Raw genomic sequence first — 72,089 nt, 5'->3', positions numbered from 1 at the left:
ATAGTCTGACATCAAAGAACAGTGAGTTATTTGCAAGCCATCATGGTGATCTCAGATCGGAGGGACACTTATACCCATATCCTCTGCGAGCTACTCTTGACAATAAAGTGCTCAGTAGTTGGTCATGTTCAGTGAGATGTACTCCTACATCGCATGTGTTAGAAATAGTGTCTCAAAGCCAATCATCAGTCTGTTGACGGTTGTGCTCATTTTTTATATTTGTACATGAATTATGAATTAATAAAAATTATTTTGGTATTTTTCATCATAAAATATTTCATCTTCTAATGAACTCCTATGTTGTGGTGAAGTCCTTAGGACTATTTAGACTCGACAAAGGAGAATTTGTCGTTTAGTCTTTAAATCTGTTCGCGACCAAATGATACGTTGTTACCAAGGACGACAACGTTTATCAAGTATAGATCGTTGTGTGCCATATAGGTTGGTTGTCCTCTTAACCAATGAGTGTGGAGACACTGGTATGGCATACAGGTGAGATGTAATGGTACATCTGCACTGAACGTGACCGACTCCGGAGCTATTTTTGCTGTCAAGATTTGCTCCGATGGAATATGGGTATAAATATCTTTTCGACCTGAGACCGTCACGGTGACTTGCAAGCAACTCACTGCACTTAGGCACTGGACAACCTGAATTTTTAATTCAGTGACGGAAGGCTGCTGGGTGTAGTCAAGTACTTGACTTGTCGGTGTGTGTGTCAAGATGGGATTGACCACTCCAGTTCAGGAGCTATGTACAGTCGTGTTTCAATTTAGCAAAATCTTGGCCAGGGTAGTCTTTGTGAGGAGTCACAGAACTATTTGAGTTGAGCATGATTCGGATGATCTGATCAGGGTTGACAGTTTAACCCTGTGTCGTCCTAAACACAGAGGTCAAAAGGATGAATTATACAGTAACCATATTCACGTAGGTTCTGAGTGTTGCGATTATGACCATTCGACCTATCCGATCATCGGGTACCATTGCTAGATGGTCACTTCGATTAGTACAGGAATTGGTTCCTGTGCTACCGGTTTAGGTTCGAACCTGCGGGGTCACACACATTAGAAGTTCTTATCTGATCGGATGGTTGATGTAGAATCCTACATATTTGGGACTCAATGATCGAGAATCAAGATTCTTTGATCATGACTCCCACACATTTTGGGTACCGGGGTCAAGAGTCCCACTGGTTTGGGACTCTTCGATCAGGGTTACATATCGATAAATTCTGATACCCGATTACCCATCGGATTTGGACTCAATATTTATAAAAAATTTAATTAATAATTTGATCACTAATTAACTCAATTTAATTAAGTAATTATTTTTGGATCAAGTCCAATTGAATTGGATTCAGTTGGGTTTGACCCGATTAGGTTAAGAGTTGACCTAATCGACGAGATAGTTTGGTCCCTGATTTGATTAGGGGTTGGGCTTAGTCAATTTCTGATTTGATTAGGATTTTATTGAGTCTAATTAAGCCTAATTAAATTAGGTTTAAATTAGTCTAATTGGACCTAACTTATTTGGTTCAATTAGGTTGGTTTAAATAATTAAACCACCTTGACCCAATCTCCATGCGCCACCTCACTTCCATTGCACCCATTTGGATTCATGAGAAGGAACTTCTCATGAATTTTTTTTCTCACACCAAGCCCTCTCCACACCCCACTTTAATGTGCCAAATGGATGGATAAGGATGATTGGTTGGCCATTCAAATTCAAAATAAAGTTTGAATTTGAATGGGCAATCCATCTTTGCACCTTATCTCTTTTTTTACGCCCTATTTATTACATGAGAAAAAGTTTCTAATGAAATCACTCCATGCACAATTTAAGCCACACCTCACGCCTTTAGTGGATAAGAGATGAGTTGGTGTCCATTTGAATTCAAAATTTGATTTGAATTCAAATATGTAATTACTCATCTTTATCCTTTTTTTTGGATAAGACATTTGACGTTGTTATAAAAGGAGGTGAAGAGTGGGGCATGCAAGAAGAAGTTTTTTGGAGAAAAATTTTGGGGTGTGAGAAGTCTTGTGTGTGAGAAGAAAGTCTATATCCTTCTAAGAGAAAAAGAAAGAAAAGTGGATGCAAGGTTTTCGGTGAGTTCCCTAGAGTTTTAGCCTGGGGTTTGGGAAGTGAGAAAGTGAGCTACGAGTGTCGTGAGCCCACAAAATCTCAGAGAGATCTTCAACATCCTCTTAAGTATGTCTGTTGATGATTCGAAGCATCCAAAGAATTGACAGACATCGATCGAAGGAGTTCGATCAGTATCCACCGTCAAAAAGGCTCTACAACAAGCTAGCACTCGTAAAAAGTCGATCAGATCGAAAGCTTCGTGTGGATGATCCGCAGAGGCCAGACAAGCTGTGTGGCTGTGTTGCAATGATCAGACTCTCCCGACGATGATCAAATTACGATAATCTACTACCCGCACAAAGGTATTGTGTTCTGAACACATTATAGTAAAGTGTTTACTGTTCGAATTTGAATTTTAAATTTAAATGAATGCATGCTATATATCATATTTAGATCCTAGTTGTTGGGTATAAAATACCCCCAGCCGAAGTCCTCAACAGAATCAACAACTCCGCCAGCAAGGCCGACCTTAAAGGAAGGCTCAACCCGGACTCCTACGGGAGCCGGACTTCGCCCTCGACTCCAACGGCTGCAAAACAGACTGCGTCCGGACTCCTACGAGAGCCGGACTCCGCCGACGACTTCAACAGCAAGGGGACTCCGCCCGGACTCCTACGGGAGTCAGGCTCGATCCTCCACGTCAACTGCTGGCAAGCTTCGTCCGGACTCCTACGGGAGCCGGACTTCGCCCTCGACTCCAACGGCTGCAAAACAGACAGCGTCCGGACTCCTATGGGAGCCGGACTCCGTCGACGACTTCAACAGCAAGGGGACTCCGCCCAGACTCCTACGGGAGCCGGGCTCGGTCCTCAACGTCAACTGCTGGCAAGCTTCGTCCAGACTCCTACGAGAGCCGGACTTCGCCCTCGACTCCAACGGCTGCAAAACAGACTGCGTCCGGACTCCTACGGGAGCCAGACTCCGCCGACGACTTCAACAGCAAGGGGACTCCACCCGGACTCCTACAGGAGTCGGGCTCGGTCCTCAACGTCAACTGCTGGCAAGCTTCGTCCGGACTCCTACGGGAGCCGGACTTCGCCCTCGACTCCAACGACTGCAAACAGACTGCGTCCGGACTCCTACGGGAGCCGGACTCCGCCGATGACTTCAACAGCAAGGGGACTCCGCCCGGACTCCTACGGGAGCCGGGCTCGGTCCTCAACGTCAACTGCTGGCAAGCTTCGTCTGGACTCCTACGGGAGCCAGACTTCGCCCTCGACTCCAACGGCTGCAAAACAGACTGCGTCTGGACTCCTACGGGAGCCGGACTCCGCCGACGACTTCAACAGCAAGGGGACTCCGCTCGGACTCCTACGAAAGTCGGGCTCGATCCTCAACGTCAACTGCTGGCAAGCTTCATCCAGACTCCTACGGGAGCCGGACTTCGCCCTCGACTCCAACGGCTGCAAAACAGACTGCGTCCGGACTCCTACGGGAGCCGAACTCCGCCGACAACTCCGACCGTGAGCAGACTCCGCCCGGACTCCTACGGGAGCCGGGTTCCATCCTCAACGTCAGCTGCTGGTAAACCCCGTCCGAACTCCTACGGGAGCCGGGCCTCACCTTTAACTTTGATTGCAGGAAGACTCCGCCCGAATTCCTACAGAGGTCGGACTCCGACCGCTGCCGAGCTTCAGCCGATAGATCTGCGCCCCCTGGCGGCCCTGCTCCACTTCCTACAACAGATCCCGCACTACTCCATCACCTCTGACAGGCCGCAGTAACGGTCGCAGCCCTGCTCCACTCCCTGCGGCGGACCCTGCGCGACCCCATTACTCTCTGACAGGCTGTATCAACGGCCATGATTCTGCTCCGCTCCCTGCGGCAGGTGCTGCGTGACTCCACTACTCCCTGACAACTAGCGGCAACGGACGCCGCTCCACTACCTGCAACAGGCTCTACGTGGCGAGCTACGGCGATAGCCACGATTCCGCTCCACTACCCTTCGCAATAAATTCTCCCTGACTATGGGCGGCCCACTACCAGACGGTTACAAACGTCACCATCAATCCGTTACCTCCTCCGCCTATAAAAGGGGAACCCAGATACGTTATTCTATAAGCTCATTTCTTATCTAAAAACTCTGCTGAATTCTCCGTTCGAGCGCTCCATTCTTGTTGAGGCAGAGAACTGACTTGAGCGTCGGAGGGTCTTGCCGGAGCAACCCCACCTCCGGTTTAGACTTCCCTTGCAGGTCCCGACGGCGACCGCGGCTTCCCCGACTCCAGCTTCTCCGACGCAAGCAGATTTTTGCACCAACAGGATTGGCGCTAGAGGAAGGGCTTGAACCTTCGCAGTACCCTTGTTCTTAAAGGAGCGCTCAACGGATCCACTTCCGACAATCTTTTCCGGCATCCACTCCTCCTTCCCTCATCTGATGCCTTCTCACGAGGCTTTTGCACAACTGCCTCCGGCTATGGTCGTCGATAAGGAGTGGCCGGATGACCGGTCCCTGTCGGACTCCGTCAATGCCATCTCGGGGGAATCCCGACGGGAGGCAACCAACATACCAGCTGCATCCCCCAAGCGGCAAAAAGTTGAAGAACCCATAACTTTTATCGAAGAAGACACCCAGGGAGTCCAATTCCCTCATAATGACGCGGTCGTAGTTTCTCTGAATATAGCGAATTACGACGTCCGTCGCATTCTCATCGACAACGGAAGTTCGGCCGACATCTTGTTCTACGATACCTTTTCAAGGATGTCCGCTCTTGGCGGTCATCTGAGACCGATTTGCTCCCCCTTGATAAGGTTTACCGGTGACGCCGTTCTGATGGAGGGAATGATAGCTCTGACTGTGGCCGCGGGTCAGTACCCAAAGCAGTCCAAAGCTCTGGTGAATTTCTTGGTGGTAAAGGCGCCATCCGCTTACAATGCAATCCTTGGCCGACCCGGCCTCAATGCTCTCAGAGCTGTCGTTTCAACCTACCATTTGAAATTGAAGTTCCCCACCAACCAGGGGATCGGAGAGGTCCGGGGAGACCAAGCCCTGGCCAGACATTGCTACAACATCGCCTTGCAAAGAAGCGACCGGGCTGACCCCTATCCCGTCGATGGATTGGATGCTCACGACGACCTCACAGAAGAAAGGGGCGGCCCAATCGAAGATCTGGTACCAATCCCCCTGAACGATGGGAACGCGGAGCATGTGGTGTTAATTGGCTCCAGCCTGGGGGAGGAGGTGCGGACGCATCTTATTAATTTCCTCCGAAGGAACGCGGACGTTTTCGCTTGGGTTCCGACGGGCATGTCGGGGATTGACACGGAAGTCATGGAACATCGTCTAGCAGTCGATCCTAAGCATCGACCGACAAAAGAAAAAATCTGGAATCATGCCTCGGAGAGGCAGAGGGCGATAGCTGAGGAAGTGGATAAGCTTCTCAAGGCCGGATTCATTAAGAAAGTCAATTATCCTGATTGGATTTCCAATGTTATTTTGGTCAAGAAAGCAAACGACAAGTGGAGGATGTGTATAGACTTCAAAAAGCTGAATAAGGCTTGTCCAAAGGACAGCTACCCCCTGCCCAGAATCGACCAACTGGTTGACGCTACCTCAGGCCATGAGCTCCTCACTTTTATGGACGCGTTCTCCGACTATAATCAAATTAGAATGGCGTCAGAAGATGAAGAAAAGACAGCTTTCATCACTAATTGCGGCCTTTACTGCTATAGGGTCATGCCATTCGGCCTCAAGAATGCGGGCGCAACCTACCAACGGCTGGTGAACAAAATTTTCAAAGAGTAGATCGGCCGAAACATGGAGGTCTACGTGGACGATATGCTTGTTGTTGGGTATAAAATACCCACAGCCGAAGTCCTCAGCAGAATCGACTACATGACAACTCCGTCCGGACTCCTACGGGAGCCAGACTTCGTCCTCGACTCCAACGGCTGCAGACAGACTTCGTCCGGACTCCTACGGGAGCCGGACTCCGCCGACAGCTTCGACCTCAAGTAGACTCCGCCCGGACTCCTACAGGAGCCGGGCTTCGTCCTCAGCATCAGCTGCTGGTAAGCCCCGTCCGGACTCCTACGGGAGCCGGACTTCACCCCTAGCTTTGATTGCAGGAAAACTCCACCCGGACTCCTACGGGAGTCGGGCTTCGTCCTCGACTCCAACGGCTGCAGACAGACTTCGTCCGGACTCCTACGGGAGCCGGACTCTGCCGACAGCTTCGACCTCAAGTAGACTCCGCCCGGACTCCTACGGGAGCCGGGCTTCGTCCTCAGCATCAGCTGCTGGTAAGTCCCGTCCGGACTCCTACGGGAGCCGGACTTCACCCCTAGCTTTGATTGCAGGAAAACTCTGCCCGGACTCCTACGGGAGCCGGGCTTCATCCTCGACTCCAACGGCTGCAGACAGACTTCGTCCGGACTCCTACGGGAGCCGTACTCCGCCGACAGCTTCGACCTCAAGTAGACTCTGCCCGGACTCCTACGGGAGCCGGGCTTCATCCTCAGCATCAGCTGCTGGTAAGTCCCGTCCGGACTCCTACGGGAGCCGGACTTCACCCCTAGCTTTGATTGCAGGAAAACTCCGCCCGGACTCCTACGGGAGCCGAGCTTCGTCCTCGACTCCAACGGCTACAGACAGACTTCGTCCGGACTCCAACGGGAGCCAGACTCTGCCGACAGCTTCGACCTCAAGTAGACTCCGCCCGGACTCCTACGGGAGTCGGGCTTTGTCCTCGACTCCAACGGCTGCAGACAGACTTCGTCCGGACTCCTACGGGAGCCGGGCTTCGTCCTCAGCGTCAACTGCTGGGGATTCCACCCGAACTCCTACAGGAGCCGGGTTCCGCCCGCGACTCTGGCTCCGGGAGGGCTCCGCCCGGACTCCCACGGAAGCCGGGCTCCATCCACGACCCCAACCGCAAGGAGGACTCCGCCCGGACCCCTACACGGCTGGACCCCGACCGCTGTCGAGCTTCAGCCGATAGATCCGCGCCCCCTGGCAGGTCACAATAACAACCATGATCCTGCTCCACTTCTTGTGGCAGATTCCACGCAGCTCCATCACTCCCTGACAGGCCGCAGTAACAGTCGCAGCTCTGCTCCACCTCCTGCAATGGATACCGCACGATTCTCCCCTCCGTTGGCAAGTCACGACAACGGATGCTGCTCCACTCCTCGCAACTGATTTCACATGGCGAGCTACGGCAATAGCCACGATTCTGCTCCACTACCCTTCGCAATAAAGTCTCCCTGACTACGGGCGGCCCACTACCAGACGGTTACAAACGTCGCCATCAATCCGTTACCTCCTCCGCCTATAAAAGGGGAATCCAGATACGTTATTCTCTAAGCTCATTTCTTATCTAAAAACTCTGCTGAATTCTCCGTTTGAGCACTCCATTCTTGTTGAGACAGAGAACTGACTTGAGCGTCGGAGGGTCTTGCCGGAGCAACCCCACCTCCGGTTTAGACTTCCCTTGCAGGTCCCGGCGGCGACCGCGGCTTCCCCAACTCCAGCTTCTCCGGCACAAGCGGATTTTTGCAACGAACTCCTCTTCCCGTCTCTGTCCTCCTCAGCTGCGTTCTCCAGTGCGTGTAGCAGACCTATCGGCTCTCGTCCCGTCTCACTTCACTCCATCTCCGAAGTTCCAACCCTAGGAGGAAAAGGGTGGGATAGATTCTCGGGGGCTGTAAAGGCAACGGCAGTAGTGACGAAGACATGTTTCAAGAAGAGCCGGAGTCACTTTGGAGGCAGCGGTGATGTCAAGGATATCCTCTGCCTCCGAATGCTCCGCGACAGTCGCCACCCAAAAGGTTCCGGCAAGGTCGGCATGCGCTACTTCCACCATCCCCGCAACAAGTTCCACTGCCCCACCATCGACGCCGACCGCTTCTGGTCCCTCGGCCCCGACGGCATCTAGGATCCCGCCACAGCTTGTGACGGTGGCTCTGCCCTCTTGACCGGTATCACCCCGCCTTGCTACTCCAAAATTCTCGGGCAGAATAACTTTACCGGCGGCCCCCATTATTAAACCCCTGTTGTTGAAGGAATTCTTCCTTGAGCCTCCTTTGAAACGACGGGGATCCTCACCGGCCGCTGTTCTCCTCCTCGCCTTCCTCCAAGCCCTAGATATCCCTTCAAGGAGGGCCTCCGAGGTAGAAGACATGGTGTGGGAACCCTCAGAGAAGAAGTGGGGGGCTGAAGAAGGCAGGAACTGGTGCAAGGGAAGTAGCTGAGTAGCTAGGCTCTCAGGTGAAAAAAAAAGGGTACTGTCCTATCGACAGAATGAAGCCACGAAGGGAGATTAGGGAGTTTAAATAGCTGACGGATCCTAGCGCAGTTATGGCGGCAGGTGTTCCTGGGCCAACTGGTGCGTGCCACGCGTCCCGCATGTCCCCCTCACCGCTATCGAGGGTTGATCGTTCATGAATTTCCGTAGCACGATGCTTGGGATCGCGTTCCGACAGGGGTTCCGAAAAGACTCTTCAGGTCGCCTTCACCGAAAAATGAGCTCTGACGTGCACACATTAAATGCCAAAATATCTGGGGGCGGCAGTGCACAAGATGCGAGGGGACGGCTTCGGCTGTGCCCATCTCTCTGTACTTTTTACGTTCGAAATTCAAACTCGGATGTAGGGGGACTAGTGTTGGGTATAAAATACCCCCAGCCGAAGTCCTCAACAGAATCAACAACTCCGCCAGCAAGGCCGACCTTAAAGGAAGGCTCCGCCCGGACTCCTACGGGAGCCGAACTTCGCCCTCGACTCCAACGGCTGCAAAACAGACTGCGTCCGGACTCCTACGGAAGCCGGACTCCGCCGATGACTTCAACAGCAAGGGGACTCTGCCCGGACTCCTACGGGAGCCGGGCTTGGTCCTCAACGTCAACTGCTGGCAAGCTTCGTCCGGACTCCTACGGGAGCCGGACTTCACCCTCGACTCCAACGGCTGCAAAACAGACTGCGTCCGGACTCCTACAGGAGCCGGACTCCGCCGACGACTTCAACAGCAAGGGGACTCCGCCCGGACTCCTACGGGAGCCGGGCTCGGTCCTCAACGTCAACTGCTGGCAAGCTTCGTCCGGACTCCTACGGGAGCCGGACTTCGCCCTCGACTCCAACGGCTGCAAAATAGACTGCGTTCGGACTCCTACGGGAGCCGGACTCCGCCGACGACTTCAACAGCAAGGGGACTCCGCCCGACTCCTACGGGAGCCGGGCTCGATCCTCAACGTCAACTGCTGGCAAGCTTCGTCCAGACTCCTACGGGAGCCGAACTTCGCCCTCGACTCCAACGGCTGCAAAACAGACTGCGTCCGGACTCCTACGGGAGCCGGACTCCGCCGACGACTTCAACAGCAAGGGACTCCGCCCGGACTCCTACGGGAGCCGGGCTCGGTCCTCAACGTCAATTGCTGGCAAGCTTCATCCGGACTCCTACGGGAGCCGAACTTCACCCTCGACTCCAACGGCTGCAAAACAGACTGCGTTCGGACTCCTACGGGAGCCGGACTCCGCCGATGATTCAACAGCAAGGGGACTCCGCCCGGACTCCTACGGGAGCCGGGCTCGATCCTCAACGTCAACTGCTGGCAAGCTTCGTCCGGACTCCTACGGGAGCCGGACTTCGCCCTTGACTCCAACGGCTGCAAAACAGACTGCGTCTGGACTCCTACGGGAGCCGGACTCCGTCGACAACTCCGACCGCGAGCAGACTCCGCCCGGACTCCTACGGGAGCTGGGCTCCGTCCTCAACGTCAGCTGCTGGTAAACCCCGTCCGGACTCCTTCGGGAGCCGGGCCTCACCTTTAACTTTGATTGCAGGAAGACTCCACCCGGATTCCTACAGAGGCCGACTCCGACCGCTGCCGAGCTTCAGCCGATAGATCTGCGCCCCCTGGCGGCCCTGCTCCACTTCCTACAACGGATCCCGCACTGCTCCATCACCCCTTAAAGGCCGCAGTAACGATCGCAGCCCTGCTCCACTCCCTGCGGCGGACCCTGCGCGACCCCATTACTCTCTGACAGGCTGTATCAACGGCCATGATTCTACTCCGCTCCCTGCAGCAGGTGCTGCGTGACTCCACTACTCCCTGACAACTAGCGGCAACGGACGCCGCTCCACTACCTGCAACAGGCTCTATGTGGCGAGCTACGACGATAGCCACGATTCCGCTCCACTACCCTTCGCAATAAATTCTCCCTGACTATGGGTGGCCCACTACCAGACGGTTACAAACGTCGCCATCAATCCGTTACCTCCTCCGCCTATAAAAGGGGAACCCAGATACGTTATTCTATAAGCTCATTTCTTATCTAAAAACTCTGCTGAATTCTCTGTTCGAGCGCTCCATTCTTGTTGAGGCAGATAACTGACTTGAGCGTCGGAGGGTCTTGCCGGAGCAACCCCACCTCCGATTTAGACTTCCCTTGCAGGTCCCGGCGGCGACCGCGGCTTCCCCGACTCCAGCTTCTCCGGCGCAAGCAGATTTTTGCACCAACACTAGTGTAGGATAAATTCATGTTAATTAATTAGATTAATTAATATCTTTTCGCTGTAAAATTATAATTTTTAAAAAATTTTAAAATTACCATTTTATCCCTGTACTAAATTTTCTCCATAAATGGTATCAGAGCAGGTTCTTAGATATGATATATATATTTACATGCATAGATTAAGTTGTAATCTAAAAGTTTAAATTTAAAATTTAAAATTCAAAATTTGAATTTTGAATTTTGAAATTTGAAATTCAAAATTCAAAAATTTGAAATTCAAAATTTGAAATTTGAAATTTGGATGAAATTTCAAATTTGAAATTCAAAATTTAAAATTTAAAATTTGAAATTCAAAAATTTGAAATTTGAAATTTGTTTGAAATTTGAAATTCAAAATTTAAAATTTGAAATTTGAAATTTAAAATTTAAATTTTGAAATTGGTATATTTATACTTGATCCAAGAAGCAAGTAATCGAATTAGGTTGGTTGCCATGGCCGTCCGGTCATAGGAGAAAAGTAGGGTTTAAAGGCCCTCTCCTCCCATTCGATGGGGTCTCCTATGGCGGTAGGGGTGCGCTGCAATTATATCCCATGCAGATGAAGTAGCGAAAGAAATTAATTGTAAATGTTCAATTATGAAATTTATCATGAATGTGTTAGATTAGATCTAAAGAAATATTCATGATTTATTTTGATTGAGTTATTTTCTGTTATGTAATTAGTAATAGGATTGCTATTTATGAAATGTGCTGATCTATTTGTGAAATGAGTTAACATATTTGATGAACAAAAAATAAAACCTTTCAAATTTAAAAATTATTTTTGAAATGCCAAATCCTGACCCATCCATCCAAATACTTAATTAAAAAAATTAAGTATTGTCTAGTAGGTCTAGAATTATGAATTAAGACCTAAGACAATTGCATAAACTTATGGGTCAATGGGTTAGGTGGATTAGGTCCATAAATGGGTTAGACCTAAGGTTAGCTTAAAGAAATGGACTAAATTAGAGTAATTGATCAAATCTAATCAAAAGTTGAATTAGATTAGGTCAAGGATACTCTAGACTCAACTCCAATAGTTGTAGTTGAATGGGTCCATGCCTTTAACTAGACCAAGATGGATTTAATTCATGGCTATGCGGTGGAACCCTATTTAATAAGTTGATCAAATTAAAACTAATGAACCGGTTGGTGTCTAAGGTAAGTTTAGCATTTTGACCAGTGGTTTTTAAGCGGGAGCTACTCACAATGATTCGATCTCTGACGAGTTAATGGCTTATCCCCACCACTGATCTCACTTACTTGGCCAACCTGGTGAATTAGGTTTTGATTAGATCTCTTGGTGATTAGGGCTCACCCATGTCATTAGGTAAATCAGTTTGACTGATTTAGGTGCTCCTAATGCCAGCTTTAATTAAATCTTTTTTTTTAATCTGACTTGATCAAGTCAGTGGGAGGATTGAAATTGGCTGGATATTTTTTTCTCATCTATCCTTTAATAAAATCCTCAAAAATTATTAGGTCCCTAAAAATGATTAAGTTATATTGATAACTAAGTCATAGCCTCCCATTAAATGAGTGATAATGAGTCCATTAGTTTAATAATTATTGGAGGCCCAAAGGTCTGGTGCTTATTGACTAATGGAATTATCATTCATAATATGATAATTTGGTTTGAGTCTTTATGATGGTGGTCAGGTTGGCCGACCAAAGTCGGGCCTGATCATTTATTGGTCCGATTCACCAAATCAAATCATGCTAATGGTTGGACCTAACCAGATCTTTTCAGTGGAGGCCAAAGCCTACTGATTAGGTTCTGGGGCAAAATCAATTACTAGAAGTTGTTTAGAGAAATAACTGGTTATGAACCTACCCATAGATGCACATGGGTTGACCAACCAAAGTTGGGCTCGTGTGTAGTCTGTGTGGATTCTAATACCCACTAAGGAATTAAAGTAATTCCTCGAATTAGAGGTTGAGGCTACCAATTCATAAAAATATTGGGAGAAACTTTAGACTAAAGTCCAAGTCTTTAGTATTTATAATTTATGTACTAATAGAGGTCTGATTTTTCTTTATGCAGCTATGGCCACTACCCTGTCCCTCCGGTCGTTATTAGATAATGACAAGCTCATGGGACCTAATTTCGATAGCTGGTATCGAAAATTAAAAATCATCCTTGAGCATGAGTGGATCTTTTATGTAGTAACGGATCCAGCACCTGAGGAGCCAGCTCCGAATGTTAGAGGGACGGTCCGAGACACTTATCAGAAGTGGCTCAACGATCGCACCACCATTCGGTGCATTATGCTGGCGGCAATGAATGATGAGTTCAACCACAGGTTCGAGAATGCCCAGCCACAGGAGATGCTTCAAATGTTGAACGACTCCTTTGGCACATCTGACGACGTTGAAAGGCACAAAACTAGTTGTGCCATTTTCAATGCTCGGATAAGGGATGGAGCCTCAGTCACTGATCATGTACTGTACATGATCGAAATGATTGAGTGCCTAACTAAACTAGGCTTTCCCCTGTACAAGCAGCTCGGTAAGGATGTGATCCTTAATTCATTGCCCAAGTCTCTCCTCCCCTTTCTTACTCATTTTCGGATGACAAAGCCTATAGTGAACTACCACGGTTTATTGGGGTTGCTGCAGAACTTTGAGAAGGATCACCAGCTCCATAAGGAGTCAGTGAATGTTGTGGGAGGGTCTTCTTCTGGTCGTCGACCCTTTAAGAAAGGAAAGAAGAAGAACAAGAAGAAGAAGAATAAGAAAGTACAGCTGCATGCTGGGACATCTGCACAGGGTCAGACCAAGAAGCACAAGCCCGACCAGAGCCAGGTGGAGTGCTTCTTTTGCAAGAAGCAAGGGCACTGGAAGAGGAACTGTCCTCTATACATTGCTTCTCTGGATCCGAACAGGCCGAAGAAGAAGCAAGGTACTTATATGATAACATCTTGCAACTTTTCCATTTGTGATACTACTGTCTGGGTATTGGATACTGGAAGTCCTTATCATATTTGCAATTCAATGCAGGGTCTGCAGGTCAGTAGGAGATTTGATGAAGGCAAGAGATTCCTGAATGTTGGAGATGGAAGCAAAGTTCCAGTTCTAGCATTAGGAATCATGAACCTTGTAATCAATTCTCAAAACATAATTCTGAGTGAATGTCACTATTGTCCAAGCTTTTTATTAAATATTATTTCTGTAGGCCTTTTGGCCATGAACGGTTATCAATTTTTAATAAAAAAAAATATTTATAATATTATTTTGAATGGTGTTACAATGTTTGTTGGACAACTTAATAATGGAATTTACTTTCTATCACAACTTGTTAATGTGGTTCAAACCTTCGGTAAATGCCCTAGAATAGATAATGTGTCAGAAGTCTACCTTTGACACTGTAGGCTAGGTCATATCAATAAGAACAGGATAAACAGGTTGGCTCAAGAAGGAATTCTAAAAGTAGGTGTTTGTGAATCACTTCCAACCTGTAAGTCCTGTCTTCTTGGTAAAATGACAAAATCACCTTTTACTGAAAAAGGTGAGCGAGCCAGTGAACTCTTGGGTTTGGTACATTCTGATGTATGTGGATCCATGAGCTCAAGTACAAGAGGTGGATATTTCTACTTCATAAATTTCACAGATGACCTATCGAGGTATCGGTATGTCTATTTAATGAAGCATAAATTGGAGTCATTTGAAATATTTAAACTATTCCGAAATGAGGTAGAAAAATAAACTGGAAGGTGTATTAAAACTCTTCGATCTGATCGAGGAGGTGAATACCTTTCCAATGATTTCTGACATATCTTGGGGAGAATGAGATTCTCTCTCAGTGGACTCCTCCTGGAACACCACAACATAATGGTGTATCTGAAAGGAGGAATCGGACCTTGTTGGACATGGTTCGATTCATGATGGGGTTTGCTGGTCTGTCGATCTCTCTCTGGGGATATGTGCTCGAATCGGCTTGTTACCTTCTAAATAGAGTTCCGAGTAAGTCAGTAACCAAAACGCCATATAAGATATGGATAGGACGTAAGCCAGTACTCTCGCACCTTAGGGTTTGGGGGTGTCTGGCTTATGTTAAACGTTTAATTACGGACAAGCTTGGACCTAGGTCTAACAAGTATAATTTTATAGGGTACCCAAAAGAGACCAAAGGGTATTACTTCTACCTAGATGATGAGCAAAAAGTATTTGTCAGCCTTAAGGCAATCTTTTTTGAAAGGGAGTTCCTTGGTGAAGGGACTGTTGCCTCTAAGGTCGAACTTGATGAAATTCGACAGGTAGAAAATCCGATGCAAGTTGTTGAACCTGAACCGAATTTGATTAGATTAGATCCGAAGCCCATTGTTCAAGCATCCTTAAGACGATTTGGTAGAGTACCACGTCAACCAGACAGATACTATGATTTCTTGGTTCGGGACGACGATCCTATCAAACTTGATGAAAACGATGAGGATCCGATCACCTACATGGATGCAATGCAGAGACCCGACTCTGAGAAATGGCTGGAGGCCATGAAATCCAAAATGGAGTCCATGAAGGTCAACAATGTGTGGACATTGGTTGACCCACCCAAAGGAGTAAAATCCATAGCGTGTAAGTGGGTCTTCAAGAGTAAGAGAGGCACAGACGGAAAGGTGGAAACCTATAAAGCTCGTCTGGTTGCCAAGAGATATCGTCAACGTTATGGTATAGACTATGACGAGATATTTTCTCCTGTGGCAATGCTCAAATTCATTCGGATTATGCTTGCGATAGCTGCTCATTTGGACTATGAAATCTGGCAGATGGATGTGAAGACAGCTTTCCTAAACGGAGAGCTGGATGAAGAGGTGTATATGATACAACCTGAAGGATTCACATCCACAGATGAGTCTAAGGTGTGCAGGCTACAGAGATCCATTTATGAACTTAAGCAGGCATCACGGAGTTGGAACATACATTTTGATAAGACGATCAAGACGTATGGCTTCGTTAAGAATGGAGAAGAGCCATGCATTTATAAGTGGGCTAATGGTCCAGTAGTAGTATTTTTTGTATTGTATGTGGATGATATTCTCTTAATCGGAAATGATATCCCTGTATTACAGGGAATAAAGATTTGGCTATCGTCACAGTTCTCCATGAAGGATCTGGGAGAAGCTTCCTACATCCTAGGGATGAGGATCTATAGGGATAGATCTAAAAGGTTGCTTGGTTTATCTCAGTCCACATACATTGATACTATGCTGAAGAGGTTCAGCATGGAGAATTTCAAGAAAGGCTATCTTTCGATAGACCATGGAATTTCTCTCTCGAAGAGGGATTGTCCGACAATACCTCAAGAGAGAGAGCGTATGGGTAGGATTCCATATACTTCGACAGTGGTATCTATCATGTACGTCATGACATGTACACGATCAGATGTGGCATACTCACTAGGGGTAGTGAGTAGATACTAATCTGATCCAGGGGAGAATCACTGGAAGGTTGTTAAAACCATCCTGAAGTATTTGAGAAATACTAAGGACCAGTGGCTTGTTTATGGTGAATCGAACTTGAGACTTATAGGGTTTACAGACTCTAGTTTTCAGTCTGATCATGATGACAGCAAAAGTGTGTCGGGATTTATTTTTATCCTTAATGGTGGAGCTATCTGCTGGAAAAGTTCCAAGCAACACATAGTGGCTGATTCAGTTTGTGAGGTGGAGTATGTCGCTGCATCAGATGCTGCCAAAGAAGCGGTGTGGCTGAGAAAATTCAACACCGAGCTCGGAGTAGCACCCTCCCTTGTTGGTCCAGTTCTGCTCTACTGTGACAGCTCTGGAGCCATTGCTCAGGCGAAGGAACCCAAGGCACACCAGCGGATGAAGCATATTCTGCGCCGCTAACATCTCATCCAGAAAATTATGGATCGAGGTGACGTCGATCTTCAAAAGATCGACGGGAAGGATAACCTGGCTGACCCATTCACTAAAGCCATTGTGGTGAAGGAGTTCGACAACTACAAGACGAAGATGGGTATTAGATACTGCACTGATTGACTTTAGGCCAAGTGGGAGATTATTGGGAATAGTGTCCCAAAGTCAATCGTCAGTCTGTTGACGGTTGTGCTCATTTTTGTATATGTATATGAATTATGAATTAATAAAAATTATTTTGATATTTTTTGTCACAAAATGTTTCATCTTCTAATGAACTCTTATGTTGTGGTGAAATCCTTAGGACTATTTAGACTTGACAAAAGAGGATTTGTCATTTAGTCTTTAAATCTGTTCGTGATCAAATGATACGTTGTTACCAAGGATGACAACGTTTATCAAGCATAGATCGTTGTGTGCCATATAGGTTGGTTGTCCTCTTAACCAATGAGTGTGGAGACACTGGTATGGCATACAGGTGAGATGTAAGGGTACATCTGCACTGAACGTGACCGACTCCGGAGCTATTTCTGCTGTCAAGATTTGCTCCGATGGAATATGGGTATAAATATCCTTCCGATCTGAGACCGCCACAGTGACTTGCAAGCAACCACTACACTTAGGCATTAGACTACCTGAATTTTCAATTCAGTGATGGAAGGCTACTTGGTGTAGTCAAGTACTTGACTTGTCGGTGCGTGTGTCAAGATAGAATTGACCACTCCAGTTCAGGAGCTGTGTACAGTCGTGTTTCAATTTAGCAAAACCTTGGCCAAGGTAGTCTTTATGAGGAGTCACAGGACTGTTTGAGTTGAGCATGATTCGGATGATCTAATCAGGGTTGACAGTTTAATCCTGAGTCATCCTAAACACAGAGATCAAAAGGATGAATTATACAGTAACCATATTCACGTAGTTCTGAGTGTTGCGATTGCGACCATTCGACCTATCCGGTCGTCGGGTACCATTGCTAGATGGTCACTTCGATTAGTACAGAAATTGATTTCTGTGCTACCGACTTAGGTTCGAACCTGCGGGGTCACACACATTAGAGGTTCTTATCTGATCTGATGGCTAATGAAGAGTCTCACACATTTTGGGTATCGGGGTCAAGAGCCCACTAGTTTGGGACTCTTCGATCAGGGTTATATATCGATGAATTTTGATGCCCGATTACCCATCGGATTTAGACTCAATATTTATGAGAGGTTTAAATTAGTGATTTGATCGCTAATTAACTCAATTTGATTGAGTAATTATTTTTGGATCAAGTCTAATTGAATTGGATTTAGTTGGGTTTGACCCGATTAGGTTAAGAGTTGACCTAATCGTCGAGATGGTTTGGTTCCTGATTTGATCAGGGGTTGGGCTTAGTCAATTTTTGATTTGATTAGAATTTTATTGAGCCTAATTAAGTCTAATTAAGTTGGGTTTAAATTAGTCTAATTAGACCTAACTTATTTGGTTCAATTAGGTTGGTTTAAATAATTAAACCACCTTGACCCAATCTCCATGTGCCACCTCACTTCCATTGCACCCATTTGGATTCATGAGAAGGAACTTCTCATGAATTTTTTCCTCACGCCAAGCCCTCTCCACGCCCCACTTTAATGTGCCAAATGGATGGATAAAGATGATTGGTTGGCCATTCAAATTCAAAATAAAGTTTGAATTTGAATGGGCAATCAATCTTTGCACCTTATCTCTTTTTTTTACGCCCTATTTATTACATGAGAAAAGGTTTCTCATGAAATCACTCCATGCACAATTTAAGCCACGTCTCACACCTTTAATGGATGAGGGATGAGTTGGTGTCCATTTGAATTCAAAATTTGATTTGAATTCAAATGTGTAATTACTCATCTTTATCTTTTCTTTTGGATAAGACGTTTGACGTTGTTATAAAAAGAGGAGAAGAGTGGGGTGTGCAAAAAAAAAAGAAGTTTTTTTTTGAAGAAAAATTTTGGGGCGTGAGAAGTCTTGTGCGTGAGAAGGAAGTCCATATCCTTCCAAGAGAAAAAGAAAGAAAAGAAAGAAAAGTGGGTGCAAGGTTTTCGGTGAGTTTCCTAGAGTTTTTGCTTGGGGTTCGGAAAGTGAAAAAGTGAGCTACGAGTGTCATGAGCCCACAAAATCTCTGAGAGATCTTCAATATCCTCTCAAGCACGTTTGTTGATGATCCATAACATCCGAAGAATCGACAAACATCGATCGAAGGAGTTCGATCAGCATCCGCCGTCAAAAGATCTCTACAACGAGCTAGCACTCGTGAGGAGTCGATCAGACCGAAAGCTTCGTGTGGATGATCCGCAGAGGCCAGACACGCTATGTGGCTACGTCGCAATGATCAGACTCTCCCGACAGTAATCAGATTGCAGCGATCTACTACCCGCACAAAGGTATTGTATTCTAAACACATTACAGTAAAGTGTTTACTGTTCGAATTTGAATTTCCAATTTAAATGAATGCATTCTATATATCATATTTAGATCCTAGTGTAGGATAAATTTATGTTAATTAATTAGATTAATTAATATCTTTCCGCTGTAAAATCGTAATTTTGAAAAAATTTTAAAATTATTATTTTACCCCTGCACTGAATTTTCCCACACTAGCTACTAAAGCAACCTCTCGGATTCTCGACCTCAAATCTTCACTGAGAATGATTACACGGAATTTCCACCCTAGTTATAAGCTGACGAGAACTCTTGACACCTAACCGATTGATGCCCCTCGTTCCCAGTAGAGTCGACACTCATCCTCATTCGAGTTGGATGAAGACTCAGGATGACAACTATGACCTGCAAGAATGCCACCACCACATAGAACCTCACATCAACCTTAGATAAATCCTCATCAACACCTTCTTGGGCACACCAGTGATCGGATAAAAGATGATGTCATCATTTTAGTGGAGATAAAATCCATGGACTAGTTGAGGACCGACCCCAAACACTAAGAATTTGGATACAATGTCCTCGAACCCATACCTGAACCGAGAATTCCCACTCCACCGGTGGCTCGGTTAGTTCATCGAGCTGACTACCAAACCAAACAAACAAGCAGCCAATCTTGAAGACTGAGATCATCCAATAGAGATAGAAAAGAAAGTCATCTCATTCAAATGAGGTTCATGTTCATTTCATTCAAAGAAAACTCATTACAAATTGACTTCATTCAAGTATAGCCTATTACAACGGAAAAGAAAACAAAAAATACAAGCTCAATCGACATCCTTAGGCATGAAGGCAAAGTTGCACCTCATTCAGCAGACCTCCCGATGACATCCATATAGAGAAAATATCTTTGCTAGTTGCTGGTCCGTACCGAAGGATATTGGTCCTTAGATATTCCTTCAAAAAATCCTAGAAAAAAGACTACCCTCTAAAAAGGTCCAAGATGTTCCTAGAGGACTAGGTGCTGAGAAGGCCTTACTGTGGTTGCTCGCTTCTCGTCTGAACCAACAGCCAAAGCAGTTTATCCAAGTAGGTTGCTGCAAGCCCACACCAGGGAGATGGAACCTTAATAATAAGAAAATCAATAAGTGGCCCTAGCTGGGATGGTTGAAACATGAGCATCTTCCTCAAGCTAATGTCTATTGCGGTTACACAGCTGGAGCAACTATATTTTTCAATACCTCTCATGCCAAGCTAGAATGCCTAAAGGTGCTCCCTCTTGGACCCCATGTAGCCAACTGAAGGGTGGGGGAAAACCCCTCCATGGAAAGGTGAATGCCGACCGTCGAACATCGGTGGAAAGCCGCAACAGTGACACCATGGGGGCTAGGTAAAACAAACTCAACTCCAGACAAAAGGCTTCCTCCATTTATAAAGAAAGTGGACAAGGGCACACTCAACTACCACCTTGGTTGTGTGCCACATGTCATTACCCAAATGGCTTCAGAAATTATACCTTCTAAGGGAAGGTGCCCTAGTTGTCTCCTATGGCAAAATATCATTTTTGGAAGCTGCGAGCATTAAAAACCACACGCATTAAGGCCCTTGAATCGCACAACTCATTGTCACACAGCCTTCAAAACAAACTACCTAGATCGATTTGTGAGACACGATACAAGGCCTATCGACGCTCAACACATGGTAGACTCTGACAAATTTGGAGCTAATCCCAGATCTCCTTTTCCAAACCATTGTGGCACTGTGCATGGAACTCCCCAACCATCATAATTATAATGAGGATGGCGAAGAAACATACTAATGGAAGACCCAAGGTTCCCTCTACCATACACTATAAAACAAATGTCCCGAGGAGAGAGGTCAAATCAACAACCAACAATCAACCTGGGGCTAACTATCCTTTGCCCGAAGCAGTGATACCGCTCCAAACCCGAGGGTGGGGGGCAACTGTTATGGGGCTTACCCGTTATAGGACCCAACATCTCCTCCTTGATTGCAGTCAAATACCCATTGATGGCCTAGGAAGACCACCTTGGACGTCACGGGCAGACCCAAGAATCCAAGGTGAAGCAGTGCCATGTCGTCGACCTCCACGTGACCTTCAGCTCAGTCAGTTACCAACTCTGATATCGAGACCCGACTGGCAACAAGAGATGACATTCAAAGGCCCGCATGAGTGTTAATATGTCTGAGGCAAAGCCTCAATCCTGCCCCGATCTCAAGCTATTGTCTTATTCGGCTATGTGGATGATCCCTAAAATCTCTCAGAAACTTTCAGAATATGGGCACAATCTACTATTGACACTCATGACTAACAAATCTGATCCATAGGTATGACCTACTACTGATGCCCATGACTAACAATCTTGGTTCATAAGTTAGTAGATAGATTCCAGCGACATGTCAGATCATGACCCCATTAGCTCTAATGGCCTATCAAATTTCGATGTGCTAGCCTATGACTCTATCTCTATTATATAAAGAGATAAAAAAGAAGACCCTCGGATAAGGCTCAACTCCAGAGCTAATACTTTGCTCTTGCTCTCTTCTTTTCTTCTTCAATTATTCTCTAAACTCTAACGCATCGAAAGGTCTTTTGCTGAACACACTCTGATGAGTAAATTTTCTTTTCAGACTCCCTAACCGTCGCGAGCAATTTATGCTCGTTGAGGCTCCCGATTGATCTCTAAACATGTGGCCATCAGGATTTAGTGGCAACAAAAGATCATCTTTCATTTTTTATGCTTCTTTTATTTTCTATAAAAATGATGCATTTGATTAATGCTTGATGAGATGGCCGAGACCAAATTGGCAATTGGATCAAAAATCTGACCCCTAGATAGTCTAGTTTGAATGATGGATCAAAAGTCAATGCACAGATAAATCTGAAATCAAATCGAATATAGATTAGATATTAATATATTTTTATTTATTTTTATTTTATTTGAGAAGCATAGATATGGATATGGATGTTATTCAGATGCACAAATTCATATCCTTATTCATTCTAAATGGATACAGATACAAATGAGATATTCGATGTATAGATACCAATATGAATATAATTTGAATAATTAAACTTTATGACCATAGAATCAAAAATATTATTAAATAAATAATAAATCAAATTAATAATATATTATTATGATTATTTATTTTTTAAAAAAATTTATAAATATTATATAAAATTAAATAAAATTACATATAAAATTGAATATCCAATTATGGATAAGATAGTTATTAATCTATATGTATACCTATTTTTCTTTAAGCAATATAAATACATATACAAATATTAACCAAATGTTTAAATTTTTATACATAGCTAAATAAATAAGAATATAAACATAGATCCAGACGAATATTTTCCATCCCACTTTCATCCCCATACCTAAAGCAAAAGGTTAAACTCTGTAAAGAAGGTTTCATAAATCCTAATAAAAGTGATTTAACTAATTCAAACTGCTGAAGTCTGTAATAATATATAACCCTAACCTAGCAACCAAAGCAACAACTCTTCTCATTGATCTGCCAAGATGCTTTATTAAATAATTTTTAAAATCATGTTTTTATTATCAGACTTCTAATGCATTCCCCTGTGTATAACCTTCAAAGAGTATTAAGGGATAATAATGGCCTACCCAAATTCCAATTTCTTAGAACATGAATCAAAGAGAGTTTTTTAAAAAAAGCATCAAAGACTGGATTATCAAATGGGCCTTAAAGTCCTGTTTTTGAAATTGGGCTTTAATGTAATGTTATTGGATGGTTCTGTAGCTCGAATAGATCCAAACAAGCTGCAAAATGACATGAATAAAAGGTACAAGACAGACCACTTTGTGAAACTGCAGTGCACTCCACTTGAATCAGCTTATAAACAAAAGCTGAAAAAGTTTAAATGTAACAAACAAGCAATTCCTGTAGAAGGTTTTTAAGATTGTTAAGACAACTTTTTGTAAATAAAATTTTAAATAGTCTAACTTTGAAACAATGACCAAACTTAAAACATAAATTTTAGCATACAACTAATATTTGTATCACCCAATTACTAAAGATAAGGATATAGAACGCCATCATCCAATCTGTTTAGAGCCCTCATTCAACATCAACAGGTAAGACTAGTACGGAAATAACAAGCAGAAGGGGAAAAATGTACAATGTATGTGCACACATTCCGGATGCTATTTCCCTCCTTTCTCCCACTCTTGAGGGGCACCAGTCAAACAGTTTAGGGGTCAAGAAGCTGAACCGAGCACAGATGCAGCTGACAAGAATATTTCCAATAGTAAGATTAAGAGAAAATATAAGAATTTGTGACTTGGATTTGTTAAGTTTCTATAACAACAGGCAGCTTCTACAACTAGTAGGATTTCATGGGCGCTGAGCTCTCCAAAAGATATTTCACACAAAACTGATCACTGCCCCAATTATCCACTAATTACCTTTCACACTTCCAATTTTCCAAGCTCCTCCTCTTCCCGTCTCAGAAAAAGAATGGGCTACAGATTCCAACGTGGCAAGAACAATAAAATTCTGCAGCTGCACCCGAGGAGAAAATTCTGAAGGGACTATAGCAGCATCACAATGCTTTCTACTTTCCACTCTGATGGTTTCAATACAAAATTAAGACCTAGAACCAGGATTCATGTCATGTTGGAACCCATGTCACCTGCACATCATACCAATAAAACATCATAAGCCTAGTCTCAACTACAAAATGAAGTATACGCAACACATACCTGCTCGACCTTTTTGTGGAATATGATGTAAACCTCTCTACGGAGGCTCTCCAAGTCCCTAGCATATTCTGCGTGTTCCTCCTGTGACATCAACTTAACCAGATGCTCCCTCATTCTCTCCAAGACTTCATCTAGACTGCAGAAATCTTTGAAATCTAAAGCCTTGGTGGAGGTAAGCTGGAGTAGACTCCTAACAGCCATCAAAGCCTGCATGAAACACATATCTGAGTACATGAGATGATCATTAGAAAACTTAAGTCATAATCCATGAACTTTATATTTTGAAAGAATAACTAATATAGTTAAAATTAAATCCTCAGATCCTGAAAATGCAGGTAATTAGGGAAAAAAACACATGCTTCACAGAAGAAAAAACAAATAACATGGGAGAAGCTTATAGCGATTCATGACAATCACAATCCAAAAACCACCATTAGTAACTTGATTATACAAAAGACAATTATTATACTAATCCCTTAAGGTTTACTAGTCTACAAACTGCACAAAGTCATTCCATAAATGCCACCCGAATCTTCTTAAAAGGAAACTGTGAATTATTACCAAGTATTTCCAAAACCTCTTGCTTTGTCACTTAATGAGAAACCTCAGGAGTAAATAATTATTCAAAACTGGACTAATGGTCAAGCGGATATTGAACTTGAGTATAGGCAATGAAATCTCAGTCTAATATAAACCTGTACAGATAATTAAAATGTTTGCATCTGGTTTCTTGGGCATTGCTTTTATCTGGTCTCATCAGCTACTGTCTTTTGAGAAGGAAGTTTCTCTCTTTAAACAGGAATTTCCCAGTTGTTGAAAAAACAAGCTTTGACTTCTCAAAAAGACTTGTCTTTATAAATAATCTACAAGCTAGTGTAGAAGGACAAATCATTTTATAAGGAAATCTGCTACCCGGCCAGAACAATAGTCACCAATGTGTACACAATTACCAGAGAAAACCATAATCTATATAGTTAAAATAATTTTATAAATCCTCCTGCAGTTCCAGGTGGAATATTTGTTTTAACTTTGCAACTCCACTGTTCAGAAAAGTAATCAGACAATCCAGATTTCTATTTCTTTTTCCATCACAGATGCATTTTTGTAAGTTGTTTAAATTCCCTTATACACATCCCCTTCACCATCTCTTATTATTCTCTCTCACAAAACTAATAGCCCATATTCACATGCATCAATCTTGATTTCAATCATATGCATATTATGTTCCAATTTAATAGTCATTATGAAAGGCCAGAGACATACCTTCTCCTGAAGATCAAGGTCAGGTACAGATGTTAAATCAATGACAGCCTTTAAGAAGAGGCGATCACCAAGGTAAGAAAGTTCAGCATTATCTGCATTTCCTAATTGAAAGTCTGCTAAATCTGCAACTAAGAAAACAGCCTTCTTCTGAAGGTGAATATCCATGCTAGAGTTGGTCATTATATCCTGCAAAATAGAATTATTACTCAAGATCACCATACCTGAAATTTATAACCAAAATTAGTCATGCAATTATTTACCTGAAGCATTATATTTCCATCCTCTGAATAAAACAATTTCTGACCAACTTTGTTATTTCTGATCAAAGATGAAATGGCATATAATGCCTTTATGGCTTCTTCTGTAAAACTGGAGTTCACCATCTTCATCAATTTTGTCAGCGCTCCATATGCAAGGATCTAATACAACATAAAATAATGATTCAAGAGAAGCAGTAAGGAGCCAACAAGGGCAGAGACAGCAAGGGTTTAAGTAACAAAAAATGGCCAGAGAAAGAAATCAACAAAATCAAATATACAAATTAGTAAAAGAAATTACTCCAGCAGTGAAACACTCCACATATATACGTAACTAAATAAATTGGCAGGAGCATCATTCATAGCAGAGATCTAAAGAACAAACTCTGAACCATTCAATGCTACCAACTTGCATGGTAACAATATTCTCCAAATTATTCAAAAGAATGATAGCTCAAATCTCTGTCACTACAAGCAGTGACTTGGAATCTACTTGGATTCATGTATTGAGGTAAATCAGAGTGATAAATACATAGGGCACTATAAAATTGAACTTCTTTGGCGCAAGCTGTCACATTAAGGAATCTGTCCTCCAGAGAGAATTGTAAATCCAAATGAGCTCAAAACTTCTTTGCCCCAACTCACAAAAAAGAAAAAAAAGAAAAACCACAAAACTGTATCGAACCACTGGTCCACTACATCTATCCCCTGAGATAGCTTTTAAGCCAAGAATGCCCAAATCAGACACCTTTCACCCCCTGTTATACTTCAGTTTTTCATGAACCCCTTCCTTTTGCTTCTTTTGTACCCCATGAACTACAAACAAATTCATAGTATTACCTCTACTAGCACTAGTATGCCTAAAGTATTCCCCTTTAACAATGTAAACCTAGATATGTTGCACCACCATCTTCATAAGAACCACTCGGAGATCAAACTTATTAGCACCAATTCTCAAGACTTATTCCTCAAGTTTGAAATCATAGCTTTCTTCATTCAACTACTGAATATATCCCAGCAAAACATGTCAGAAGTCCATTACTTCCACTAGTACTCTTAGTACCACATCTTGTGGTCTAACTTGCATGTGTAACTTTGGGACAAGGAGGCTGCCTCTCAAGATAAACATGTTTTTTCAAAATGCAAATTGTGTAACTAAATAAGCCCCACTTTTAAATTGGAAGAAACAAAGACATAAATAATCAAAGATGTGTCAAGCAATGAGAGTGATATAAAGCTGGCCTCGCCAATGCCTGATTCAATGGAGGGTATCTAGCGTCTCAATGTAAAACCGGCCTAAAATTATCATGCTTGTTCTCACACCTACAGAATTTAGGGGGTGTTTGGTTGGAAGGAATGGAGGTCTAGAATCGGAATGGGAATGGATGACTCCCATTCCAACCGTTTAGTTGGAAGGAGTCCTATTCCAATTCCAAGATAGAATGGGAATAGCCCAATCTATATAGAACTCAATCCCTACTCTTTTCTATGGATTCAAATTTTCTTTCCAATTCTGATTCCGATTCCGGTCACGAATCAAGCACTTTGAGGATTTGGCCATTCCGATTCCAATTCCAAGCCATTCTGATTCCGATCGCAAACCAAGCATCCCCTTACTATATTAATCAAGGTTTGACAACAACATGAGAAATATGGATAATGGGATCATATTCAGACAAGAAATTTTTGTTGGATATTTGTGGAAGTAAATGTTTTAAGTTATTTCATTAAAGAAAAGAAGATGGGCATGGTATATAATAGATAATAAAAAACAAAAATTGGCAAAGTAAATATTTCAAGTTATTTCATTGAAGAAAAGAAGAGGGGCATGGTATATAATAGATAATAAAGAACAAAAATTGGCATTGTAAAATTATAACTTCATACAAGTAGTGAAGGAAACAAGAAATATGTGACATTTCGATGCCCATATGGGAATACAAGTCATCAGTCGGTTAGACTTTAACATAAAACCAACAGTAAATAAATACCAAACTGGAAAGAAGAAATTGATCAAACTTAAAGTCAACAACAAATAGAAAATGCATAAACATGGAGAAAGTGTGGTTAATTGCCTGATTTTGGACAAGTGCATTATTCTGACCAGCTTTTCCTAGAATCCAGGCAGAAGTGGTCCGTATTTCTGGATCAGAGTGATGAAGTTCTTGAATCACTGCAACAAGGCCGCCGAGTTTGTCGAGATCTGGTAATCATATAGTACAGTGCCTCAGTTGGCTACAATTGAGAATATAACAGTCGATTATGCAGAATTGCACATATATAAGTTCCAAAAAACACAGTTCAGTAGTTCTCTACCCACTAGGAGGGCATTGCCATTCTATAAAATCAGCAATATCCAAAAGATAATTGCTTTATATGACATAGTGTTTATACAGAGCTAGACAAGTGGGATATATAATTTACTTTTATGGTGGCAAACACAATTGAGAAAATGGGTCTTTATTGATACTGGAGTCCAAGAAAACTTGTTGTGGTGAGAGCTATAACTAAACTAGAGCAACTTATTAGCAACTCTTAACTGCTTTCAAATTTCCAGAGAACACAAACCTTTACATTTGCATGCTTCTGTGTAGATGCACAGAAGCACAAACAAAACTGTCCAAGAGCAATCACAACCTTTGGATCTTATCGACTTGATCTTGACCACACAACTACACTCCCAATTCCAGAGAACACAAACCTTTACATTTGCATGCTTCTGTGTAGATGCACAGAAGCACAAACAACACTGTCCAAGAGCAATCACAACCTTTGGATCTTATCGACTTGATCTTGACCACACAACTACACTCCCAATTCCAGAGAACACAAACCTTTACATTTGCATGCTTCTGTGTAGATGCACAGAAGCACAAACAAAACTGTCCAAGAGCAATCACAACCTTTGGATCTTATCGACTTGATCTTGACCACACAACTACACTCCCAATTCCAACTGTCCTATGAATACTCTCCTAGTTTACTAGGAATTCTAAGCGTAACCTCAAACACTTAATTGAGAAGCCCATGAAGAGGAAACAGGGATGCAACTGGATTGGATTGACTCACTTTAGATCTGGAAATGAGGCAGAAATAATCCAGTCAAATCTCAGTTAAAGTTGCTTGGGTTGGCTTGGATTGGCAAATATGATCAACTATGGATTGGACTTGGATCACTAAGTTCCAAATCCAAACCAGGAACAATCAAAACTGCTCCAGTAAGTACAAGTTTCACAACTCTCCTTGATTATAAAAAAAATAAATTTTCTTGAAGTAGTAAAATTAATGTAGTGAGTCAAAAATCCATGCAATTATTAATTTATATGTGGTTATCAATCAAAGTTTACGTAGAAAAGATTGTGAATAATGTCCACATGTTGCTTACAGTTCATATTTTTTTTTGCATATTATGTTTACAATATTAATAGGTAATCAACTTATTCTTGATTATCAATGTTCGTGGTTGTATTACATTTACCTAATGTCACCTGTAAAACCCGATGGATTGATTAAAAAACATAAACCTAATCTGATCCAGCCCAATCGAAAATGGATTAGGCTTTTTTTTTGACCTAATTCAGCTATGGATTGGATTTGGAGTGTGCCATTTCCTGATCCACCCGAATCCAGTAGCTGTCAATTTTCTAATGCATCTTAGACCTGAATGCACTGCTACATAGAATTTTTCTCCTGAGGCAATACACTCTCCTAAGGGTTCCATAAGTGGCATCAGCAGAAGAAACAAATTTCACGGCAGAAGAAACAAATTTTAAGATACATTTTGTTAAAGTCCAAATGTAAGTTTACCATTTGCATTATCGATCGGCTCAACAAGAATCAACAGCTCATTCAATGCACGCTGCCGATCTTCCAAAGAAATAGAAGAATTATTCAAATCACTAATTGCAGTTTGCATCAGCTCTGCATCCGATGGCATCTTTAATCTCTCCATCAATTCCTGCAGTACCATAGTACAATAAGGGATGTGTATATCAAGTAACAATATGCTATAAACAACAATTATAGAATCAATACTTGAAATTAACAGAAACCAAGTAACTAAGAAACTCCACAAAAGACAGAATTCTCTTTAATATTAGATCCTTGATGGAAGTCACTAAATTTGTCTCCCATAATATCTACAGCATTCTGTTATGTGATGCATGGTATCCATCACAGCTCTGTCCACATTTCAAACTTCGAAAAGAAGTAGAGAAGGGAGCTGCTCTATCCACATTTCCAACTTTTAATAGTAGAAAAGAGATCTGCATATTTCTTAGAGCTTCTAATTATGTGATCTCTTTCATCAAAGCTCTATGTTTGTGCATATGAGTATATGTACATTGCTAATGGTGATGGAAACCCACTACCCAGATCATCCACAAAAGATGGAGGATTGTGCTTCAATTTGCATCTATAGTTTGTAATTTGTCTCGAAGTCAAAACTAGGTCTCCACATATACATGCGTATATAAATAGATACAAACATGATTCGCCAAACCATCCCAAACCGGGCGGTTCAAGTTGTGCCAAACCATACCTGCAGCCTATCAGTGCGGTTCATGTGTTCAATTCGGAACACCAACGAAAATAGAGGGAGGGAAAAGGAAAGAGAGGAAGAGAGACAGAGTGGGGGAGGGAAGGAGAAGAAAAAGCCGGCGGTAGCCGCTGGAGGGCCACCAAGGCCCTCAGATGACCTAACATAGAGGGAGAGGAAGAGAGAGAGAGACATGGAAGAAAGGGAGGCTGGTGGTGGCTGCCGGAGGGCCGCGAAGGCCCCCGGAAGGCCAGAATTCCCCCCTTCCATTTCTCCCTACATCCACAATTTGGTCATCCGAGAGCCTCCACAACCCTCCAATAGCCACTGTCGACGTTTCCATTGGCCTCCCTTCCCTGCCCTTCTCTTCCTCTCCCTCCCTTCCCCCTTCTTTTCCATTCTAGCTCTCCCTCTCCTCAAGCATATTTGTCATGTCAATTCCGAACCAATACGATCTGATATAGGGACGTACCGAACGTACCACTGGCCAACTAGCACAAGGTCTAGTTCCAATTCTAACTTCCTTGGATACAAAGATATGAACATACACATATACAGAAAGGGAAGGGAGAGAGCACTACTCTCTAGACTAGTTGGATTTTCATCTATTTTGTGCTCCGTCCATGTGAACCCCAAAGGATATGATTTTTTGGTTTTTAGGAAATTTGGACATTGTAGATCATGCTTCAACTAGACTCCATCACTTGGAATTTGTCTCGGTAATGAAAGCAGTTCCTTATATTAAACCTTACCTTCTTCCTTCTTCATCTAGATGCTCTCCAAGTTCAAGGGAACCATAAAGGACTGTTCTCTCTTCGCACCATTTTAAATCATTTCAATCTCTCTATCCACAACTAGCCAGTCTGAAGCTAGGCACTTCTCTTGTTGAAGCTACTTAAATGAAATTTGACACCAATTCAAAGGCTTAATACTAGGTCCTGAACTCATTATAGAACATTCGCAGAATTTTAAGCTTCACATCTTGATCCATAAGGGTGACCTCATATAGATGTCGCACAATTGTTGACTATGGCCAAGATAAATACAACTATGTGAGAAATATGGAAAGGGTAAAATTAATCTCCAGCCCCAAAAAGTGCGGTATCAAGGAGTATTGTTACAGTGTACCATAAGGGCATCATGAGTGCCATCTTAGTCCGAGAAGGGTATAAACATATGAAAGTGTATGTACAAAAGTACAAATGCATTTATGCACCTATGTACATGAGCTGTTGTACTTTGACCACATGCACCAATGGAAGTAGTAAAGGAACAAATCTAGTCATAAAATTTCTGATACACTGGCAAGAATTCTGCACCTAAATTTTTACAGGGATGTGCTGTGTGCCAAACAAGAGAAGGGCATACATCCCAATGAGTTTTATTTTCCATGTTTTCATAAGTGCCAGTAGAATAATGCCATGCCCTAGAGACATGTATAGATACCCCAGTTTGGGCACTTAAATATTAATATCTGCAATCATGTTCATCATATCCCACTTGCAGCTTAATTCACAAAGTTTACATATATGCACCTCCCATTCCAATACTATAATGTTTCTTGCAGCTTCAAGCGACACCATAGAGATACTTACTAAAATGCTACCTGGTAGTGTAACGCAATACACTACAATATACCATAATAGTGGTGCACTAACACTAGCGAAAGAACCCTGTGCATTTCAAACATGAATTGCCTAATACATGCTTCAAACAACCTCATATTGTCCACATGCCCTCAGGTTTCAACACTATAATCTCTAGAAAACCTGAAAGAGGGAAACATTTATACAACACAAATTATTAAATTTAAAATATTAATTGATATGCTGACTGCTATGTGACTTTACTAGTCAATGGAACTTTTAATGAAGAAAACTTACATTCATGCATATGTGACAATTCACTAGTAGAGTCTGGACAATTTCTACTAGTATTGTCCAGTAATAACATACTTTAAGTAGATGATATTGCAACAAGGTGGTTTTGAACCGAACACTCCAAAATAAGTGCCAAGTGCAGACATTTCTGGATGATACAAGCAAGATGGTTTCTTTTTTGTAGTACTATTAGAATCGGACAAATCTCAAGCAAATCAAACAGAATAAGCCAAAATCATATTGATCTCATAGAATCAAATCAAGAAGGAAAGAATCAAACCAAGATCTCAACAATCAAGGATCAAATATGATCTCAACAAACAAAAAAATCTATCAAAAGAATCTGTCACAACCAGCAATGTTATCTTTGAATATTCTCCTTTGATTTCTCTCCTCTTATTGTATATATTCTATAATTGTTTACTATTTTTGTACAGCCATACTTATCACTTTTGTATAGCCATACTTACCATTTTTTGTAGCTCATTGTATTTAAATATTGACCCATACTTGAAGGAAATAACAACAACATTATATTTTTCCTCGTAGATCATATTTTTCCTCATGGTATTCAAGCTCTCGTCCTTGGGCCTTTTCTTCTTCATCAGCCTTTATTGCTGAATTATCGGTCTTCATCGCCGATTGTTTCTGGTTGTGCCTTTCTTGTCAATCAGATTTTCCTCAGTTACCTCCGTCTTTGCCATTCATATCCGATTGTTTTTTCCCTTGATCTTTTTATTTCTTTGATCTTCTGAAAACGTTGGAAATCTCTGAAACTATGGCCAATAATTCTACTAGACCAACTTTTGGATCTTTATCGAATGGACCGAATAGACCAAATGAAAAGCTCAAAAACATGAATCCTTCCTATTGACTTGATGGGAAGAATTATCTCCAATGGTCGCAGATTGTTAAGACATTCCTCAAGGAGAAAGGAAAACTTCATCATTTGAACGAGGCTGGACCTAGTGCTAATGATCCAAAGTTTTCCGCATGGGATGAGAAAGACTCAATGATCATATCCTGGCTATGGAATTCAATGTAATCCGATATCAATAAGAACTATATGTTTCTTCCTACTGCTAGAGATATATGGAAAACGGTTCGTCAAACACTCTAAGATGCAGAATGCTGCTATAACCTATGAGATCAAAACGAAGATTTCAATCACCAAGTAAGGTACTCTTTCGGTTATGGAATATTATAACCTGATGAATGATTTTTGGCTTGAATTAGACCATTATCAAGATATTAAGATGCTATGCAGGGAGGATACCAAACCTCCCATGAGTTTGGTGGAACGAGATCGGATTTTTGAATTTCTTTTAGGACTTGATGTGGAGTTTGATCAAGTTAGGGTTCAGATTCTAGGGTAAGAACGGCTGCCATCACTAAATGAAAGTATTCTCCATCATACATGCTGAGGAAAGTCAACGGACTATCATATTGGAATCATAGACTTTCGAAAGCTCAGCTATAGTCCTACGAAGACTGCGGATGGAAGAAGTCTAATAACTTTGGATAAGGACAAGGTGACAGAACCACTGATAATCATTCCTCTAAACAATCCAACCGAGATGGACTCTGATATACCTATTGTAAAAAGCCCCAGCATACAAAAGAAAACTGTTTCAAACTTCATGGGAAAGCACAAATCCTTAGTCAGAATGGAGGATTTAAAGGACAGCAGAGAAGTCAGGCCAACTTCACGAACAAGATATCTCTTAAGAAAAACCAATCCTGATGGTGATGAATTCAGAGAATTTAACAAGAAAGAGATTGAAAAACTATGAGATTTTCTTAAATCCCTCTCTAATTCATCTGGCTCTTGTTCATTGGCTCAATCTGGTAAGTGCCTTGTTTATAAAATCTTTAATGCTGACAACTCCACCCACTTTGACTCTTGGTCATAGACTCCAAAGCCACCAATCATATGACACAACTCCACTAAATTTGAAACTTATAAACCATATCGAGGGAATAAGAAAATTACTATTGCTGATGGTTCTCCTATAACCATTGCGGGCTAGGGCACCATAAATTTGACTCTTTCTCTACAAAATGTGCTACATGTTCCTAAACTATCCACCAATCTTGTTTCCATTCATCAACTTACCAAAGACCTAAACTATCGGATAACCTTTTTTTCCCACTCATTATCTTCCAGGATCAGATTACGGAGAGGATAATTGGATTTGCCAAAGAACGGAATGGACTCTACTATCTTGAAGAAGTCAGTGGTTCTATGGATAAAGATACTCAATTAATCCTCTCCTGCTTTTCACGAAGTGCTTCTTCCATTAATTTTGGCTCCTCAAATAAATCTAAAATTTGACTCCATAATTTTCATCTCGATCATCCACCTTTTCAGCTGCTCAAGATCATGTTTCCTTTACTTTTCAAAAATATTGCTGTTGAAAGTTTTCATTGTGATACTTATGAAATTGCAAAACACCATCATGTGTCATTTCCTTTGAGTAATACAAAGTCCTTTCAATCTTTTTTCTTAGTACATACTGATGTTTGGGCCCGTCTAAAATTCCTAACTTCAGTGGGACTATGTGGTTTGTGTCTTTTATTGATGATTGCACTAGAACTACATGACTATATCTAATGAAGGAGAAGTCTGAAGTAAGCAATATCTTTTTCATTTTTCACAACATGATAAAAACTCAGTTCGGGGTCTTTATAAAACGAGTTAGATCTGATAATGCAAGGGATTACTTTAATCACACTCTCTCTACTTTCTTTCAAAAAGAGAGAATTATCCATGAGTTTACTTGTGTTGACACATCCTAATAAAATAGGGTGGCTAAGCGGAAAAATAAACACTCATTCAATGTTACCCAAACACTTCTATTTCAATCTAATGTTCCAAAAAGGTTTTGGAGAGAGGCAGTCCTAACAGCAGCTTACTTGATAAATAGAGTACCCTTTCGCCTCCTAGGCAATAAAAGTCCAATTCAGATATTATCAGAACTTTATTTTGAGTTTCATATTTTCAATAACCTACCACTTAAAGTGTTCAGATGTGTCTCCTATGTCCATGTTCACCAATAAAATAAGGGCAAACTTGATCCTAGAGCTTTAAAGTGTATGCTTATGGGATACTCAAATACCCAAAAAGGCTACAAATGTTATCATCCTTCAATCTAAAAGGTGTTTATCTTTATAGATGTCACCTTTAGTGAAACGGAATCATTCTTTCAACCTCCACATTCTTATCTCCAGGGGAAGAGTTTAAAAAAAGATACGGAATAAGGAGAATTCTCCTTGGTGATTTCGATGGTACTTAGTTATCTTCTTTTTCACCTCAGACATCATTTCAGTTATCCTCCATTTTTTTGCCAACCTACGTCATCTCGGTCGTCCTCTATTTCTTGCCAACCTACATCAAAATCTGACATCACCATTCAGAAAGGGCACCAGCAGCAACTAGATCCGAAACCATCTAAACTACTATAGTATTCAAGAAGGAAGAAGCCCATTCCAGAATTGATACAAATCCATGAGTCTGAACCAGATTTAGGTAAAGAAACTATTTTTCCTTCTTCCTTTATCAACGAGTCTAATCCTAAGAAATCTATCCCTCAATATTTGGACTAACCAATTACTCTAAAAAAAGCCACCAGAAAATGCACGCAGCATCCAATTTCACAGTTTGTGTCCTTCCATAGACTATCCCCACAACACAGAAGCTTCCTCACTATCCTAAATTCAATTGACATCTCTAAAACCGTACAAGAGGCATTAAAGGTTAGAAATTGAGTACAAGCTATTAAAGAAAAAATAAATGCATTAAAGAAGAATAAGACATAGGAGGTTGTTACTCTACCTAAACGAAAACAACTAGTAGGATGCAAATGGGTTTACACATTGAAATATAAAGCTGATGGATTTCTTGAGAGATACAAAGCTAGATTAGTGATAAAAAGGTATACTCAAACCTATGGGATAGATTATCAAGAAACCTTTGCCCCTATGGTAAAGATGAACACTATATGGATATTACTACCCCTTGCTGCTATGTTTAGTTAGTGTCTACAACAATTTGATGTTAAGAATACGTTTCTACATGGAAACTTGGAGGAGGAGCTTTTCATAGAGCCACCATCCAGATTTAATAGAAATTTTGGAGCAGATAAGATTTGTCAGTTGAAAAAAGTACTGTATGGCTGGAAACAATCTCCTAAATCATGGTTTGAAAGATTTACAAAAGCTATGCTGAGAATGGGATACAAACAAAGCCAAAGAGACCACACGTTGTTTATCAAACATTCAATTAAAGGTGAAGTTACAGTTCTACTGGTGTATGCAGATGATATCATTGTAACCGAAAATAATGCAACTGAAAAAGAATTTCTTTGAAAACATCTGACTCAAGAGTTTGAAATCAAAGAACTCGAAAAGCTAAAGTACTTTCTAGGCATTGAAATGACATACTCTAAAAAGGACATTTTCATATCTCAAAGAAAATATGTACCAGACTTTCTTAAAGAAACAAAAAATCTCGACAGCAAGACAGCAAGCACTCCTATAGATCCAAACCATAGAATAGGTAGGACAAAAGGAAGCAGTGCAATTAATAAAGGGAGATATCAAAGACTTGTTAGAAGATTCATTTATTTCTCCCATTCAAGGTCGGATATAGCTTACTCAGCGAGTGTGGTAAGTCAATTCATGCATGATCCAAAGAAGAAACATTTGCAAGCAATTTATAAAATTCTTCACTATCTCAAAGTCACACCAGGAAAGGGGATTTTGTTCCAGAAAAGAAAAGAACTGACTCTACAAGCCTATACGAATGCAGACTATGTAAGATCTCAGGTAGATACAAAATCGACATCCGGCTATTGCACTTTCCTAGGAGATAATTTGGTGACAGAGAGAAATAAAAAGCTAAATGTAATTGCAAGGTCCAATCCTCAAGCCGAATTTAAAGCTATTGTTCATGGAATTTGTAAATTTTTGTGGCTAAAGATAATTCTGGATGATCTCAAAATTAAGAGAGAAAGAACTATGAGATTGTCACAACAAGCAATATTATCTTTGAATATTCTCCTCTAATTTCTCTCCTCTTATTATATATATTCTATAGTTATTTACTATGTTTATATAGCCACATTTACCACTTTTGTATAGTCATACTTACCATTTTTTGTGGCTCCTTGTATTTGAATATTGACCCATACTTGAAGGAAATAACAACAAGATTATATTTTTCCTCATTTAATCATATTTATCCTCAAGTCCCACAAAGTTGAAGGAAAAACCGCCTTTTTCCTTGTAGGATCTTCCAGATTTCATCAAATCTAGGACGGAATAATTTAAAAAAATTTTATCCTACATTTATTTCAGATCTAAATTTCTAGACCTAATTTTATTATCTGATATTAATTCTAAAATAAATCTAAAATCATGAGAAAATATGAAATACCTCAAGGGTAATCTGATTACCCTGTAGATGATCGCAGCAAGCCTGAGGTTCTGATTTAGCCACGCCATCGCCTGACCTCTACCAGTATCCACTTGGACAGGACCTGGATCGTCTTCTCCTCGCGAATCTCTGCTCCAAAAATCAGAACTAAATCTGATTAGGAAGATCTTCAAAAGTCTTCCTGAAGTTGGAACAGCAGCCTGTCGAAGAAGTCCTGCAGCCTTTCTGTTCAAGACGTCACCACGCCTTAGACCTTTGCCAGATAGACGTCCAACTCCTAGGACGTGAAGAGGGAAGGGAGAGCTACAGAAGGGATGTGGAGAAGAGGAAAGGGGACAGCAGCTTTGATGGGTTTGGCACAATCACATAAAACCCTAGGCACAGACAGGGTTTATATAGACCCTACTGCGCTGCGCAGTGCCACATCATTCGACCAATCAAAAAATTCTATTTAATCCAGAAAAATTCTGATTGATGGAGTAATGTCATCTGATCACATCAGATAAGAATCCCATCCTCTCTCCAAGAGTTAGCGCCAACTTTGGATAAGCACTAAGAAAGGTTGGCGCCAACTAGTCCATGTTGATCAAGACTCTCCATCCTTATCCACTTGGGGCGCCCACTTAATCCAATTGGGCTCACGCCATAATCTGATTATGGCGCCCAATTTAATGTGGATTTAGCATGTGGACACTCCACAAAAATCCTCCAATGAGCTCTTGCCAAGTGGCCTTCAGTTTAAGACCCATATATCAACATTTGACAGATGTCCTAAAATGAAAATGGCAGGTGACAGGAATTAGCAGGTATTGTCTTAAATTCATCTCATGAATTAAGACAAGACTTTTCTGAGCTGGACAAGCTTCATTTAGACTGAGAGAAACCTTCTCAAGATTTTCTGGATGAGTCAAATCATATTTGACTCAGTCGAGATAGAAAAGATTACACGAGGAGAAAGTTAGACTCAATCGTGTGCTAGCACGATTTCCTTGAACCTAATTGGATCTAATCCAAATTAATTGGACTAGCCCAATTGATGACATCCAGATCCTACCCCTTGTTAGTGTGATCCAGTTAGGTTCAATTCCATATGGTAATGAGACATGTCGTGATCTCATCATCGACGTCATCGAAACTCCTTTCGATGGACCAGAACTCTTCTGATTCATACAATTAGAATGATCGATCATCAAGATCATTCTAATTGCTCTCAAAATCCACCAGTGACACCTAACAGTATATGGTGGCAACCCATCAGAACTGAAGACGAACCTCTCGGTGCAGCTACCTGTGTGATTGAGTTCTTCTATCATAAGTCCCGACTGAATTAGGGTTAAGATGAACTCGTCAAACCCAACATCAGTCATATGAATCAATCGATCGATCTGAGTCCGATGTAAAATCCTAATGGAAAACTCTTTTCCATTATTTCACTCTGTCATGGCCATGGGCTTAAGGACTCGATCTTTTGATCATCATAGGACTACTCTCATCTACCAAGATTGATAGATCCCATCTTGGTGCGATCTGGTTCCTACTATGAATATGCTACAGCCAACATACACCTCAGAGTTCCGAATGGCTAGGAGACCGAGTTATGGTGTAATCAAACTATAACACACTCAAGGTGAACTGTCGATGCACCTCAGATCAAAGAACTAGACACACAACTATAGCATCAAGCTAGTCATCGACGAGAAGGTAGACTTTCTTATGACTGCTCGATATGGTCACGCTCAGTACTCTCATTCTAAACGAATACTTGTACTCTCGCTTTAGTGTCTCCACACCGTAGACTCAAGACACATCTACCCTAAGAAAATGATCGTACACCAACCTTCTGGATCGATCACCATCCTCATGATGATCCTATGGTCAGGAGCTGTTTATGAGTTAGTTATGTAAATTCATGCCTTAAATTTTCAACTCTTGAAAATATGAATTGACATTCCTACTAACTCAAAGGATGTATCACAGACACAATGTACATAATGTGATAGAAGAATAACCCATTTATTGATTTATAATCAAAATTATAAATTTGCCCTTAAATTTGTACAGGAATGTGTCAGCCAATCTGGTATCTAAGGCACACACCTAACAAACTCCCACTTGACCTAATGCCAATTGGCTACATATCTAAGTCCCATCTTCTCAAGGTGGGCTTCGATCTTTTGCTGGCCTAATGGCTTTGTCAGTGAGTCTGCCACATTATCTGTGGAGTCGACTCTCTTAACCTCGACATAACTTTTTTCGAGGTAATCACGGATCAGATGGAATCGCCGCTCGATATGCTTGAACTTCTGGTGAGACCTTGGCTCCTTTGCTAGGGCTATGGCGCCATTATTGTCGCAGTAAAGAAGGATGGCATCTGATGACATCACTCCAAGCTCCGCGGCAAACTTTTTGCACCAGAATGCCTCCTTCGTAGCTTCCGATGCAGCAATATACTCTGCCTCCATGGTGGAATCTGCAATCACCGTTTGCTTGGAACTCTTCCAGCTAACTGCACCACCATTACAAATGAACAGACTCCCAGATGTCGACTTTCGATCATCTATATCAGACATAAAGTCTGAGTCTGTATATCCCTGAATCTGGAGTTCTACATTCCCAAAGACTAAAAACATATCCTTAGTCTTTCTCAAGTACTTAAGGATACATTTCACAGAAGTCCAGTGCTCTTCGCCTGGATTCGACTGATATCTGCTTGTGACACTCACAGCATAGGCTATATCAGATCGTGTACGTAGTATGGCATACATGAGACTTCCTATTGCCGAAGCATAAGGGATTTTGCTCATGCGTTCAATCTCCTCAGGTGTGCTAGGGCACATCTTCCTGGAGAGATGAATGCCATGTCTAAAAGGTACTAAACCTCTTTTGGAGTTTTCCATGCTAAACTTTTTTAGCACCTCCTTTATGTACATCTTCTGTGAAAGTCCCAGCATCTTATTTGGTCTATCCCTATAGACCTTAATACCCAGTATAAAGGATGCTTCTCTTAGATCTTTCATAGAAAACTCCTTAGACAACCATACTTTGACTGAGATCAACATGGGAATGTCATCCCAATTAGGAGGATGTCATCTACGTACAATACGAGGAGGACAACTGCGCTCCCACTGATCTTTTTGAACACACATAGTTCCTCCTCGTTCTTGATGAAACCAAACATTTTAATCACATCATTGAAACGAGTATCCCAGCTCCGAGATGCTTGCTTAAGTCCATAAATGGATCTTTGCAGCTTGCAGACCTTGTGATCATCATCACTGGATGTGAAACCAATTGGCTGTTCCATATAGATATCTTCCTCAAGATGTCCATTTAAGAACGCCGTTTTCACATCCATCTGCCATATTTCATAATCGAAATAGGCTGCAACAGCAAGCAATGTACGGATGAATTTCTGATCTCATTGTCTCTAACCATTTCTCGGAGTCGATATCTGATATCACCTCATCATAGGTCTTGGGATCATCACCATGAGCCCCATTTCCCGTGAGGAACATTTCCTCTATATCTTCTTGTATAGTACCTAAGTACCTTTCAGGAGGACGGAAAAACCTAATCGATTTACGAGGTGGAAGAGGTTGTGTTAGAACTGGTTCTAATTGATTGGGTTCCTCAGGTTCTTTAGCTCGTTGCTCTTGGGAGATATTCTCCTTGAGCTTAATTATTCTTCCGATGCCACCATCTTGAATAAACTGTTTTTCAAGAAAAATAGCATTTCGACTCACAATCACATTGTGGTCTTCCGGAATATAGAAATAGTATCCTAATGACTCTTTAGGATATCCTATGAATCAAGTTCTAAAAGACCTGAACTCTAACTTGTCCGCCTGCTGTCTCTTGACATGAGCCGGACAATCCCAAATTCTGAGATGATTCAGACTTGACTTCTTACCATGCCATATCTCATATGGTGTGGTAGGAACGATTTTAGATGGAACCCTATTCAATATATATGTTGCTGTCATGAGACAATGTCCCCAAAGAAACTCAGAGAGGTCCGTGAAGCTCATCATGGAACGGACCATATCTAATAGGGTCCGATTTCTCCGTTCTGAAACCCCGTTGAGTTGTGGCGTTCCAGGTGGAGTCCATTGAGAGACTATGCCATTGTCTTTAAGATAGTCTACGAACTCCCGACTAAGGTATTCACCTCCTCGATCTGATCGAAGAATCTTAATGGGCTTTCCTGTTTGTTTTTCTACTTCATGTCTGAATTCTTTGAACCTTTCAAAGACTTCAAACTTGTATTTCAGTAAAAACACATACCCGTACCTAGATATTTCATCGGTAAAGGTAATGAAGTAGACATAGTTGCCTCTAGCCGGCACATCAAATGGGCCGCACACATCCGTATGTACTACGGCAATTAGGTCTGTAGCCCTTTCCCTATGTCCTACAAAAAGGAGTTTGGTCATTTTGCCTTGAAGGCATGATTCACAAACTGGTTATGACTCGGAAGTCAACGGACTCAACAGTCCGGATTTCTCCAATTTGTTAACCCTGTCTTCCGCTATATGACCTAGCCTTAGGTGCCACAGATACCTATCATTTAGACTATCTCTAGGCCTTTTAATTCCTATGGCATTCACATTTTGCTCGATATTAAATACAGATACATCAATATGTAGCTGATAGAGACCGTTAATAAGAAAATCATTTGCAACTTTATTATTTTCATAAAATATGTTACAATGGTCCTTATGAAAGCTAATCACATAGCCTTCTTGTGCTAAATATGAAACAGAAATCAAATTCCTGCAGCACATAATAACAATCTCTAAGAACTAAATCTAATCCTAACGGTAATTGCAGAGGGTCGGTTCTCACGGCCACAGCAGCAACTCTTGCTCCGTTCCCGATGCGTAGGATCATCTCCCCATCCCTCAGCCTCCTGCTCTCCTCAAGACCCTGCATAGAAGTACACAAATAAGCACTAGAACCAGAGTTAAGCACCCCACTGGATGCAGAAGAAACTGTAAGATTATATTCTAAAATGAGCATACCTCCAGAAGGATCATCCTTCTTGTTCTTCAGGATGGCCAGGTACTGAGGACAGTTCCGCTTCCAATGGCCGTCTGATTGGCAGTGAAAATATTTTTCTTTTTCAGCAGCCTTCTTCTTCGGTTCTGTCTTCTTCTTCTTTCCATCCACCTTCTGCTTCTTCGCAGACTTTTTTTTCTTTCCAAAAGACTTTCTCTTGGAAGAAGTCCACTCCACAGTAAGAACTGAGCCTTTTAAACCCTTCATAGAAAGCTCAGCCGTAACCAGCATGTTCATTAACTCAGCCAAGGTACACTGCATCTTATGCATATGAAAGTTCATGATGAACTGACCATATACATCGGACAAGGACTGAAGGATCACATCAATCTGAAAATCCTTGTCTAAGATGATACCTAGCTTCTCAAGCTCCCCAAGATCCTTGATCATTGTCAAACAATGATCTTGGACTGACTGTCCATCACGCATTTTAGCCTTAAAAAGTCTTTGACAGACTTGATACTTGGCTGCGCGACTTTGTTCACCAAACAACTCTTGTAGATGAGCCAACATTTGACGGATAGTCATGATATTCTCATGTTGGCGCTGCAAGTCATCAGACATTGCACCCAACACGTAGTACCTTGCTTTGTTATCATCATCCGTCCACTTTTCCAGAGACGCTCTCTGTTCAGCAGTCGGACGTGCTGGCATAGCAGGTGGGTCCTGGTCCAAGACATGGGTCAATTTTTCGAAACCCAGAACAATTCTATAGTTCCTTAACCAGTCCTTGAAATTGAGTCCAGTCAATCTGTGGATGTCTAGTATTTTGGTCAGGGGGTTGGACGCAGACATGTTTCATGTAGAGAATCAAAAGTTTCTAATTAGATTTTGTAATCAAACTTAACCAATTTATTTAGGGGTTTCATTTTTAAACAAATTAGGCTCCCACTAATTTCTCAGATCCCTACACTCCCTAGGTAGAGATGTGAAAATCTCCATGATTAGTGATTTCTAGTGGGTGGTGCGGTCTCACCGACTGGCTCACCACCTCACCTAACAATTATTGGTGATGGATCAACCGATGAGTGGACAACTCTTATCCAATGATTCTCTAATCATGATGCACCCAAAACTTGGTCTCTAATTCATGAAGCTCACCGTGTCCGGAATATTGCTCCAATCTTTAGTTAAGTCAAACTCACCATTTGCATGAACTAGATTTCTGATTGGGTCCCTCACCATATCCGGAATATTGAGCCCAACCCATCCTCTAATTCGTAGCATCCAATGCCTAATAGACATGGTTGCATCTTTCCGGTGCAACTGAGCCACTGTAACCAGCCGAGAACAATCAACCCCGGGAAGGACCCGCACATCCACAATGGTGGAAGATCTTAGACTTAATATTTTCTTAGAGAGATTTATTTAGGTCTCATTAAACTTGACTTGACGTAGTCATAACAATTATGACTAACCTAGTGGCATGGGTTAGCTCGAATTGTTAGCCACCTCAAATCAGAACTGGGTCGACACATATAGCCAGATAAGTGAGACCGGTGGAAAGAATATGTCATTAACTCGACAAAAACGCATTCGAGTCGAGTAGCTCCCAATTAAAAATCAGTCGGTTGCATCTGCCCAACTTACCTTAGACACCAAATTGTCGAACCAGAACTAATTGGGTTAGCCTACAATCCAGACTCTAACCACTGAGCCAAATTAGGTCTTAACTTGATCGAGTCACATCTAAATGTGATTCGACCTTGATCCAGACTTAATCCCATTAGGCTGGTCAATTATTAGCTTTCATGATCCCACCTAACCAACTGTTAATTCGGTTTGATCAACCGCTGACCTAATTGAGCTACCCAAGTCCAAATCCAATTTTATGAAAATGACTTAGATCTGAAATTCTCAATTTTAGACCTAATTTAATTTCATAAGCTTAATTCATTAATTAAGTCTTGGGTTCATAAACAAAACATGTAAAATAAATCCTAAGATTTCAGGATCTAGGGTTTTGCAGAAAAATAAATTTTGATTTCTGATTAAGGATGAACGCGCAGCACCCCTACACGTCATACGAACACCCATTGAATGGGAGGAAAGGACCTTTAAACCCTACTTTGTTTTTATGACCAGACGGCCATGAGGAACACCTTAATCAAAAATATAAATTTAACTACAAAACTAGTTAGATCTAAATTTACATATCACATATACAATTTAAGATCTAACTAATATATACTTTGCATACATCTCATGTATCAAAAATTGATCTAACTAACATGCTTTCAGATTTAATACATCACATATAACATCTGAAAAATAAAATTTAAATTGAACTATTCAACATAAAATTTATTCTAGACAATTACTAGAACAATTCTATAACTAGTTTAGACATGCAACAGATCAATCTTATGTATTATCCAAATTTTTATTTTCTGTTTTTGATCTAAATATATAACATTTATATCATCAAAATCAGAGAATAAATTAGATCTAAATTATATTTTAATCTCATTAAAACAAAAACTTACAAGACTATTCATAGATCAAACTATTCCTAATCTAGTCATGCATCTCATGCATGTTAGATCTTCTCAAATTTAATTTTAAATATTTTGATTTCAGATCCTATCACTACTGATGTGACATCTGAAATCCTTTAATATCAGATAAATTAAAATTAAAATCAGATCTAAATTAGATCTGAAACTGAGCCATCAACCTGGCTCTGATACCAATTAAAAGAAAAACCGTCTTTTTTCTTGTAGGATCTTCCAGATTTCATCAAATCTAGGATGGAATAATTTAAAAAAATTTTATCCTACATTTATTTCAGATCTAAATCTCTAGATCTAATTTTATTATCTGATATTAATTCTAAAATAAATCTAAAATCATAAGGAAATATGAAATACCTCAAGGGTAATCTGATTACCCTGTAGATATCGCAGCAAGCTTGAGGTTCTGATTTAGCCACGCAATCCCTGGCCTCTACCAGTATCCACTCGGGCAGGACCTGAATCGTCTTCCCCTCACGAATCTCTGCTCCAAAAATTAGAACTAAATCTGATTAGGAAGATCTTCAAAAGTCTTCCTGAAGTTGGAACAGCAACCTGTCGAAGAAGTCCTGCAGCCTTCCTGTTCAAGGCGTCACCACGCCTTAGACCTTTACCAGATGGACGTCCAACTCCTAGGACGTGAAGAGGGAAGGGAGAGCTACAGATGGGATGTGGAGAAGAGGAAAGGGGGCGGCAGCTTTGATGGATTTGGCACAATCACATAAAACCCTAGGCGCAGACAAGGTTTATATAGACCCTGCTGCGCTACGCAGTGCCACATCATTCGATCAATCAGAAAATTCTATTTAATCCAGAAAAATTCTGATTGATGGAGTGATGTCATCTGATCACATCAAATAAGAACCCCACCCCCTCTCCAAGAGTTGGCACCAACTTTGGATAAGCACAAAGAAAGGTTGGCGCCAACTAGTCCATGTTGATCAAGACTCTCCATCCTTATCCACTTGGGGCGCCCACTTAATCCAATTGGGCTCACGCCATAATCTGATTATGGCGCCCAATTTAATGTGGATTTAGCATGTGGACACTCCACAAAAATCCTCCAATGAGCTCTTGTCAAGTGGCCTTCAGTTTAAGACCCATATGTCAACATTTGACAGATGTCCTAAAATGAAAATGATAGATGACAGGAATTAGCAGGTGTTGTCTTAAATTCATCTCATGAATTAAGACGACTTTTCTGAGCTGCACAAGCTTCATTTAGACTGAGAGAAAATTTCTCAAGATTCTCTGGATGAGTCAAATCATATTTGGCTCAGTCGAGATAGAAAAGATTACACGAGGAGAAAGTTAGGCTCAATCGTGTGCTAGCACAATTTCCTTGAACCTAATTGGATCTAATCCAAATTAATTGGGCTAGCCCAATTGATGACATCCAGATCCTAACCCTTGATAGTGTGACCTAATTAGGTTCAATTCCGTATGGTAATGAGACATGTCGTGATCGACATCATCAAAACTCCTTTCGATGGACCAGAACTCTTCTGATTCATACAATTAGAATGATCGATCATCAAGATCATTCTAATTGCTCTCAAAATCCACCAGTGACACCTAGCAGTATATGATGACAACCCATCAGAACTGAAGATGAACCTTTCGGTGCAGCTACCTGTGTGATTGAGTTCTTCTATCATGAGTCCCGACTGAATTAGGATTAAGGTGAACTCGTCAAACCCAACATCAGTCATATGAATCAATCGATCGATCTGAGTCCGATGTGAAATCCCAATGGAAAACTCTTTTCCATTATTTTACTCTGCCATGGCCATGGACTTAAGAACTCGATCTTTCGATCATCATAGGACTATTCCTCTCATTTATCAAGGTTGATAGATCCCATCTTGGTGCGATCTGGTTCCTATAATGAATATGCTACAGCCAACATACACCTCAGGGTTTCGAATGGCTAGGAGACCGAGTTATGGTGTAGTCAAACTATAACATACTCAAGGTGAACTGTCGATGCACCTCAGATCAAAGAACTAGACACACAACTGCAGCATCGAGCTAGTCATCGACGAGAAGGTAGACTTCCTTATGACTACTCGATATGGTCACGCTCAGTACTCTCGTTCTCAACGAATACCTGTACTCTCGCTTCGGTGTCTCCACACCGTAGACTCAAGACACATCTACCCTAAGGAAACGATCGTACACCAACTTTCCGGATCGATCACCATCCTCATGATGATCCTATGGTCAGGAGCTGTTTATGAGTTAGTTATATAAATTCATGCCTTAAATTTTCAACTCTTGAAAATATGAATTGACATTCCTACTACCTCAAAGGATGTATCACAAACACAATGTACATAATGTGATAGAAGAATAATCCATTTATTAATTTATAGTCAAAATTACAAATTTATCCTTAGATTTGTACAGGAATGTGTCAGCCAATCTGGCATCTAGGACACACATCTGACAAAAGTGTTGTGCCATATCACTCCAAATGTTCACACTTTGGAATTCCAAAAATTGAAGTATCCAAGCAACATAGCTTAGAGAATCCTTAGAGCAATAACTAGTTTCGAGAAAAGTATATCACTAAAAGCAGAACTGAGGTCATATAACCACATACAATTAGTTAAAAAAAAAAAATCAGTTATATGCTTATATCACTAAAGGCAAAGTGAGGTCATACAGCTGCATACAATTAATAAACAGAAAATCAGACCACATTTGCATAATGTTTTAAAACACTACCAAGAGTATATTTCAATCAAGCAGTTATAAAGCTTCATTTTAAAACAACATGCATGCATGTCAAAACAAGTCACCTTAACCTAGGTACAAAAAGGAATTTCTTCATTAAAGTTCTATAAATCAGAGAAAGAAAGAATATAGGATCTAAAAGGGGGCCTACCGCACAAGGCTCCCACCACTAAGAGATCTGAAAAGGAGGACAGATGTATGGAGCAAGGTTCACGGACTCGATACCGGAATCCATGCCAATCAGACCAATGCGAACTGACACAAACAAAGGAGGTAAATCGGAAGGAGGAAATGAGAGAAAGAGAGAGATAGAGAGAAAAGAGAAGAAAGAAAAGGAGGGAGGAGAAGATGTTGGAGAGGCTGTCAGACGGCCTCCAACAGTTCGTCGTAGCCGCTGGACGGCATACTCCATGCCTGCGGTGCCACAGACGTGAAACAAAGGTGATGCTCTTGTTTCACAAGTTCTTTTTAAAAAAACTCGAAAAACGGTGAAGCCAGCAATAGGTTTATCGGCTTCACTTAATTTTTTTTAAAAAAAAAAATAAAAAATAAAGCCGACAAAATCATTCCCAGCTTCACTATTCATCGACTTTTTTAAAAAAGTGATCAAGAAACAGAGGCGGTCGCCCCTATTCCGCGGCCGCGCTCCGCCGATGCAGTTTCTGCCGCTTGATGGTCACGGCGGCCATCCGACAAACTCTGACAGCCCCTCCATTAGCTAAGCCTCCCTTCAGTATGTCGCTCCCTCTCTCTCTTTCTCACTCGTTTAAAAGTCCTATCAGACGAGATAGAGCCATCGAGACTTCCGCAGCCCTCCAATGGTTATAATGGGCTACCGCCGGCCTTTGATGGTGTCGTGTTCCCTCTCCCTCTCCTCCTCTCTCTTTCCTCTCTTTTCCTCTTTTTTTCTCTCCCTCCTCTGGTGTACCATTCTCCTTGGCTGAACCGTCCCAGCTCTCAACCAGTCCGGCTTGATACGGAATGTATCGGTCGGTTCAGGTCGATACGGAATTCACTGGTACGGAGCCTTACCCCACCATAAGGAAGTTGTTTCCATGTTTTAAACCCATGACACCTAGGCCACAATGGAGCAACCTTAGCATCATGCCAAACGAAGGAATACAGAAAATGTGAGACATAGAATTTCCTTCATCTATTGAAACCAAAGACATTCTCCTTAAAGTTTCACTCCTTTCATGTGATATGTATGTTAATACATTTTTTCAAACATGTAACTAATAAATTGCATGGAAGTCATGCAAAGCAATTGTTGCGGTTCCTCTTGGGTTAAAGCACACATTACCTTCTCAGTCCAAGCATTGCCTAGTTTGACTATCAAATAGGCTCAACCTAATCAAAGCCCGATTAATTTTCTTCTAGGTTAAATCAATTCAGCCCCTACTGTCAGTCTTGAGGTCAGCTGAATGCATATGCGCTCATACATAACATCTCCAAATCATTCATGGCTTTAAGAATCTAAGAACAAAAGAAGATTACATTGTCAGTAGATAATTAAAGAAAATTACTGATAACAATAATTGGCCAAAAAACAAAAGACCCTATAAAACCAACAAACATGCACACTCCAAGAACCACCTAAAAGGGTCCGTGCTCGTGGTCATTCACAGAAAGCCAAGCTATGGGTTTCCATGTTGCTTACCCAAATGATAAACAAGTAGAAACCACTTTATCAAGTTGAGAAGATAGCATACTTTTGAAGGTTGCAGATGCATATATCTCCTACAATTTCTGTTCCCTGTCTGACGTTTATGTTTTGGCAAAAGATAGGTTGTGGCACTCAACTTTTATACTTCTGATATCAGTCTAAAGTACATGAAAACACGGGTGTAAGTATGTATTTAAGTTCTGATAAAACTCAACACAGTTTCGACACTTTGCAAAAACAGGTTGTTTCACAACTTTAATTTTTTTTTTTTTAATGATTAGTTTGGTATTCAGTACATGATAACACCTGGGTGAGATGGATTAGGTTTTAATAAAAAGGAATACAGTCATTTGACTGGAAATGGATATGGGCCATATGGCTTTTCTTCATGCCTCAAAAAACAAAAAAAGGAAAAACATTTAAAACTCACCAATAATTTGGGAAGATGTTGAAAGCCCATATAATTAAACCTCTTATGCAGTCGATCTAAACTTTATCATAATTCACATGTGTAAGATCTTATACAATATGAGCAACCTCCCTATTCTAATTCTTGTAACAGAGAAGTTGCCAATTTTCCCTTCCCACCTTTTTTTCAATTTTATTTTAGTTCATTTCTCAATTTTCTTATTCCTAATTTTCCATGAACTTAGCCCAAAATTAAATGTATTGGTATAGTATCCTGATCAAAGCATGCTTTAAACAAAGTTCCTTTTTTCCTTCAAGTTGTCTTCTGCACTTAACAATCTACATGGGGGATCAAGACCACTTTCTAATGAAGATCGAGACTGCAGCATGCATAACCATGCGGATTGAAAATAACACCAATAAATGGGATACTACTTTTATAACCAAGATGGGATATGGAAAAAAAAAAAATGCAATCATGTGACCACAGTTCGGATGCATGTTCATTTGCTCCTTTCTCTTTTTTCCCCATTGTCCCCTCTTTTTAGCTGTTTCAAAGTTGACCTCTGAAATAGTTGAGTCATCAGGTTCTCTAACCATCTAATGAATGTGTCTCTATTCCACAAATCAAGTTGATTATGATTGATTGCACATATCACTTGCAAAGAGAAGTATAATAGTAATAAATAATTAACTTTATAATCACATATGATGCTTGATAATAGAAACCATGTCTATGACAACAAGTGATTATGAATAAGATACTCGGTCACAGAAAACCTTATTTTACCAATATCATTACTCCATATAATAGTCATACCTAATTAAACTTTCGTTATAGATACTCGCCATTAAATAGAGTTTTCAATAGGCAGTTAATGGCTAAAGATACCATGAGATCACCTAATAAAGATCTTGAGAGAACATTTCAAACCTATCACAGAAAATTTGTGATAGAAGAGAGAGTTAAATGTCATATTACTTTTCTACTTGCCAACCTTTTTTCTTGTGTTTTTAAAGGAGCATTGTTTACTTTTGCTGAGATATTATAAATTTACCATCAGCAAAGAGCAAGAAGGAAAAGGCCAGAATGAAAACCAGCCACATTATTGTAAAGAATAATATATGATCAAATTCTCACCTTGATTTCTAATTGTCTCTTTTTCAGCTCCTCTGCAGATAATTTTTGAATATCATTTGCTTTTTCCTTCAATTTTACTGGATCAGAATGACCTGGCTCATCAAAGAATGGTCAGAATGATGGAAAAACAAGAATATAACATGTGTTCTAGTTGAGGTATTAAAATTCAAGGGTGCTTGAAAACTGTTGTGAATGTAAATGTATTTAACAGCATTTTCAGGTGTTCATGATCTACATGATGGATAAATTGCCTAAAAAGGTCTTCAGATTTTTATTTATGATTTTTTCACAGGCATTACTAATAATCTGGTTAAAAGACACATTAAGTTCCTGTTATCCCAAGATGTATCCAATATGGATATCATGACCAAGAAGACAAACATACCTAGGCATGCAAGATAGTGTTAATTGATTTTGTATCCTAAAAGCTTCATATGACCCTCACCAAACATCAAAGCAACAACCTTTGTATGTTGAAACTAAATGGACACACTATTACATCTTATATGGAAGCAAACTAAACCTCTTGGTTTCAAATGAAATTCGAATCTCACAAATCAACATCATTGCTAGTTTCTATGAGGAACTTAATAGAATTGTCAACAAAGATAAAATGATGGTTACAAGAAATGAGATAAAGACACACCAGATGTCAATTTGTCATCAATTTGTTAGGGCATTTCTGAAGATCAATAAAAAAATGTTTTACTGTTCACCAATTCTTGCCTAAGGCATTAGGGCAACCAACTATTTTGTCCATCATTACCAAGGATAGGAATCAAGTGATAATTTGCAAAACTGACTTCTAGTTGCCAGCGAGGCATATAAAGTTTTTAAAATTTAATTGAACACAGTTTCAGGCCACTATCCTCAGTCAATCAGATAAAGCTCACCATCAAGTAAGGTTGCAAAGAACAAACATACCAGAATAATTTTAATAGAATCAGAAATGTTGAAAATAATTTATTCAAAAATTGGAAAAAAAAATAAAGATTGGAATCTTAGGGTTCAGAACTTCAGATTATGCTGACACAAAGATGCAAGAAGATTTGGTTACTCGAATTTCATTAGCAACTGCAAACTTAGATAATAGTGAAGGAATGGGTAAATTGCAGAAAAAAAGGAAAAGAAAAGCCCAACAAACCAGGAAATTAATTCATCAAATATTTCTACTCTTAACTTAGTGAACAGTTTTTTTTTTTTTTTTTGGGAAGGCAACTTCTGGCATGAGTCTCAGAGAAGGTTTTTGAAGAACCTCCCACTTTTTAATACGATTAAATAGAGCCGATGAAATCATGTTAGCGCAGCAAGACAACAAGGCAATGTTGGTGCAAGTATGAAATCAAGCTATAGCCCAGATCATTTCAGATCTGCAGCTCCATTTTATGGTCATCTCAAGAATAGAATAGGTTACAGATTAAAGTTCAATCAGGTACAAGAAATGCCATAATTTAAGTTTAAATTATAGTTCAATCAGCTCCAAGTTATGGTCATCTCTCACTCTATATATGTTATATGAACGAGGCAAAAGATTGCCCACTTGCAAAGAAACCAACTCAGGCTCACTGTGCCATACTCCCAATGGCAATGAACCAATTATGAGCATAAACAACTTCAAGCAAACAGAACACATGATGGACAGAATGCTGCGAACTACTATGCAAGGAATCCCTACTAGCATACAAGTAGAATATCAAGATGAAAACAATTTCAAATTCTACGAACTAGCGGTCACTAACAACTTGGGAAAGACGGTTTCATCTCTGATAAGAGCAAAAAGGAAAATTAATTCTATTCATAATAATAAAATTGAGGGAGGAGATGCGTTTTACCGATGGCCCACTCCAGCATGCCGTCGAGGGAGGAGAATCCCCCGGCGAACTCATCATTCTCGCTCTCCACCGCGGAGGGGTCGTCGGAGTCCACCACGGGGAGCAGATCGCTCTCGTCCTTGCCGGTGGCCCAGAAGAGGCCTCCCAGGGATGACGACTTGTTCTCTCCCTCCTCCGCAGACGCCGCCAGCAACGGCGCAAGGAGGAGAAGCAGCACCAGCAAGGGAGCGAGGGACCGGACGCTGGCCATCGCGATGGAGAGAGATTGGAACGTAGGAAGGTAGAAGAGGGGATGACGAGAGGGACAAGAGAGTTCCAGATGAAGAAAGGTGAAGGGAGTTGTCGAGATCGACCGGGGTTAATTCTTACGACCAGAACTGACCTAATGGTGAATTACATCACCTGCGGTGACATGTCAATGTATGCTTTCCCTTTTTTTTTTTTTTTTTTTTCTTTTTTTTTTTTTTTTTTTTTTTTTTTTTTCGCCTTGTGGATAGAATGTATGCTTTCCTTCGACATGACGCACTCATGCGTTACCTTTCCTTAACGGTCACAACTCGTTTTAGATTTTCATCTCCCAGCAAAAAGTCAATAACATAAATGTGGGGGCCACCGAATCTGCTTCTTTTGATTTACAAACGATCAATCGATTATATATAAGTGATTGATGATAGACCATCAAAACAGGATTACTGAATAAATTTTGGTTCGACTATAACATATATGACTCATCATTCGGCTTTCAATTGATTCAATGGACATAGACTACTGACATACAATCAGCATACTCAGACCATCAACATATAATCGGTATCTCAGAAACTACCAACGTAAAAGATACGTAACGGCTACAAATACGATCATTAATGGATGCTAACCGCCTATCCTATGATCACATGGTGCCAAAATAAATAGGATCCACGTGCTTAACCGTTACAGATGATTACCAACAGTTTATCTATAAAAGGAAGTAAAGGAATAGCGATGATGAGATACTTTTGGACTGATACTCTGCCACACTTTATATTCAACTTCTTGTTCGACTACTCCCATCTAACTTAAACATCGAAGAGTCCTCATCGGACACAACTCTGACCAGTAGATTTTCTTTTGCAGGTAGCTCTTTACCTACGACAGGTGCAATCGAGATTGGCCACAACAGATTGATGCGTTAAGTAGGAGAATGAAAGAATCCAGTTATGACGAAAACAAGAGCTCAAAATAATTCCACCGACTCCGCTAGGCAGTCTTTCTATTGGAAAAACCTCCCACCTCCACCTTCAATGGTAGAGCCTAGTTCTTCGTATCTGATCATTACTACGGATGTCCAACTCGTTGCTTTGATGCAGTAGATGAAAGTGTTGATGGAGACAATGCACAACCTCCAGCAACAGCAAACGCAGCAGCAACAATAGCAACCAGTGGCTGAGGAGCCGGCAACGCATACAGTGCCATCTAGGCACAGTCACCGTGCCCCTCAGCAATCTCCTTCTCCATCATCGAAACGACAATCGACTCGGCATTCCCATAATATCGAGTCATCACCTTTCCAGCACTCTCATCGTGCCGTCCATCATCATCGACGGTCTCCTTCTCCTTCTCACCGCCTCAGTACTAAGAAGGAGAAAAGGCTGCGCTCACCTTCGACTTCTCCATCCTCAAACTCTTCAGAGGATTCTACCCCTGTTTTTTCTCAGCAACGGCAATTTGACAACTATGATCGTAAATTCAAAGAAATTGACTGCCAACTCGCCCGACTCAGATGAATGGCCAAGGGATCTCCAACTACCTTGGCATCCATACTTCTCCACCTTTCTCTCAACGCATCTTGGATGAGTCGATCTCGAGTCAGTTTAAGATGCCACAAATAGACTCTTATGATGGCTCCATCGATCCCATCGACTACTTGGAGAGCTATAAGCTTTCATGATGATTCAGAGGGCAACTGACACCCTCTTATGCCTAGGCTTCCCGACTACCATTCAAAAAATTGCTCGAGCTTGATATTCCAGGCTTCAACTGGAAAGCATCCATTCTTTCGAACAGCTGGAGCACTCATTCATGGCCCACTCAGCACTAGCAGGAGAATGCCATGAATATCTGACAGTCTCTTCTTCATGAAGCAGAATGAAGGAGAGACTTTGATAAGCTTTGTGGCACGTTTCAATGCTGTCATACTTGATATTCGGGATCTTAATGAAGATATGACCATCTGGACTATAAAGAGGGGCTAGAGGGGATTCAGGTTTACCTATTTCTTAGATAAGACTCTCTCTTAGACCTATGCAAAACATCTTGAGCGTGTGTACGAGTATATTTGCATGGATGAAGGTGCTACTGACTGACGTCAAACGAAAAGAAAAGGTCAAAAGAAAAAGAAGAAAAAGAGTGGATTTTCGACCAAATCAAGTCAACCATCGACTAATAAAGGAGCTTCACCTCATCGATGGAGTCCAAGACCGAATAATTTCAGTTCCATGTATGACTCCTGTTGGTGCAAAAATCCGCCTGCATCAGAGAAGCTGGAGTCGAGGGAGTCGCGGTCGCCGTCGGGACCTGCAAAAGAAGTCTAAATCGGAGTTGGGGTTGCTCCGGCAAGACCCTCCGACGCTCAAGTCAGTTCTCTACCTCAACAAGAATGGAGTGCTCGAACGAAAATTTTAGCAGAGTTTTTGAGATAGAAATTAGAGCTTAAAGAATAACATATCTGGGGTCCCCTTTTTATAGGCAAAGGGTGCAATAGATGATAGCGACGTTTGTAACCGTCTGGCAGCGGGTCGTTCGGGGCCAGGAGGAGGTTGTTATGAAACGTAGTGGAGTGAAATCGTGGCCATCACTGCGATCTGCCACGTGGAGTCTGTTGCGGGGAGTGAAGCGGTGCCCGTTGTCGCGACTTGCCAGAGGGTGGAGGAGCCGTGAGGTATTCGTCACATGAAGTGGAGCAGAGTCGTGGCAGTTACTGTGGCCTGCCAGGGAGTGATGGAACCACACGGGATCCATCGCAGGAAGTGGAGCAGAGTCGTGGCCGTTACTGTGGCCTGCCAGGGGGTCCAGGCCTGTCGGCTGAAGTTCGGTTGGGGCGTCTGGCGGAGAGAGGTGGCTAGCTACCCATCTAAGAGGAACTCGGATGCTGCAAATCTTGTTGGGTGACTTGGGCATTAAGGCGGCAAGCGAGGACCACGTGGTGTAGGAGCTCGGTCAGAGGCTTCCCACAGGCGTAGCCCGATCTCGCACAGACTTTGGCAGAGGGCTGACTGGCGGTGGACGTCGGATGGTGCTGGAGAGGTTCGTCCACAACGGAAGCTCGGACGAAGGCCTACGGTGGGGATCCGGCATGGACCGCTCATGGTAGAAACTTGAAGTAGATCGCTGTGTAGCGAAAGCTCGGAGTGGGTCGCTTGCGGTAGGAGCTCGAAGTCTGACCTTCGTAGGAGTTTGGGGTGAGGTCTACCTGCAGCCGGAGTCGGAGACGAAGTCCGGCTCTCGTAGGAGTCCGGATGAAGTCTTCCTTCAGTTGAAGTCGGGGATGAAGTCCGGCTCCCGTAGGAGTCTGGATGAAGTCCACCTGTAGTCGAAGTCGGGGGCGAAGTCCAGCTCCCGTAGGAGTCTGGATGAAGTCCACCTGCAGTTGAAGTTGGAGATGAAGTCCGACTCCCGTAGGAGTCCGGATGAAGTCTACCTGCAGTCGAAGTCGGAGATGAGGTCCGGCTCCCGTAGGAGTCCGGATGAAGTCTACCTGTAGTCGAAGTCGGGGGCGAAGTCCAGCTCCCGTAGGAGTCCAGATGAAGTCCACCTGCAGTTGAAGTTGGGGACGAAGTCCGACTCCCGTAGGAGTCTGAATGAAGTCTACCTGCAGTCGAAGTCGAGGGCGAAGTCCGGCTCCCGTAGGAGTCCGAATGAAGTCTACCTGCAGTCGAAGTCGGGGGTGAAGTCTGGCTTCCGTAGGAGTCCGGATGAAGTCCACCTGCAGTTGAAGTTGGGGACGAGGTCTGGCTCCCGTAGGAGTCCGGATGAAGTCTACCTGTAGTTGAAGTCGGGGGCGAAGTCCGGCTCCCGTAGGAGTCCGGATGAAGTCTAAAAGGTGGTCGATCATCGTGGAAACTTGGGTGGGATCCGTCCGTCGCGAAGAATCCTGTCGACACTGATGGGGGCTTATCCATCGGCAAAACTTGGGAGTGTTGCAGAGGCTCGGCCGCCAGAGAGGTTCGGAGAGATGTCGCCGAAGGTCGGAAGTCGGTAGAATCCCCGGAGGGTCACTCCTGTCATGAACTTCGGCTGGGGGATATTTTTTACCCAACAACTCCTATACTCCTCTCTCTGTCTTTAGTACGTAGATTCTAATGGAGATCGAGGGAGAAGAGTACCTTCGACACCCTCCACCAATAAAAGCACTATCGAGTAACCATGACAAGAAGAAGTACTATTGATTTTATCATAATCATGGTCACAACACTGAACAATGTATTCAACTCAAGGATGAAATAGAAGTCATAATTCGATAAGGCTATCTCAAAAAATTTCGACGCGATCGTCTGACTCAAACTCCCACTAACTGACAACCTCAACCTCAACCTGAGGAATTGAATGACAACCGACCAACAGCAAGAGTCATCAATATAATTTTTGGATGATCGAGAGACTGGAGGGCAAGCTTCGAAGAAGAGTCAGCTAAAAAGCAACGACTTGATAATGTAATCTCTTTTTCGAATGATGATGCTCGAGGAGTATAAACTCCTCATGACGACGCTGTTATCATCTCAGCGACGATAGCAAATTATGATGTAAAAAATTTTTTATAGATAATGAAAGCTTGACTGATGTCTTATTCTACTCTATTTTCTCACAAATGAGATTACCGACTTGCCGACTTAGAAGAGTCTCGACGCCTTTAGTCGGCTTCGCTGGAGATGCAGTCACCATGGAGGAAAAAATTACTCTCCCTTTGACTATAGGAACGATCCATGACAAAGCACCATTCTTTTAATGTTCACGGTTGTCTAATTCCTTCGGCATATAATGCCGTACTCGGATGATCGGGACTCAATGTGTTGAGGGTAATGGTGTCGACTTACCATCTACTTGTCTGATTCCCGATAAGGAGTGGAGTTAGAGAAATACATGGGGATCAACAATTGGCCTGATGCTGCTTCATGATTTTTATCGAAAGCAATAAACCTGAAGACTCTCTGTCAGTTGACAAACTAGATTAGAGAGAGAATGAAGAAAAGGGTGAGCCCACTGAACAATTGATTTTGATCCCACTTAGAGAAGACGACCCTACAAAAACTATTTAAATTGGGTCACGACTATCTGATCCGGAGTGGAAGCAACTAGTAGACTTACTGAGAGCAAACACTGATGTCTTTGCTTGGTCAGTAATCGATATGCCAGAGATTCTCTCGAAAGTAATAACTTATCGGTTAAACATCAATCCAAAAGTTAAGCTGGTGAGATAGAAGAAAAGATCCTTTACCTCTAAGAGACAAAAGATCATTGATGAAGAAGTCGACAAGTTCCTTGTAGCTGATTTTATCGAAAAAGCCAACTATCCAAACTAACTCACGAATATTGTAATGGTGAGAAAAGCCAATGAAAAATAATAAATTTGCATTGACTACACCAACCTAAATGAAGCGTGCCCGAAGGACAGCTTTCTTTTACCAAAAATTGATCAGCTAGTCAATGTAACATTGGGATACTGACTCTTCAGCTTTATGGATACCTTCACACGCTATAATCGATCCGAATGGCATCCAAAGATGAGGAGCACACTGCCTTCACAACCGACAAGAGCATCTACTGCTACAAGGTGATATCGTTCGGTTTGAAGAACACTGGAGCAACCTATCAATGGCTGGTCAATAAGGTATTCAAGTCACAAATGAGATGGAACATGGAAGTCTACATCGATGATATGCTGGTGAAAAGTGTAAGATTTTTGTGGTACCCCATAGCTTTGGAGGTGACCACAGATGGAGCCGATTGATAGGCTTCAAATTCACTATGATGGGTGCAGTCATAGGCTAGGATGGGAGCAATCCTAGGTTGGAGGTGGTGCATAGCATCCACAGACTCAAGGTTTAGGTGATCAGGACTTCGAAGAGCTTAGTTGGGGCTCTGGATATCTGGGTGCACAAGATGGAGTGAGAAACTAAGAAAGGATTGAAGACTACGATGGAAAGCAGATTTTAGGATACTGGATCGACTCAGTGTCAAACTGGATCAACTCAGTCTAAGAGAGACAGAAAATAGGCTCTCGAGAAAACTAACACGGTATGTCGGTTAGCCAGCTTAGTTATAGACTGAGTCGACTAAGTGCTAAGTTAATCAGACTGAGTCGACTCAGCTACACAGACAGAGAATAGAGAGATTTCTAATTTCATTTGGAATCGGATTTTGATCCTAGGGTCTTAAGACCTGGTTTGTTAGGTCTTAAGGTGGCTAACTTAAGGGTTTGGACTGAGATTAAGTTCAAGGATGAGAGCATGTGAGACATGGGTGTACATAGGCTCGGGTGAGTGCTTTCATGTAATTGGGTTTAGCCAAGAAAGTTTTTTAGCTAGGGTATATAAGGGTTTCTGTATAAACTCTAGGATATATAAATCATGTATTGTAACATATTATGATGAAGGAACCAATACAAAGCTTTTCTCCCTATATTCTTCATATCTCTCTGGTTTGCATGCCGCCCTAGGTAGAGTCAAGCAAAATCCTAGTGTCATTTCTTTGGTGCAGGTTGCTGGTGTTCTCAAGTCTCCCATCTTGAGAATTTGCATAACAATTGGTATCAGAGCCAGGTAGAGCATGGAGAAAGAAGGAGATGCCAGGATTGAAGTTATCTGTCAAAGATATCTTTCTCAACTAGATCTGTGTTGTTTATGATTGTAGTTTGAGACATCATGAGCAGTGTGTTGAAGATCAAGTTTGAGAAGTTTGATAGAAAAGAAAACTTCTCAATGTGGAGGATAAGGGTGGAGGATCTATTGGTTCAGCAAGAGCTAGATCTGACTTTAGAGGAAAAGCTAAAGGAGATGATAGATCGGGCTTAGAGTTTTCTAGAGAAGAGGGCTTGTTCACTAATCAGATGGTGTTTGATGGACTCGATGTTGTATGGCGTGCTTGAAGAAAAGACACCCAAAGGTTTGTAGTTAAGGTTGCACTCCTTGTACATGAGAAGAAACATGTGCAACAAGCTTATGCTGAAGAAATAACTCTATAGCCTTCAGATAGAAGAAGGTGGAGATGTGTTGGGACATATTTAGTGGTTTGACTGGTTGAGTATGGATCTACTCAATTTGGGTGTGGCTATGGAGGAGAAGACAAGTCTCTGATGTTGTTGGACTCACTATCCGAGAGCTACGATCTGCTGGTGATGACTCTGTTGTACGGGAAAGAGACCCTAATCTATAAGGAGATAGTGTCGGTCCTTCGAACGAACGAGTAGAGGGAGCGGATGGTGAGAGATAGTATGGAGGTTCCACAGAATGATATGGTGGCTGATGAAAGGTCGAGAAGGGGGAAGCATAGACGTGAGGCAGTGGGAAGGTAGACATCCCCAAGGAGTATCAAGGGGGTTAGGTGCTACATGTGCGGGTAGCTAGGGCATATGAAGAGAGATTGTCCTCGAAGGAAGAGAGAAAAGGGAGAAGGTTGTAGACCAGAGTTATCTAGTGCGGTGGTTGAGAGTGATGCATCAGATGATCTGCTGATGTTATTGGCTGAATACAGGGAGGAGACAGATTGGTGGATACTGGACTCTGCTAGCTCTTATCACTATATACCTCACCGGGCGTGGTTCGCTTCTTACACGTAGGTGGGTGAGGGGCAGCAGATGATACTAAGAGATGGGAGCTCTTATGGTGGAGCAAGAGTAGATTCCATCAGGCTGAGGATGGTTGACGGGAGGGTACAAACCCTGATAGATGTGCATCATGTCCCGGATCTCAAGAGGAGCGTATTATTACTTAGATACTTGGAGGAGAAGGGCTTTATTTTTAGAAACGATTCAAGGGTGCTAAATATCTCCAAGGGCAATAGGATTGTGATGAGAGGGAGAAGGTTGAGGAGTCAGCTATACCAGATGGAGAGATCTGTTGTGTCTGGGGAGGCTAAGGTGATTGCTTCAGCCATAGAAGATCAGTCGGAGGTTCGATCGATGCAAATTGGATAGTTGATGGTGTGTTTATCGAAGTTGCCTATTGCAGGATCATCGGATCACAGGAAGGTGGAGCACTAAGGACAGATGTATCCACATGTGGAGGAGGAGGAGCATCAGAGAGAGGTTCCTTTACAGGTGATGATGAAATCTATGGCCATGGCAAGAGCTTTAGGCATAGAGGTACGAGGGAGGTGGAGTTTTTCAAATGCTTGAGCAGCGGTGAGCGGGCACTAGGAGAGGGCCTAGAGGTGTATGCATTGGGGATAGATGCTATGGCGATGATAGAATGCAGAGAGGATTTGGAGGCCTATGAGGAGACTTCCACTAGCGCGGACCATAGGTGGGTCGGAGGTAGGGGAGTGGAGCTGTGGTCACTCCAGAATTTTTTGATGCTGCAGTGGGTAGAGTCACAGGAGCAATGGCAGTCAGAGCTGATGGGCTAGTGGGGACTAGAGCCACTAGAGCAACGACAAGTAGAGTCACAGGAGCTATGATGGTTGGGAGTCATAGGTGGAGTAGCTGGGGGTGTGATAGGAAAAGTTGCAGAGGCAGCAGCGAGAGCAGCTGTTGGATCAGTAATGGGCATAGCCGCTGATGATAGGATCTATAGGAGAAGTGTTCGAATGTAGGATGAGATTTTCAGTCATAAGAGAGGCAGTGGCGGTCTCTTGGACAGCTCCAGGGCTGAGATATACTACGGTGGCGAGGAGATCTGTACAATTGGCTTTACTCCTCATTGGCCAGATCATGCAGAGGATTAGAGCTCAGTAAAGAGTGGAGATCACCAAGGCTTTAAGAGCATCAAGATGGAGAATTGTAAGATTTTTGTGGTGCCCCATAGCCTTAGAGGTGACTACAAGTGGAGCCGGTTGATAGACTTCAGGTTCACTATGACGAGCATGATAAAAAGCTAGGATGAGAGTGGTCCTAAGGTGGAGGCGATGCATAGCATCCATAGGCTCGAGGTGCGGGCTACAAGGACTTCGAAGAGCTTGGTTGGGGCTCTGGATATCTGAGGGCACAAGGTGGAGTGAAAAATCAAGAAAGGGTTGAAGACTGCGGTGGAAAGTAGATTTCAGAGCATTAGGTCAACTCAGTGTCGGACTGGATCGACCAAGTCCGAGAGAGACAGAAAACAGGTTCTTAAAAAAACTAACATGATATGTAGGTTAACCGGCTTAGTTCTAGATTAAGTTAACTAAGTGCTAGATTAGTCGACTCAGTTTGAGACTGAGCCGACTCAGTTGTGCGGACAGAGCACAGCAGGATTTCTGGTTTCATCTGAGATCGAATTTTGATTCTAAAATCTTAAGGTCTGATTTGTTAGATCTTAAGGTGGCTAACTCAAGAGTTTGGACTGAGATTAAGTCTAAGGATGAGAGCATGTGAGACATGGGTGTACATGGGCTCGGATGAGTGCTTTCATGTAATTGGATTTAGTCAGAGGAGTTTTTTAGCTGGGGTTTATTAGGGTTTGTGTGTAAATCTTAGGGTATATAAATCATGTATTGTAACATATTGTGATGAAAAAATCAATACAAAGCTTTTCTCCCTATATTTTTCATTTCTCTTTGGGTTGCACACCACCCTAGGTAGAGATCAAGCAAAACCCTGGCATCACCTTCTTTGGTGTAGGTTGCTGGTGTTCTCAAGTATCTATGTCCTAAAAATCTGCACAACAAAAGGCATCGGAACCTGTGATCATGTCCAAAATTTAGAAGAAACCTTCGACACACTTCGATGACATTTGATGAAGTTGAATCCAACTAAGTATACATTCAGGGTGATAACCAGAAAGTTTCTCAATTTTCTCACAGAAATGATCTAGGTTAAACTCTTTAACCCCATATACAATAGATCTAATCTATATCTATTTGAGTTTTGGATTAAAGACATACATATAATCTAAAAGTAAAATAAAAAAAATTGATATCGGATCTCAATACCTTGCGCGGGTTGAAATACACCACAATCGATAATCCTAGATCTGAAAGTTTTCGAGCCACATACGTGTCCAACCTCTACAGATATTCACCAGAATCAATCTTGAACCTTTTTTCTCGTTATAAATCTATCTTCTCCAAGATGAATCTCAATTTTTTGGATCTTTGATTAACTCTTGATCTTTGACTGCGATTTCAACACTTGAACTGCAGCCTTTCTCCTTGTTCCTTAATATAGAACAAATCACCCTCAACACAGGTGTGTGGGTAGATGGGATGCCCAACCCTTGAGCATTGGAAAGAGAGGAGGAAGTGGAGATGGCATGGAGATGGAGAGAGGGTGGAGATCTAAATTCACAATTCAATTAATTTTAAAATCCTAAGAAACCATCTCTTATATAGATCTTTTCTTGGTTCCAAATCAATCTCCAATCAATCTAAAAAGGCTAGTCCTTATCTCATAAGAATTTTTATCTTTTAATCTATTTTTTTTTCAAGAAAATCTAACATAATTGAAAAGATTCTCACCTTTTTTGGCAAGTAGATGGGGCGTCCACTTTACCTGCCTTATGTTTTGTGGGGCGCCCTCATCAAATAAGATAAGTAGTTGGGGCACCAACTCTTGGCAACCCCTCTAGGGTCTTTTGCACACAAGAGAGGGGATGTAGCCCCTCTCTCTCTTTCTTTCCATGCTAAGGCAAAAGAGGGGGCAGGCCCCTCTCTCTTATGATGCCCACTCCAAGGGTTTTGCGCCCTTTGGTCTTTCCAAAAAGGAAGGCTTGCGCCTCTTCTCTTCTTTTCACTTATTCCACACCATAGAAGGAAATAACAAGAGAGAAAATAAGTAGATTAGTTTTCCAATTAATTGATTTGATCCAATCTTTTTGGACCCTTAAATAGGTGCCTTATTAAACCCAAATCAAAATAAATTTAGTTAAGGTTCAAGGCTATAGACTTAATCCAATCCTTATCTAATAAAGAATCCAAGTTCGAAGAAGAATTATGTTTAACCATGTGCTAGTATGGTTCTCTTAAATCTAAGAGAATTTTAATAAATCCTAACCTAATTAGAACTTCATAAGCCTAATTGATTAATTCAAAATTAAATCTCTTAATATGTGACCTCATAGATTTCATTCTATCTGGTAGTGAGATATATTGTGATCTTCATCACAATATCATCGAAACTCCTTTCGATGGATTAGAATAATTTCAACTCTATCCTTCGAAGATCATCGATCATCAAGATGATACCCAATGAGTTTCATAATCCATCAGTGATACCTAGCAGTATGTAGTGGCAATCCAGTAGAATGAAAGTATGAATCTTTGGTGTAGTTATCATATGATTCAATCCTTCTATCATGAGTTCCAACTTGATGGAGGTCATGAAAAACTCATTAGACCCTATGATCAGTCATATGTTAGATTGACTTGACTCGAGTTTACTTGTGAATCTCGAAAAAACTCTTTTTCAGTATTCACACTTGCTTTGGTCAAAAACTTTCTAAACTCAGTCTCACAAATCATATGGGACTTCTCTTTTTCTATCAAGATCGATAGATTCTATCTAGATGCATCCTACTCCTAATAGCGAACTTGAACTTACTGTAGCCAATATATACAGCAAGGATCCAAATAGCTAGGGACCAAGGAACGTACAGTCAAACTCAATAGCCTCGCTGCGAATAGTCGATGACACCGCAGATCAAAGGACCACTTATACTACTACAGCATCGAGATAACCACTGATAAGTAAATAGACATTCAAGTAATTTTTCGTATTGGTCACACTCAATGCAAGTTGTTCTCTAACAACCACCTACACTCTCAACTCAGTGTCCCTACACTGCAGACCTGAGACTCATCTGTCCAGAAAGAAGGTGATCCGTATATTGATCTTTAAATGGATTGATTACTATCTTTTATGATAATTTTTTGATCGAGAGTATTTAGAAACTAACCACTAATTAATGAATGTCTTAAATTTTCAATACCTTAAGGATATACAAAATCATCTTTATTAATTTTTAGGATAAATTATGGATACATAAACATGATTGAAAATAAAAATATTTTTTATTAATAATAAAAATATTATAAATACAAAGTTAAGTCTTAGAATTATAAAATATGTCAGTCAATAATTAATTTCTAGGATACTCATCTAACAAATTCTTACTTGACCTAAAATCAATTGGCCATATACTTAAGACCCATCTTCTCAATGTGAGCTTCAATTTTCTGCTGGCTTAGAGGTTTGGTCAGTGGATCCACCATGTTCTATGTGGAGTCGACTTTCTGTACCTTGATGAATTTTTTCTTAAAATATTCGCATATGATGTAGAACCACCGCTCTATATGTTTGGACTTTTGGTGAGACCTGAGCTTCTTAGCGAGGGCTATGGTGCCGTTATTGTCACAGTGCAGTACAATGATATCTGATGGCATCACACCCAGCTCCATAATAAACTTCTTGAACCAAAAAGCTTCCTTAGTAGTTTTAGAGGTGATGATGTACTCAGCTTTCATGATCGAATCTACAATGATCGGCTGCTTGGAACTCTTCCAGCTAATCAATCCTTCATTACATAAGAAAATACACTTCGATGTAGATTTTCTATCATCAACATCAGTCATAAAGTCTAAGTCAGTGTATCCCTCCACTTTTAGCTCCGATCCTTCACCAAAGATCAAGAACAAATTCTTAGTTCTTCTCAAGTACTTAAGGATATTATTCACAGCAATCCAATATTCTTCACCTAAATTCACCTGATATTTGTTCGTGACACTCACGACAAGGGTTATATCAGGTCATGTATATAACATGACATACATGAGGCTCCCTATTATTGAAGCATAAGGGATCTTGCTCATGTGCTGGATCTCTTTAGATATGTCAGGGTACATCTTCTTGGAGAGATGAATGCCATGTCTAAAGGATAAAAGTTCCTTCTTGGAGTTTTTCTTGTTGAACCTTTTCAGCACCTCCTCTATGTACACTCACTGTGAGAGTCCTATTATTCTCTTAGATCTATCCCTATAGATCTTTATACCAAGAATGTAGGAAGCTTCTCCTAGATCTTCATGGTGAATTTTTTTGATAACCATACTTTAACCAATGTCATCATGAGAATATCATTCCCAATCTGAAGAATGTTATCCATGTACAATACGAGGAATGTGATAGTGCTCTCACTGATCTTTTTATACACATATGGCTCCTTCTCATTTTTGATGAAATAAATATTTTGATCACATCATTAAAGCAAGTGTTCCAAGTCTGAGATACTTGCTTGAGTCCATATATGGATCTTTACAGCTTGAAGACCTTGTGATCATTATCACTGGATGTAAAACTTAAATACTGCTCCATATAGATATTTTTCTCAAGATATCTATTTAGAAAGACAGTTTTCATATCCATCTATCAAATTTCATAATCATAAAAAGCTGCAATCGCAAGCAAAGTTCGGATAGATTTTAGTATGACCATGGGCGAAAAAATTTTTTGATAGTCAATGCTTTCGCGTTGACTATAACCTTTCACAACCAGCCTTGCCTTATAGGTCTCTAACTGACCATTTGACTCAATTTTTTTTTATAGATCCATTTACACCCAATAGATACAATATCTTCAGGTGGATCTATTAAGGTCCAGACCTAGCTGGAATGCATAGAGTCAATTTCTGACTTCATTACTTCCATCCATCTCTCAGAGTCAACATCTAACATCATCTCATTATAGGTCTTAAGATCATTCCTAATGTCCCTATCTCCCACAAAGAATGCTTCCTCTAAGATCTATTGGGTTCAGGTTCTTGGACTTGATGCTCTTCAGAGATCTTCTCTTTGAGCTCAATCTTCCTCCCACTACCTCCTGTGGAAAAATTCAGTGTAGGGGTAAAATGATAATTTTAAAATTTTTTTAAAATTATGATTTTACAGTGAAAAAATATTAATTAATTAATTAATTAACATAAATTTATCCTATACTAGAATCTAAATATGATATATAGCATGTATTTATTTAAATTTGAAATTCAAATTCGAACAGTAAACACTTTACTGTAATGTGTTCAGAACACAATACCTTTGTGCGGGTAGTAGATCGCCGCAATCTGATCTTCGTCGAGAGAGTCTGATCGTTGTGATGCAGCCAAACAGTATGTCTGGTCTCTGCGGATCATCCACACGAAGCTCTCAGTCTGATCGACTCCTCACGAGTGCTAGCTCGTTGTAGAGCCCTTTTGATGGTGGATGCTGATCGAACTCCTTCGATCGATATCTGTCGATTCTTTGGATACTTTGAATCATCAACAGACATGCTTAAGAGGATGTTGAAGATCTCTCTGAGATTTTGTAGGCTCACGATACTTGTAGCTCACTTTCTCACTTTCCAAACCCAGGCTAAAACTCTAGGAAACTCACCGGAAACCTTGCACCCACTTTTCTTTCTCTTCTTTCTTTTTCTCTTGGAAGGATATAGACTTCCTTCTCACACACAAGACTTCTCACACCCCAAAATTTTTCTCTAAAAAACTTCTTCTTGCACGCCCCACTCTTCACCTCCTTTTATAACAACGTCAAACATCTTATCCAAAAGAAAGGATAAAGATGAGTAATTGCACATTTGAATTCAAATCAAATTTTGAATTCAAATGGATACCAACTCATCCCTTATCCACTAAAGATGTGAGGCGTGGCTTAAATTATGCATAGAGTGATTTCATGAGAAACTTTTTCTCATGTAATAAATAGGGCGTAAAAAAAGGGATACGGTGCAAAGATTGATTGCCCATTCAAATTCAAACTTTATTTTGAATTTAAATGGCCAACCAATCATCCTTATCCATCCAATTGGCACATTAAAGTGGGGCGTGGAGAGGGCTTGGCGTGAGAAAAAAATTCATGAGAAGTTCCTTCTCATGAATCCAAATGGGTGCAATGGAAGTGAGGTGGCACATGGAGATTGGGTCAAGGTGGTTTAATTATTTAAACCAACCTAATTGAACTAAATAAGTTAGGTCCAATTAGACTAATTTAAACCTAACTTAATTAGGCTTAATTAGACTCAATAAAATCCTAATCAAATTAGGAATTGACTAAGCCCAACCTCTGATCAAATCAGGGACCAAATCATCTCGACGATTAGGTCAACTCTTAACCTAATCGGGTCAAACCCAACTGAATCCAATTCAATTGGACTTGATCCAAAAATAATTACTCAATCAAATTGAGTTAATTAGCAATCAAATTACTAATTAAACCTCTCATAAATACTGAGTCCAAATCCTATGGGCAATTAGGCATCAGAATTCATCGATATGTAAATCTGATCGAAAAATCCCAACCAGTGGGACTCTTGATCCCGATACCCATAATGTGTGGAACTCGTGATCAGAGAATCCTGATTCTCGATCACTGAGTCTCAAACATGTAAGATTCTACATCAGCTATCAGATCAGATAAGAACCTCTAATGTGTGTGACCCTGCAGGTTCGAACCTAAGCCGGTAGCACAGGAACAATTCCTGTACTAATCGAAGTGACCATCTAGTAATGGTACCCGATGATCGGATAGATCGAATGGTCATAATCGCAACACTCAGAACCTACGTGAATATGGTTACTGTATAATTCATCCTTTTGACCTCTGTGTTTAGGATGACTCAGGGTTAAACTGTCAACCCTGATCAGATCATCCGAATCGTACTCAACTCAAACAGTCCTATGACTCCTCATAAAGACTACCCTGACTAAGGTTTTGCTAAATTAAAATACGACGGTACACAGATCCTGAACTGGAGTGGTCAATCCCATCTTGACACACGCATCGACAAGTCAAGTACTTGACTACACCCAGCAGCCTTCCGTCACTGAATTAAAAATTCAGGTAGTCCAGTGCCTAAGTGCAATGAGTTGCTTGCAAGTCACCGTGGCGGTCTCAGGTCGGAGGGATATTTATACCCATATTCCATCGGAGTAAATCTTGACAGTAGAAATAGCTCCGGAGTCGGTCACATTCAGTGTAGATGTACCCTTACATCTCACCTGTATGCCATACCAACATCTCCACACTCATTGGTTAAGAGGACAACCAACCTATATGGCACACAACGACCTATGCTTGATAAACATTGTCGTCCTTGGTAACAACGTATCATTTGGTCGCGAACAGATTTAAGGACTAAACGACAAATCCTCCTTTGTCGAGTCTAAATAGTCCTAAGAACTTCATCACAACATAGGAGTTCATTAGAAGATGAAACACTTTGTGATGAAAAAAAACCAAAATAATTTTTATTAATTCATAATTCATGTACAATACAAAAATGAGCACAACCGTCAACAGGCTGACGATTGACTTTGGGACACTATTCCCAACAATCTCTCACTTGGTCTAAAGCCAATCGGTGCAGTATCTAATACCTATCTTCGACATGTAGTTGTCGAATTTCTTCACCGCAATGGCTTTAGTGAATAGGTCAGCCAGGTTCTCCTTCCGTCGATCTTCTGAAGATCGATGTCACCTCGATCCATAATTTCCGGATGAGATGGTAGCGATGCAGAATATGCTTCATCCGCTGGTGTGCCTTTGTTCCTTCGCCTGAGCAATGGCTCCAGAGCTGTCACAGTAGAGCAGAACTGGACCAACAAGGAGGGTGCTACTCCAAGTTCGGTGATGAATTTTCTCAGCCACACCACTTCTTTGGCAGCATCTGATGAGCGACATACTCCACCTCGCAAACTGAATCAGCCACTGTGTGCTGCTTGAAACTTTTCCCAGCAGATGTCCCACCATTAAGGGTAAAATAAATCCTGACACACTTTTGCTGTCATCATGATCAGACTGAAACTAAGTCTGTAAACCCTATAAGTCTCAAGTCTGATTACCATAAACAAGCCACTGATCCTTAGTATTTCTTAAATACTTAAGGATGGTTTTAACAACCTTCCAATGATTCTCCCTGGATCAGATTGGTATCTACTCACTACCCCTAGTGAGTATGTCACATTTGGTCGTGTACATGTCATGGCGTACATGATAGATCCCACTGTCGAAGCATATGGAATCCTACCCATACGCTCTCTCTCTTGAGGTGTTGTCGACAATCCCTCTTCGAGAAAGAAATTCCATGGCCTATCGGAAGATAGCCTTTCTTGAAATTCTCCATGCTGAACTCTTCAGCATAGTATCAATGTACATGGACTGAGATAAACCAAGCAACCTTTTAGATCTATCCTTATAGATCCTCATCCCTAGGATGTAGGAAGCTTCTCCCAGATCCTTCATGGAGAACTGTAACAACAGCCAAATCTTTATTCCCTGTAATGCAGGACATCATTCTCGATTAAGAGAATATCATCCACATACAATACAAAAATACTACTACTGGACCATTAGCCCACTTATAAATGCATGGCTCTTCTCCATTCTTAATGAAGCCATACGTCTTGATCATCTTATCAAAATGTATGTTCCAACTCCGTGATGCCTGCTTAAGTCCATAAATGGACTTTGTAACCTGCACACCTTAGACTCATCTGTGGATGTGAATCCTTCAGGTTGTATCATATACATCTCTTCATCCAGCTCTTCGTTTAGGAAAGCTGTCTTCACATCCATCTGTTAGATTTCATAGTCCAGATGGGCAGCTATCGCAAGCATAATCTGAATGGATTTAAGCATTGCCACAGGAGAAAATATCTCGTCATAGTCTATACCATAACGTTGATGATATCTCTTGCCAACCAGACGGGCTTTATAGGTTTCCACCTTTCCGTCTATGCCTCTCTTCCTCTTGAAGACCCACTTACACCCTATGGGTTTTACTCCTTCAAGTGGGTCAACCAATGTCCACACATCGTTGACCTTCATGGACTCCATTTCGGATTTCATGGCCTCCAGCCATTTCTCAGAGTCGGATCTCTGCATTGCATCCATGTAGGTGATCGAATCCTCATCATTTTCATCAAGTTCATAGGATCGCCGTCCCGGACCAAGAAACCATAGTATTGTCCGGTTGACGTGGTACTCTACCAGATCGCCTTAAGGGTGCTTGAATAATGGGCTTCAGATCTGATCTAACAAAATTCGTTCAGGTTCAGCAACTTGTGTCGATTTTTCACCTACCAAACTTTGTCAAGTTTGACCTTAGAGGCAACAGTCCCTTCACCAAGAACTCCTTTTTCAAAAAGATTGCCTTAAGGCTGACAAATACTTTTTGCTCATCAGCTAGGTAGAAGTAATACCCTTTGGTCTCTTCTGGGTACCCTATAAAATTACGCTTGTCAGACCTAGGTCCAAGCTTGTTCGTAATTAAACGTTTAACATAAGCTAGACACCCCAAACCCTAAGGTGCGAGAGTACTGGCTTACGTCCTATCCATATCTCATATGGCATTTTGGTTACAGACTTACTCGGAACTCTATTTAGAAGATAACAAGCCGATTTGAGCGCATATTCCCAGAGGAAGATCGGCAGACCAGCAAACCCATCATGGATCGAACCATGTCCAACAAGGTCCGATTCCTCCTTTCAGATACACCATTATGTTGTGGTGTTCTAGGAGGAGCCCACTGAGAGAGAATCCTATTCTCCCAAGATATGTCAAAAAATCATTGGAAAGGTATTCACCTCCTCGATTAGATCAAGAGTTTTAATACACTTTTAGTTTGTTTTTCTACCTCATTTCAGAATAGTTTGAACATTTCAAATGACTCTGATTTATGCTTCATTAAATTGATATACCCATACCTCGATAGGTCGTCTATGAAGGTTATGAAGTAGAAATATCCACCTCTTGCACTTGAGCTCATGGGTCCACATACATCAGAATGTACCAAATCCAGGAGTTCACTGGCTCGCTCACCTTTTCCAGTAAAAGGTGATTTGGTCATTTTACCAAGAAGACAGGACTCACAGGTTGGAAGTGATTCACAATCACCTACTTTAAGATTTCTTCTTGAGCCAACCTGTTTATCCTGTTCTTATTGATATGACCTAGCCTACAGTGCCAAAGGTAGACTTCTGACACATTATCTATTTTAGGGCGTTTACTGGAGGTTTGAACCACATTAACAGATTGTGATAGAAAGTAAATTCCATTATTAAATTGTCCAACAAATATTGTAACACCATTCAAAATGATATTGCAAACATTTTTTTTTATTAAAAATTGATAACCGTTCATGGCCAAAAGGCCTACAGAAATAATATTTAATAAAAAGCTTGGACAATAGTGACATTCACTCAGAATTACGTTTCGAGGATTGATTACAAGGTTCATGATTCCTAATGCTAGAACTGAAACTTTGCTTCCATCTCCAACATTCAGAAATCTCTTGCCTTCATCAAATCTCCTACTAACCTGCAGACCCTGCATCGAATTGCAAATTTGATAAGGGCTTCCGGTATCCAATACCCAGGCAGTAGTATCACAAATGGAAAAGTTGCAAGGTGTTATCATATAAGTACCTTGCTTCTTCTTCAGCATGTTCGGGTCCAAGGAAGCAATGTATAGAGGATAGTTCCTCTTTCAGTGCCCCTGCTTCTTACAAAAGAAGCACTCCGCCTGGCTCTGGTCGGG

At 41.4% G+C, this 72,089-nt stretch overlaps 1 protein-coding gene across 2 annotated transcripts; it reads right to left on the bottom strand.

The window, feature by feature from the left end:
- Nucleotides 1-23,191: 23,191 nt before the first annotated feature.
- LOC105035536 (uncharacterized) lies at nucleotides 23,192-52,784 on the bottom strand. Of its 2 annotated transcripts, none has more exons than XM_010911120.4 (8): nucleotides 52,397-52,784; nucleotides 50,565-50,656; nucleotides 28,993-29,143; nucleotides 27,261-27,388; nucleotides 25,189-25,347; nucleotides 24,929-25,114; nucleotides 23,675-23,872; nucleotides 23,192-23,595 (listed from the first exon to the last, which is right to left on the bottom strand). In XM_010911120.4, exons 1-8 carry the CDS (start codon nucleotides 52,644-52,646, stop codon nucleotides 23,575-23,577), a joined length of 1,185 nt encoding a protein of 394 aa, XP_010909422.1. In that variant the 5' UTR covers nucleotides 52,647-52,784; the 3' UTR covers nucleotides 23,192-23,574. The 2 variants fall into 2 exon arrangements, with proteins under 2 accessions (XP_010909422.1, XP_010909421.1); XM_010911119.4 differs by having other exon boundaries at nucleotides 23,666-23,872; nucleotides 52,397-52,782.
- Nucleotides 52,785-72,089: the final 19,305 nt, after the last annotated feature.

Source organism: Elaeis guineensis, chromosome 8 (assembly GCF_000442705.2).
Source record: "Elaeis guineensis isolate ETL-2024a chromosome 8, EG11, whole genome shotgun sequence".
NCBI classification, from domain to species: Eukaryota; Viridiplantae; Streptophyta; class Magnoliopsida; order Arecales; family Arecaceae; genus Elaeis; species Elaeis guineensis.
The sequence above is the reverse complement of the archived record's forward strand: the minus strand, read 5'-3'. Positions and strand labels throughout refer to the sequence as shown.

Coding starts and splice junctions, on each gene's coding strand:
- LOC105035536 (XM_010911119.4), bottom strand. CDS start 52,646: ATGGCCAGCGTCCGGTCCCTCGCTCCCTTGCTGGTGCTGCTTCTCCTC. Junction 29,144..50,564: donor AGAGACAATTAGAAATCAAG/GTGAGAATTTGA, acceptor ATGGTACTGCAG/GAATTGATGGAGAGATTAAA. Junction 27,389..28,992: donor GCCGATCGATAATGCAAATG/GTAAACTTACAT, acceptor TATGATTACCAG/ATCTCGACAAACTCGGCGGC.